General features: G+C 40.4%; 1 protein-coding gene across 1 annotated transcript; it reads left to right on the forward strand.

Moving 5' to 3' along the window:
* Positions 1 to 2,516: 2,516 nt before the first annotated feature.
* EMC2 (ER membrane protein complex subunit 2) lies at positions 2,517 to 41,433 on the forward strand. Its single transcript, XM_065628335.1, has 11 exons — positions 2,517 to 2,571; positions 7,035 to 7,148; positions 10,373 to 10,437; positions 14,984 to 15,069; positions 17,895 to 17,952; positions 30,440 to 30,525; positions 30,686 to 30,745; positions 33,184 to 33,265; positions 34,381 to 34,491; positions 36,157 to 36,261; positions 41,025 to 41,433. Exons 1-11 carry the CDS (start codon positions 2,532 to 2,534, stop codon positions 41,109 to 41,111), a joined length of 894 nt encoding a protein of 297 aa, XP_065484407.1. The 5' UTR covers positions 2,517 to 2,531; the 3' UTR covers positions 41,112 to 41,433.
* The last annotated feature ends 30,656 nt before the right edge of the window (positions 41,434 to 72,089 follow it).

Here is a 72,089-nt window from a genome sequence, read left to right on the forward strand (position 1 = left end):
CATTTCTCAAATTGCAGTTGCTTCAGCATTAGGTGGCAGCTGACAGCGCTTTTAAGAGGATCAAAATTTGGGATTTATATGCTTAAAAGTTCTGTCTGCATCCCACATTAGTCATTATAGCTAGCTCAGCAATCCACCAGCACTGAACTCAGCAAGCTAACTTCTCATTTTACCTCGGCTATTTCAGTGATACCCTGTAACGTGCAGAGCAGGTATGTGCTAAATCCTTTCAGGATCTGGCACATAACCATTCTGCATTCATTCCTTTACCTGTAAAACAGAATTACAGAATCACAGAATCACAGAATGTTAGGGATTGGAAGGGACCTCGAAAGATCATCTAGTCCAATCCCCCTGCCAGAGCAGGAACACCCAGATGAGGTTACACAGGAAGACGTCCAGGTGGGTTTTGAATGTCTCCAGAGAAGGAGAATCCACAACCTCCTTGGGCAGCCTGTTCCAGTGTTCTGTCACCCTCACTGAGAAGAAGTTTCTTCTCAAATTTAAGTGGAACCTCTTGTGTTCCAGCTTGAACCCATTACCCCTTGTCTTACTGTTGGTTGTCACCGAGAAGAGCCCGGCTCCAACCTCCTGACACCCACCCTTTATATATCTATGAACATTAATGAGGTCACCCCTCAGTCTTCTCTTCTCCAAGCTAAAGAGCCCCAGCTCCCTCAGCCTTTCCTCGTAAGGGAGATGCTCCACTCCCTTCATCATCTTTGTGGCCCTGCGCTGGACTCTCTCCAGCAGTTCCCTGTCCTTCTTGAACTGAGGGGCCCAGAACTGGACACAATATTCCAGATGAGGTCTCACCAGGGCAGAGTAGAGGGGAAGGAGAACCTCTCTCGACCTACTAACCACGCCCCTTCTAATACACCCCAGGATGCCATTGGCCTTCTTGGCCACAAGGGCACAGTGCTGGCTCATGGTCATCCTGCTGTCCACCAGGACCCCCAGGTCCCTTTCCCCTACACTGCTCTCTAATAGGTCATTCCCCAACCTATACTGGAACCTGGGGTTGTTCCTGCCCAGATGCAAGACTCTACATTTTCCCTTGTTATATTTCATTAAATTTTTCCCCGCCCAACTCTCTAGCCTGTCCAGGTCTCGCTGGATGGCAGCACAGCCCTCTGGCGTGTCAGCCACTCCTCCCAGCTTGGTGTCATCAGCAAACTTGCTGATAGTACACTCAATTCCCTCATCCAAGTCATTGATGAATATATTGAATAGTATTGGTCCCAGAACTGACCCTTGAGGCACTCCACTAGATACAGGCCTCCAACCAGACTCTGCCCCATTGACTATGACTCTCTGGCTTCTCTCCTTCAGCCAGTTCGCGGTCCACTTCACTACCCAATCATCCAGTCCACACTTCCTCAGTTTTGCCGTGAGGATGCTGTGGGAGACGGTGTCAAATGCTTTGCTGAAGTCAAGGTAGACCACATCCACCGCTCTGCCATCGTCAATCCACCTTGTTACGTCTTCATAAAAGGCTATGAGGTTGGTCAAACACGACTTCCCCTTGGTGAAGCCGTGTTGACTGTCCCTGATGACCCTCTTATCCTTGATATGTCTTAAGATGGCACCAAGGATAAGGTGTTCCATCACTTTCCCAGGGATGGAGGCGAGGCTGACCGGTCTATAGTTGCCCGGGTCCTCCTTCTTGCCCTTTTTGAAGACCGGAGTGACATTTGCTTTCCTCCAGTCCTCAGGCACCTCTCTTGTTTCCCAAGATTTGGCAAAGATGATGGAGAGTGGTCCAGCAATGACTTCAGCCAGCTCCCTCAGCACCCGTGGGTGCATCCCATCTGGACCCATGGATTTATGGATGTCCAGATTGCTTAACTGGCCCCTAAGCCAGTCCTCATCAACTGAGGCAAACTCCTCCATTAAAACAGGAGTAACAGTTCCCTACCTATAGGAGCATTATGAGAATAAATACATAAATGTTTCCGAAGTGTTCAGACAATACGGACGCTGGTGTTGTAAAATTAGCTGGAAGTACAGCTTTGGTATACAAGGTCTAAACAACTCAGTGACTTTGAAAATCAAAAACCAGGTGGCTCGTCATGTGTTCAAGGTGTAAAACTTTGCACCACGCGGACTGGATGTGGAAAGTTTAGGTGGGTTATAAAATAGGACAAATTAATCTGCAGCCCTGCATGCCATCTCTGGTTTAGGCTGTGTTAATTCGGCCAAGCCAGGCCCCTCCGGCCGCGGCCAGGACACGCACAGGGCGCCAGGGCCACCGTGCACCCCCCGGCCACTGCGCTCTCGAAACGAACACGGATTAAACCCAAGAGCCGCGGCGGGACAAGTGGCAGCTTTTCAACTCGCCGTCCCTGCCGGCCCGGGCTGCGCGGGAGCGGGACGCGAGAGCCCAGCGCGTTGAAGCGGCCTCTTGGCGGCCCGGGCCGTGCGGAGCCCCGCGGCCGCCCCGGGCGCTGCGCAGCGGGCGGTGCCTCAGGCCGCCCCGCCCATGCCGGCCGGGCCCGTCACGGCGGCGCGTCACGCGGGCGGCCGCCAAGATGGCGAAGGTGTCGGAGATGTACGACGTGACTTGGGAAGGTAACAGCGCGGCCTCCCGGCTGGGGCCAGCGCCGGGCCCGGACCGGCCGGCCCCCGGGCGCAGGGTGGGGCGGCGGTGCCCGCCCCCGCGCGGTGCCCCCGGAGTCCCGCTGCGCGGCGGGCCCGGGGCAGGCCGGCGCCCGTGCCCCGGAGCCGGGCGGTGGCCGTACCCAGGCGGGGCCGGCGGGCGGCCGCTTGGCAGCTGCCGGGCTCCCCGGGCTGCGGGCGTCCGGCCGGCACAAGCGCGGCGGCGTTGTGTGAGAAGCGGAGTTGGCGGCCGGTGCTTGCGCCCTCGGCGGGCGGCGGCGCCCACCCGGCCCTCCCGCCGGCGTGTGGCCGCCCGGAGGGCAGCGGGGCCCCGTGTCTGTCCCCGCTGCGCGGCGGGGAGACCTTCCCCGCTTGGAGCCGTCCAGCCGCCGCACCGCCCTGCCGGGACTGACCCGGGGCTGGGGAGGGGGGTGCCCCTGACCCCCCGAAATACAAACACAGCGCTTGCAAGTGAAAGCGGCCTCTCGGCTGGGCCAGCAGGTTGTGTCTCAGTCCACTTCTGGAGAGCCTGAGAGTTACCTGATGTTTTCCTAAAATTTGATCATGAGCGTTTGTGGAAGCGCCCTCAGAAACTCTAAAGTGACATAAATACCTTCTGAAGTTGACCTGTCATTCTGAATAGTTCTCTTGTAAGCAAGTGTATGTTCAAATGCAAGTTTGGTAGAGTCTGCTATTAGGAATAAGTTACTGCTTTTCCATAATAATTTTATACATAAAGGAAGAACCTTTAGGCAGGTGATCCAATACATACCAAACATTATACAGTACAGGAGATAATGTAGAATGTAGAGACAAGCTACGTGATTTTTTTTTTTAAATTTATTTATGTGCCGCTAATCTGCGAATTGAACAATCTAGGGGAAGGAAATAAAAAATTAATAGAATAATTTCCTGAGCATAGGTTGTTGGTTGGTTTGATTTTTGTAGTAAGGGCATAAGAGGAAGAACGTTGCATGGGATGGATTTTAGCAGATGTCAGTAACTTCCTCATCAGAACTAGTGCCCAGGCTCTTTCCTGCATTGTCTCCTGGAGGACTCTGAAGGAAAACAAAATGTAATTTGAAATATTCACTTTTCAGCTCAAATTGCATTAACCTCATAAAATATTTTAGCTGATATTGAAGAAAATAGTGCTGTAACTGGATGGTTAAGGATGAGGGGGACTTTTTTGCCAGCGTGTCTGGTGGTTGGTTTATATGTGGTTTTGCTCTGATGTTTGGTTGCATCACTGTGATGTCATTAGACTAATTTAGCACTTTTGGAAAAGATTGGTTGCCTCTTATGTATCTTGTGAGAAGGTATAGCAGTTGTGAAGCTTAGCTTGAATAGAGAGCAGGCAGGCCACTGTATGGGAGGGGCAGTTGTATGGAGCATTACTGGTGTAATTGTCAGGTTTTCCCAGAAGCTGCTCTAAAAACAGCCTGTATAAAGAACTTTCCCAGTTTTTATTTTGCTTGAACATATATTGTTGCAAAACCCAGAGTTTTCATAGAATCATAGAATGTCCTGAGCTGGAAGGGACCCACAAGGACCGAGTCCAACTCCCGTCCCTGCATGTGACAACCCCACAGTTCACACCATGTGTCTGAGGGCCTTGTCCAGTCTCTTCTTGAACACTGTCAGGCTGGGGGCCGTGACACCTCCCTGGGGAGCCTGTTCCAGTGCTCCACCAACCTCTGGGTGAAGAACCTTTTCCTGATGTCCAACCTGAACCTCCCCTGGCACATCTTCCTGCCATTCCCTCGGGTTCTGTCACTGGTCACCAGAGAGAAGAGGTCAGCGCCTGCCCCCCTCCTCCCCTTGTGAGGAAGCTGTAGCCATGATGAGGTCTCCTCTCAGTCTCCTCCAGACTGATCAAACCAAGTGACTTTGGCTGCTCCTCATACATCTTCTTCTCCAAATCCTTCGCCAACTTTGTAGCCTCTTCTGGACACTTCAGTAGCTTTATATTTTTTTTATCTCATGGCAGCCAGAACTGCGCACAGAGCTCCGGGTGAGGCCGCACCAGCGCAGAGCAGAGCGGGACAATCCCCTCCCTGCCCGGCTGGCCGTGCTGGGCTGGATGCACCCAGGACACGGTTGGGCCCTCTTGGCTGCCAGGACACACTGTTGGCTCAAGTTCAACTTGCCATCGACCAGAACCCCCAGATCCCTCTCCGCAGAGCTGCTTTCCAGCATCTTGTCCCCCAGTCTGTATGTACAGCCAGGGTTGCCATGTCCCAGGTGCAAAATCCGGCACTTGCCCTTGTTGAACTTCATGCAGCTGGTGATTGCCCAGTTCTCCAATTTGTCCAGATCTCCGTGCACGGCCTCTCTGCCCTCGAGAGTGTCAACAGCTCCCCCCAATTTTGTCTCATTGTCAAACTTATTATTCCATCAAGTCCTGCATCCAAGTCATGTATGAAGACAGATCATTTCTTTTGGCTTCCTGTAGACTGCTTGCATGTTTTTAGGGAGCAACAAACATCGTGGCAAGTGCGCCTGCTTCTTTGAACCCACAGTGTTTTGATTTATATGCACAAAGCTTGCTAACTTAAGAGAACCTAATACCGAAACAGATATTTCAGTCATTTGGAACCAGCCTGTATATGTGACAGGACTGATTGTAATTAAAACTAGACATTTATTTAACTCTTTTTTTCTTTTATTTTTTTTTTTAAATCCCTGATTGCTACTACCCAACCTTGTATTATGTGCTCTATGTAAATCTGCCTCCAAGACTTAATTTATTATTGGCTGACACTTTTGATAGCTTTCTTAGTAAAGAAGTCATTAAGTTTGACAACATTGTAAAAAGCCTTGCCTAAGTTCTACTGCAATTTTTAACATTTTTGTTCACCTATCTTTTATTTAAAATTCAGTATTTGTAAAATTAGTAAGCCTCTTTAATAAAGATTCACATGAATGAGGACATTTATTTTTACTTTGTTTTTTCGTCATCAGCTGATATACTATGCTCTGTCGTGCTGTTTCTTTCCGTCACTGTAAATGCCGTATTTTGGTGATGAATGGTAGATGTGTGTTCTGTCAATACACAATTCAGACACTATTCCATTTAGAATTACACTCAAATGGAGGCATTGATAATTTCCAAGTAAATGAGTAGGTAGAAATCAGACAGCTTATTTATTTTTATGTGTTTAGCTTGTCAGCCTTTGTGAATGTTTTGTCTTCTCTCACATTCTTGCTGTCTAACTTTGAATTTCCAGGGACTGTGATGTGTCTAGAACCATTTAACTTTACCCATGCAAATGAAATGTAACCCTGTGGTGGTTTTGGTTGAATTTCAAAATACAAAATGTAGCACAATAACAGTCTTATGAGCGATCCGAGATCAACTCAGGTAGATGGAAGGAAGCTCAGTGCTTAATTTTTACTGTCAGTTATGTTAACTATGCATTTTGAAGTGCAAGAAAAACTGACAGTGTTTAGATCTATCGTTGTGTTTGTTTTTCCAGCTGTTGTGAAGTTTAAAAAAAATATTGGCAACAGTTATTGTGGTACCTTCATATTAGTAAAACCACTATCTAGTAATGAAAAATATTTTTCTTAAATTTCCTCAAAACTTGCTGTTGTATATGGAATATCTACATATTTATATATGTGTATGTGCATATAAAAATCACATTCTTAACAATCTCCTGATACAGAGGATAAATAAAACCTAGGCTAGGGTCTGCTCTCTAGCTGGCTCCATGAGCATTCTTGCTCTCCTGGAGCTCTGATTCATAGTAAAGGTGCTCTTGAAACAAAATTCCTAATGCTAAAATAGACCATCTTTGCCGTCTTACCTAGATAAACAGTGATAATTTTTATACTTTTGGGTCCTTCGTAGTGTAGAAAGCCTTCACTTCCATGTCTGCTGTTCTTGAGGCTCCTTTCCGTAGGAACGTGTAGGTTCTTTTTAGAGTGGCAGTTCACAGCATCTTGCTTACACTGGTAAACGTGAGCAGTGATTGGGTTCTCATAGTTTTTCTAATACTTCAAGTGAAAATTTATTCACCTAGAGCAGAAATGCCATTTTAGTATTGTTTGGAAATGTGACTGTGAAACTACTTGAGAGAAATCTCTTGTAGCCTATTTTTCCTAACCATGGGTAATGTGCATTCAATTTTATTATTTATTGGATAACTAAGTGTAAGGTTTTTTTACTGCATATGCTACTAACCTGAGAGACTGCAAACTCAGAAGTTGAACTGATTACATTAGAGCATGAGCACAGTTTGTGTGATACCGTTTCAGAGGTCTCATGCCCCTATCTGTTCCCTAGTAGTTAATATTAGTAGAAGTCACTTTTTTAGATCTGTTGCTCTCTATACACATTTTCCATATGCACGTTTTCCAGAAATAAAATTAAAATTCCATTACTATCTGGAAATCTCAATAGTTTATTTTTATTTTTTTTCTCCCCTCAGACATGCGTGATAAAATGCGGAAATGGAGGGAAGAAAACTACCGAAACAGTGAGCAGATAGTGGATGTTGGAGAAGAATTAATTAATGAATATGCATCTAAACTTGGAGATGACAGTAAGAAAACAATCATTATTTTTAGAACTTTCATTGTCTGATTTTGTTTTCTTTTTTTCAGCCTCTATTTTGTATTTCTGTGTTGCCTTTCTGTATCTGCTGTTATTGATAAAATAGATATTATTTTCTTTGTCTAAGAGGCTGCCAGAATTCCTAGATTTCTCTCCCAAATATGGACTGCAGGGAGAAGAGGGGTAAAAATTACCTACTAGAACTGTTAAATTGCTATACTGGTAGTTAGACCATTATGTGAAAACTTAGCATGAAACTGTTATCTAGGTGTTATTTGGCTGATTTTCTGTTCTTCAACACTGTGGCAAAAGTTGAAGTGTATCTTTTTGTAACAGCGAAAGCTATTCCTTAGTCAACTCATACCTACCTCAAGAATTAATATTGATGCTGTTTTTATTATAACATTACATTTGTGATATTATATTTTAAGGTAAATCTAAATTTCCACTATTCATGAAATTATTATTTTCAGCAGATATTAACTACCTTATACTAATTTCAGTAGGTAGAGGCTTGGATATAACGTTTCATACTAGAAGATATTTGTTTAGAAACATGTCACAATACAATAGCAGTCTTTACCATAAGCATAAAATTTAAAAAAAGGTATAACAAACAAGGTTGTATAGGTTTGGTATTAATCTCACATAGGTTTTTATTTTAATGCTCATTCTTCTTTCTTCTTTTTCCCTTTTTTATAATTCAGGTGATTTAATATAGACATTTCGTAATACATTTCTTTTCTAGTTCTTTCATTTTATTAACTGCTGTCACAAATAGATTTTGAGCAGCCACAGCAATGCATTGTATTTACTAGTAAAAGAGTATTCCATACAATTAACTTTGCTCAGCTTTAAGTTAACTTTAATTTCAAATAATTTCAAACAATTCACTTCAACCGGTGTTCCAGTAATTAAAATCCCCATGGTCATTTCAGAAAGACACTTTGCCTCCCTGTCTTGTCAGATGAGGAATCTTTCAGTGTTGGGTTTGGGGCTCTGCAGATAGGATTTGTTTTATATCGGTGCTTTGCTCTGGTTCTGTCTTATCCCCTCTGAGCTGTAAGTCTGTTCTGGAGTTCTTTCCATTGTAAAGAGCATGGCCACTGCAAATGTTGTACTTTTATGGATAGAAATACATGGATAATCTCCCCAAAGTATCATGTATTGAAAACACCTCTATGCACAGCAGTGAGTCATGAAGTGCATTTGGAGATTCAGGGCCTGAGGACTGTAACTGTGAGGAACGTGCTTGTTTTTAGGCTGTGTGGGTCACCTGAATACACCCCCCTGCAGGAGGGTTGATGTAAGTTCCCTCTGCTTTAGAAGAACTTTGAGAACTAACCTTTATTTTACTTTCTTCATACCACGTTACTACAAATTTATGAGAATTGTGTTTTAGTAAGAAATTGTTGAGGAGCTTGATGCTTCTCTCAGACCTTACTGACGCCTTTCTGAAACACTGTTCTCAGTAATACAGGCTGAGTCGTTCCTTTCTTGTCAGTACTGAGTTTGTCCTTTTCGAGTTAGAGGTATTTTATTCTTTCATAAACTTGACATTGAGGATTCATTAGGTAAATGAGCTGCAATGTTCCCAAGGTTCTTAGCAAATGCGTAAAAGTATATGAATTTTATTGACATATTTGCATTCTGTTTGTCTTTAAAAGTAGTATCAGAATGACAAGAAAAACTGACAACCAAAAAAAATCCCAAATACCTGCAGCAGACCTAGAATTCTTTCTTGGGTAGCCATGGAAGGTGAATGAGTTGTGTATGATGGATGTTCAAAATGGCTAATTTCAGAATGCATATAGAAAGGAAAACAATTATTTGGACGTCTCTGTAACTTGCCTCCTCAGGCGGAAGACATCCAATGTAATTGGGAGAAAAAAAAAGATTCTATAATTATTAGAGTTTTTAAAATAGAAACAACTTATCGATTATTCAGTCTAAGGGGTGGGGCTACTATCATCCACAACGTAATTTTAATTAAAAGTTGGGATTTTCTTCTGGACAATCAGTAGTTCAAAGCTGTAGAGCTGGACTTCAAAGTAGAGGTATAAGACCTTTGGCTGCTCCTTTTTTTTTTTTTCCTAAGCTTGAGCAAGAAAGCCCTAATACAGATTAGAAAAAAACACACCCCTCTGGACATGTCACTTGGTTCTCTTACAAGTATTCTTTTGCCTAATATCTGACACTAAACTGTGCTAGGGTTAGACTATCAAAGCAGAGGTGTGATCAAATGGGGAGAGCCATTTCATAAACTATAAAAGTATCTTATTCTTGCGTTTACAATTTTTTTTCAAAAACATGTATTTTATATCATGGAAATATGTTATCTGTATTTTGTCTGTATCTGTGTATTTTTACATTAATGGAAAAAATGTATACAGTTGTCTTACAAATAGTTCCAATGGGAAAGAAAGGTTACAGGCAAATTAAAACTTGTTCCTCTTTGTATACTTAGCAAGAAATAGTAATTTCTTTAAAAAATAGTGGGAAATCATATAATAAAAACTATTTTTTAAAATGACAGGCCCGTTGTTATTTTTATTTTATGTTTTGTTTTATATTTTTATTTTGGAAGACATTTGCTTCTGTTTCAGTTATATGCAATATTGGGTGCACCTAGGTGGGTTTACTTGAGTTCAAATGCTTTGTTCTTCTAATTCTTGTGTTACATGTTTCCCTCTACTATAACCTCTCTTTTCTGCACCTTGGGTAGCTACACCGTTAAGTTCTTTACATTCAAGAACTTGGTAGGCCTAGAACAGAAATAATGTCATCTGTTATTGATTTAGAGAAATCGAGGAAGAAGACAACATTTGTAGGATTTGCAGTGAAAGAGTGAAGGGAAATGTATTTTCTTTCTAGCCCAAATGGCTGTTCTCCAGGTCCAATCAGAGAGCAAGTCCTAATGGGGATCTGTTTAGAAGACTGCAGCTATAATGTTAGGAAAAGCAGAGAGTTAGAGCTTTTTTGCCTTTCAAGATGTGAAAAGGTACTTTGTTACTAAAAGCAATAAAATTGCTTAAATGCATTTTTAATTATTTCCAGGAGTTTCTTAAAATGTCCCTATCTCAGTAGTGATCCATGTGAGTAGAAGGGGAAAAATACACAGACAGAATTCATTAATCTCATTTACATTGTAGGTGTTTCCCACTGCCTTAAGAAAAATCAATTATCTGCATTTAATGTCTCTTTTGTGTCCAGTTTGGATAATATATGAACAAGTGATGATTGCTGCTCTGGACTGCAGTCGAGATGATTTGGCATTGGTAAGTTTCCAAGTTGACTTTTCCTTCAAACCTTAATTTTTCTTCCTGGGTATGTGTTCCAGGTAGTTCTTTGGACAGTTAGAGGTTATTCTGTACTCCATAGCTTGGACTTGTAGAATATCTATCAAGAAATACATTGCTGGGAAGAAACCACCTCCACCCACCTTCTCTAATGTGTAACTTTTGTTTAGGCAGATCATGTCTCTTCCAATAGCCATAAAAATATTTACAGCTGCTCGAGTATGGGCTAAATGTCAAGAATAATATTGAAGTTGCCATATTGTACAGAGAGTGTTTGTTTATTGAAAAACTCTCAAATTATATTGAGTTTTTTTGAATGTTTGGAGGTAAAATGTCCTGTCATGTCATATGTCATGTTGGCTATCATAAAAAAAAGTCATCGACATATAGGAGCAAGTCTTCAAGATTAATAAGGAGCTGGACTGCAAAATGTATAAGAAAGGGCTGAGAGATCTGTTAAGTCATGAGAAAACTAAGAAGGGGTTTTATTGCTGTCTTTGAACATGGGCTAATGGGAAGGTATAAAGGTGGAGATAGATCTTTGTAGATGTGCAGCAAAATACAAGTGTGAGAGACATAAGCTGCAACAAAGGAAACTCCAATTAGATACTAGGAAAATGTTTTTAACGGTGGACTTAGTGAACACTTTGGGAAAAGCGGCATAGAGAGGCTGTGGAATCTCCTTTGGAGATGCTCAGGAGTGGACTGGGATATGACTGTGCACTCACTTGGAAGCTGGCTCTGTTTCGAGTGGGGACTTGGAGCAGGTGACTTCCAAAGGTCTCTTGCAATCCCAATTATTCAGTGATTCTTGATAAAAATATTGTTAATAGTTCAGGTACTGGAACAGGCTGCCCATGGAAGTGGTTGAGTCACCATCCCTGGAGGTGTTTAAAAGACACGTACATGTGGTGCTTAGGGACATGGTTTAGTGTCAGGGTCAGGTTAACAAGTTGGACTCAATGATTCTGAGGGTCTCTTCCAACCAGAATTATTCTATGATTCTATAATGGATATTTGGGTTTAGTCTGTTTGTGTGCCAATTTATTTGAATTATACAAACAACAACAAATGAGTTTATTTAGAACTGTTAACATCTGTTCACTAGATTAAAAACAAAAACAACAGCGAAACAAACCAAAAAAACCCAACCAAGCTTAGCTAATCCTTTAAAAGCAGCAACTGAAGAAGGCAAAAGTGTGTTTTGCAGGCAAATTTTAATAATCTTTTCATCTGTCCTTCACAAAATGCTGAGGAAAAAACCTTGAGCTTGTCTTGTGCCCTGAACACCGGCAAGCTTGAGCTTATTCTAAGTAAAAAGGAAGATATTTCAGGAGTCCAGGTCTTTCGTGGGGATTACTCTTCCACTGCCTCGTTCTCTATGATGTGGTAAAATACCCCATAAAGTCATTGAGGTTTACGTGATGTCATTTGGGTAAAACTTAATGGTCTGTGGTATACAAGGGGTCAGACTAGAGGACGTAGTTGAGAGAAGGGCAATTTCAAAGTAGGCAGAACTAGATAAGTTCCTCTTGCATCCCATATGTGTATGGTAAAATGGAGTACGCTGGAAAATACAGCACAACATACTGAACTTGTCATGAACCCACTGAACTTCCCTTTCTTGTATTCCTCAGAAGAAAATACTGTTGTAGTACAGCTGTCTGTTTAAACAAAACGAAACAGACTTACTGTTTAAATAAATATATTTCTGTGTTCTGATTTATAGCTAAAACAGTTTTAGTCTTTATTTTCAGGGTCTTTTTAGGAAGACTTTCACAAAATTGTTGAGGGAGCCAGTGTTGAAAGATCAGTTGTGAAACACTGTTTTTACTAACCCTGGCAGGGATTTTAAATCTCATTTTCTGTGCCCTCTAAGGAATATTGCTTGAGATGAGGGGAAGTGCAACATTTTATATGCAACTCAGAAAGGAGGTTAAAAGCTTAGAGGGAAACTTAGTTGTGGTTTGGTTTTTCGTGTTTTTGTTTGTTTGATTTGTTTTTGTTTTGTTTTGCATTTTTAAAAATTTGATTGATTTATAATAAAGGAGTAGTTAATTTGAACAAGTCAACATCATATGTGGCTTTTTACTACAGCTGTAGCCCCAAAGCAAACAGCTTTGGAACTTCTGTTTTTAGCAGTGAGCTTTTGGCAGCTGTGACACATTTTGCTTAGGGGGATAGGTCTCATCTGCTCCGAATGAGGAGGCTGAGATAGTTTTCAGAGTCATTTATCTGACTTCTGTTTTTTTTCTTTTTCTTTCCTTTTTGTATTGCTGTTGTCCTCTCTGGCCTGCACAGAATGAATGTGTGTAACACGTGTCCCTGCTGCAGTCAGCCAGTTCTTTCACGTGCCTTTTGATGAAATTGCCTTTGGTTGACAGGCACTTGCACCACCAGTGTTTCACATGCTGAAGTTCAGATTTATATTTCTTTGCCTTTGTCAGGCCTTTAGAGTTAAAAATTGACATAATTTAAGAAGTCAGAAAGCAATTTAACTGCAAATTAAGTTTTCACATAGAAATTAGTTTTACCATTGTAACTGCTGAGTTTCTGAGAGAATCTCGGAAGTGGGTTGTTGACATAGTGCAGAACCAGTCCTTAGTAATTTAAATTATTATGGGGATTACAGGTTAAATTTAAAAAGGAGACATTCCGAGCTCCTGAGTCAGAACATTTTGAAGATATAGCTAGTGTAGTCTATTCATGCACTTGTGTTTTCAAAAGTGTTGCAGCGAGTTGTTCATCACTGTCTCACAACTTTTCATGTCACTTTTTTGTGCCTGATGTTTTAATCTACAGAAGTTTATTTTGGCCTCGTGGCTGCTGTATTCAGTTGAATAATGATCGTGTCGTCAGATCTAATGTGAACAACTCAGGTCTTGTAGGACTCCTGCACTTGAATGCTACTTCATCAACTTTTTTATATTATCAACGGGATTTTTCTAGATGTAAAAGTTGATCTGCAGATTGTTGAGTTGAGTATTATTGCAAATGTTACCATTTTTAACATTTAAAAATTTTATTGGAGAAAAGCAGTACATGTTTTTAGATTGAAAATCACTGTCCTTTGGGATTCCCAGACCACTGGGCCACAGAGGGGGTTTATTGTCTGCAAAAGTTCTTCTTAAAATCTAGAAGAATGTTTGTATGGTAAAAGCTGGAATGAAACTACTTTTCTGGAGTTCTGTGCAAGTTGTCATGTCTCTTAAGAATGTTCGCAGGTTAGTTCAGATGTCATGTAGTGTGCTGCTAAGTACATGTAGTTTTTTATGACTGTTGTCCAGAGCAGCAGTTGTTCACCTGGACATCACTCAGAGTGCCAGTAAACTGTTTCTGTGATAAACCTTAGTATTGCTATGTGGAATAGCATTGTTGAGGTCTTGGTTCATTGGAAACTAAGATGAACATGATGAAAATAGTCAGTGTTTAGTTGAGGCTAAGCATTACTTCTTTGATTACATTTCCCTTTCTCCCTTCTCTTTTTGCGTCTAGCAGATATGCGAGTATTTCTCTTTGCTGTGCTCTGACAAGCTGTTTAACTATAGAAACAGAGAAGGAATCTACACAATTTTACTGATTTGCTTCTGTATTTTTCCATGGCCAGTGGATGTGATGAGATGGAACAGATTATGTAGATAAGGCCTCTGCTAGATCCTTAGGTCTGAAGAACAAGTTTATAAATAAATGCCTGGAAAAGGGGGTTTCTGTGTGAAGCTTTTAATGGGATTCAAACCACTGGTCTTTTTGAAAGCCTGGGGACTGTCCTGCCTCCCACCATAATGAGTCAGCTACAAACTTTGCGATGTGATCTAGACACATTCCTGATATGGTTAGAGCTAGTTTGCTCTGGGGAAGTTGTGACTCAGTCCCTCTACCAAACATCCTTTTTGGCTAATCCAGAGAAAGCTGCCTATAATGAATTCCTTTTATCCAGCCCATGTGTCTCATTGATTTCAGGAGTTTGAAGCTATTCCTCTTCTGCCAGCAGGCTCAACCCAAACCAGTGACAAACATTTTCTTTGGATTTCAATTTTTATTTTAAAAATAAACACAGAGCGTAGTATTAGCATAGTTTGTACCATTGCAAGATATCCATTTATTAAAGAAGCATCACATAAGCTCTTACTGTCTCTATTTTGTGTTGTGGTTTTTTTTTTTTACTATATTGTGTTATTTTGAGGCAACTAAGAACTAAGTAGACTTCAAGTTTTAATAGTATCAGAACTGTTTTAGTAGGTGAGTTAAGCTTTCTAGACAAATAACTTTTTCCAAGAAGGCTTCACTATCTAGTGACCCATATGGAAGATATTTATTAGAATTAGTCTTCTAACAGACAAAGTTTCAGTTTCTGAGGTTCTCTTCATCAATACATTTTATGGCTTATTTCAAAAATTGGTATTTGCTTTTACTTAGAAGTGCCATTTCAGATTGTTGAGTTCATCAGCCAAGGACTTTTTTTTTTTCTTCCAGCTTTGTGTAGATAATTACATTCACAATAATATTTTTTGTTTTATTTGTATAGTTTTGTCTTCAGGAGCTAAGGCGGCAGTTTCCTGGGAGCCACAGAGTTAAACGATTAACTGGAATGAGATTTGAAGCTATGGAAAGGTAAAACCTGAATTTAAAAAAAATGTACTTTCTTTCTGGAAAGATGCTTTCTGTTTCTTAAAAAGGAATTTGTGCACTATAAAAACATGGCAAAGCAACACTGGGCAGTTTCATTATGGAAAATAATGATGTGCATGATCATGTTACAATGTTTAGGTGTTTTTATTGCATTTTTGCATCTACTATGCAGTGTTTGATTTTTGCAATCTTCCCATCAGACTTCATAGATAAAAAAGATCTCTTACTTGACAACATAAGTCATTATACAGTAAAACACTAGGCACTGTTTTAACAAAGTCTGAGAGGTATACATTTCATATACAGGAGCATATGAAAATCAGTAATAACATCTTTTGCCTTTGTTGTTCTCTGATTACTGCAGTGCATAGCTCTTTTTGCTTGTTTTCTCAGTGCGAATAAATTGAATAATTCTATTAATAAAATTATTAATTTATCATTAATTAATAAGAATTAAATCTATAGAGTTAGTTATGGAAACAACTCAGAAAACATACCTAATAGAATGGCAGAACCTAAAAGTCAGACTGGCCTTTTTGAAATGATCTATAGAAGGCTTATAGCATATGAAATTTAACAGGAATTATTAAAATAATGAACAGCTTAAAACTTTAGCATTTTCCAAGAGGAATGACCTCGGGGGTTGAGGTTGACCTTTACTGTCCATCTTTCTCCTTTGGATACAACTTTGATATCAACTTTATTTTCTAAAGTACTTGTCTTGGGTACTGAGAAGGTCTTTCAGCTTCCAGTGCCTTTGAATGCTGGCAAATCAGTTGTATGCCATATTTTACATAGACTTGGTGAGATTTAGAGCTTTTGGGCCATCTTGATAGGAAGGAATTGGAACGTAAAAGTAAACCCCTAAATGCTTTTTTTTTTTTTGGTAGTTTTTCTTTAGCAGATCTTCTTCATCCATTACATCCTTGCAAAATTAACTTTGGAAATCTTATTTGATATGAGCCACCAATGAATGTCCATTGCTTGGATCAAAAAGGGTGGATAACTGGATTCCACAACCACAGGAGCAGCTACACATTCCATGTTTCACTCTCGCTTTATATCAAATACACGTTTATAAGGAATTTCCATGAAATTTGGCTCTTTCTGTCTTGGTTTGATGTAGCATAGGAAGAAAGTGAGGGAATGGCAGCAGATTCCAGCCCTCCCCACCCCCCGCCTTTCCTGAAACCTATTCAGAAGTGTGGAAGATCATAATTCTGTTAAGGCTCATGTGACTGCATTGAAGATGTTATTGCATGGGAACAGATCTTTGTGGGAGATGCACAAACATTATGGGTTGTTACAGCAATCAAGTGAGATTGAGCTACAGCTTTCCAAAAGTGCTCATAAAAATTCTCGATAAAATATCTGTCAGGTTAGGTCCTTGAGACTGGAATATCAAGGAAGCAGAGATATGAATGAAAGCTGAGGTTTCATCTTCATAGATTTTCTCAGAAGTCAGAGAAGAAAGAGGCTTCAGCTCTAGTTTGTCTTGAACAGGAACCCATCTGCAGGAGCTCTAAGCCATGCCCTGGAGAAGCCTGTCTCTCTCCACTGACTATAAATGCAGCCTAGGGAGACTTAGGCTGGAGGCATCACATCTTCAATTGAAGAAGTCAGCTTCTTGTTAAATTCTAGGTGACTTCTAGGAGTTGCTAAGGTCCTGCCTTCTCTAGCAGGAAGAGGAAACAGGGAAGAGCATCCCTGTAGACTGAGGCATTGCCGTAGGCACCAATCAAAAGAATAGTACTCCGTAATCAGTCTTGTAAAATACATTTGGTAAAGCAGAGAACATGAATACAGCATTTTACAGCACGTCTGTAGCAGTCACCTTCTACTCCTTTCTGCTTCTGCACTTCCTTTCACACTTGTTCTCATACCTTATGGTAACCAGACCAGACAGCTGAGCGATGCTCACGTCAGCGGTGCTTAGGGAGCAGAAAGAGTATGTAAAATGGATGTTCCAGGGGAGAAGGGATGTGTGGCATCAAAGTCAATCAGCGGTACCTCTAAGAAACTGCTTGTCAATCTGTACATAAAAACACAAAGTATGTCCTAGCTATGTGGTGACAGTACAACAGCTGTGTAGTCAAATGTGATTTGAATAGAATTATTTCATTTGTCCAGTTTGGGTTCTGTACAGAGCTCGCTGAACACACAGATCTCTTTCCCAGAAGATTTAAAGCATTTATAGCAGCTGGAGTGGCCTGTTTCGAGCATACTTGAAATCGCAGAATTAATTAATAAAACCTATGTAGTGATGGTGGAAAACATTTTCCTTCAAGATTTATGGTATAGTCTAGGAGTGGACTCTTATGAGAATCCCCCCTGTGTACTGTATGTGGCTGCTTATACTTCATGAAATCATAACAGAAGAGACTTACGTGGAGTTTTAAATTACAGCAATGAAGTGATTTTGGATGCCTTCTCAAATTTGGGGGTTTCTGTTTCTTGGGAGAGGTGAGAGTTGGGATGTGATGATTGAACCTATTGGGTACAGAAAAAGAGAGAACAGACAGGAGAGCAAGAAATCCTGTGTCTAAAAAAAAAAAAAAGTAATAGTAATAAATATAAGTTGCTGCTTGAATAGTATTCCGTGAGGCAATTACCGTATATTTTTAAATGGTGACATGAAACTCTGCTTTTCTTATTTAGCACTCACTTCAGAATTTTGTATGAGTAGAGTTTGCTTAAATATATTTGATATAAAAAAATGTAGGAGGGTTATTAACTATTGCAAAGACATTCACAAAGTTGGGAGTTCTGTCTTAGCAGAAATAAATGTGCATTATTTCTTTGAACAGGTATGATGATGCTATCCAGTTATATGATAGAATTTTACAAGAAGATGCAACTAACACAGTAAGTTTAAAAGATTTTTCTGAACTTCAGTGGTTTGTTGTTTGAAATTGTCGTAACATTTTGTGGGTTTCACTGTGGAAAAACATATGTCTGTATTATTGTATTTGTTTCCCTTTGTTTCCTAGTATGATAACCTATGCTGCCTTCATTAGAACAAATGAGATTTGTTTCATGATGAGAAGGTGTCATGTAAATACCTGCTTAAACACTGAATTTAGAAGACAGGATTATAACTAGCAACCTTTTCAGCAGTATTAGTAGGGTTTAGATAGGGCCTTTCAGCTTTTCCGTTTGCCCTGAATATTCAGTGTTTAAAAGGCCGGTATAGTCTGCCATGTGTCTTCTGTCTTCCTAATGATTAATCTTACTTAAAGATTGTGTGAATACACTCAGGTAGTGCTTGAATAGCAGTTGATTTCTTGTCTAGTAGACTTCACTAGCTTTTGAATCAAACTGCTATAAAGCTTGCCAATTGTATAAAACAAAATATGAGACAGGCTGTACTTTTAAGCATTTTTTTGAGTACTGTGTAAGGCACCTTTAGCTATTAGATGCCAAAGTGAGAGTCTGGGGAAACTTGTAGCAATATATATTAATGCATTTTTTTTTCCACAAGGATAAAACTAGAAATATGGAGAAACTATGGAGTTTCAAATTTTTATATCCCATGTTACAAAGTCAGTTAATTATTATTAATCATTGTCTGAGGGTATATGTTTGTCTGCATGACTCGGTTTCAAGGAACTGATTCCTTTATTGGGTGAACTTCTATGTACATGTAATACTTGGGATATTGCAGATGTTTTGGCAGTCTCACGTAAACCTTCTTGGTGTGTTCGGAACCTCTGCCTTTCTTCAGTCAGCTTATTTGATATGGTCTGCTATTCAGGAGGGGAAAACCCACAGAAACACAGATAACTGGGGGGTAACTAGGATATGCCAGAGCTGGATAGAGATAAAGTGCCATCACTTTAACTTAAGTAAACCATTAAAAAAAAAAAACAAAAAGAAATGCACCAAAAAGCCCCTCAAAACAAAACAAAAACCAACAACTAAGAAACACCCAAAACCACAAAATTATTTTCCAGGCAGCACATCTGTAAATGTTAGTACCAAACTGAGCACTCGAAGACAGTGGCAGATTAAAATCTGTGACTTTTAGCAGTGATAGAACTCATATTTTTTTGTGCAAGAGTAATATGAAATATTTCAAATTTTCTCTCTTTTTTGCTCTCCCTAGAGCAGTACTACTTTATGTTCTGTGAGACAAATGTAGGTGATCTGCAGTTGTCCTTTGAAAGTCTGTAGTGTTTTTGAGTAGAAGTTTGAGCACAAGGTGTCTGCAGTAAGTGCCAGTGGATTTTATCAGTGTACAGCCCAGAGTTTCAGAGACACCAAGTCTTCAGAGTCACGTTAAAACAAGATGGAACCCATCTACAGTGAAGCTACAAGAACAGGTCACCTGGGCGCACATTTTATGACCTTCTGCTGAAGCCAATGGGAAATGGAGCACCATGTTACAATGACTTCTGTGGACCACATGTGTGTTTTTGGCAGTTCTGCTCTTCAGCTGTCTCAACATGGCTAACATCATCTGAGTGGTTTGCTGGATAGATTTCTAAAATGAAATGATATATTTAAATAAGTAATATCCATGACTATTACCTAATTTGGATTTCCTCCTTAAAAAATCATAAAGATCCATAAAATGGTAATATTTAGAAGCATAAGATGTAAATATTAAAACAGCTGCATGATCTATTGGATTTCTTAAGATACGAGAACAGAAATGGAGTGTTAAATGCAAAGCAAAGGTTCGTTCCTATATAACTATAGAATAGGTTGGCTATGGCTCGTATGCGAAGAGTGAAAGTTAAATAGGAAGTTTTGATAAATTGTCATGTGCAGATTTCTTTGTGTCTTTTACCTGTTAATATTTCCATGCACACATGTGGCTGCTGTAGGAAAATAAATATTCAAGATATAAAAAAAAAACCCCTGTTGCTGAGTTTGTCTTGGCACTCATAGCAATTTCTCCTGGTCTGCTGACACATGGAGTTGCTTATGTACATTAAATGTTTTGGCAAGTGCTGTAAGTGGAACATAGACATTTGTTCACACGAATCATGTAAAAATCATACTTTGCATTGACTGACAGTTTCAAATAGAAGCACGCAAAAAGCTTTTTCAAAAATTATTTATTTTAGACACCTAGCAGACTTTTCCGTTATGAAAAGTGAACTTTGAACTGAAATTGTATCACGAACATTTACACTTTCGGATGAGGTTTTCATGCATGCAAAATGCCGAAATTAACAGTAATTATTTAATTTCTCAGGATAGAATTCAAAGTAGTCTTTTTTTTTTTTTTCCAAAGATGACCATCTCTCAATGTTTTAGCTTGCTATGAGCTTACTTACTGAAAACGATGACTCATTTGACAATGGAGCAATGTTAATGTTGTCACTTCAGAGATCGTGTTTCATTTTTCGAAGCATGTAAGTTCTTAAGAGTCTGTCCCTTCTCTAAAGAGTTCAACATTAATGAATGAAATGTGACACCTGTGAACAGCACTTGTGTGCGTTTTGATAGGATAAGAATGGGAACCTTTTCCATTTGTGTCCATTTTGGTTGAAATGAAGGGTTATTAGAGCTGTAGCTGGCAGATTACTCTATTATTAAAGCTACATTTTCCTTTGTAGGGCCTTTTTTATTAATTAAAATTTAATGTAGCATCCAATTCAAAATCCTTACTGGTGCTGAGCAGCAGCTGAGTTGTTTGTAGATCTTCAGATAAAATGCTTAGACTGTTTCTCAGAACAAAATAAGAGGGGCATTGTTTTTTTTAGCAGAGTTGGTAGAAAGAACTTTTTAATTTCTTTTTGCTGTGAATGTATTTCATTGAGAAATCCTCACCCTGCTCTGCTTTGGAGGAAAGCCTTGGATACCAACAGGAAAAGAGCTCTTGGTAGAATGCAGCTTTTATGATAGTAAGAGAAAAACACCCAAACTGGCTAAGTTACAGGCATTTGAAAGTCTTCACTTCATGTTCTCAGTAGAGACTGTTGGAATTTCTGTTAAATTTATCTTCTTAAAACCCTGTTTGTGTGGAGCATGATCTATCCCAGGCTACAGAGACTAAGTGGGGCTTCCTTGCAGTTGCTTCTCGTGGCTGTAGGGCTGTGAGAAAGCAAACAGACTCTGATTTTTTGAGTTGCACCCAAGTGATGAGCAGAAGGGAAAAAACATCCAGAAGGAATTGAGTAAAAAGAGAAGGAAGTAGAACTGCGAGGAGCAAAAGGGAGAGGGACAGGTAATGGATGGTCGGGTGGTTTGCTGACAGCAGAGGTCAGGTCAGATGTACAGGAACAGATGGCTTGAGGGATGGATAGGAGATCAGAACAGAGGGACTTGTATTAACATTTAAGTCTTGGGTGCTTTTATTTGAATTTCATTTTTTCTTAAAAAATCACGTTTTGTCTTGAGGCACTGTATTTTGTGCTGTCAGTAAATAGCTTTGAGACCTACTGGTGAAATGTCTCTTACTCCCTGTAGTACCTGTTGTATATGAGTTCTGTCAGTAACTGTTTTAGCTGTAATAGTGAAGGCGTATACCATTTGAATGCTGCAAGTAACCAAACTTGTTCTGCAAAATGGAATTTCTGTTCTTTCACTAAAGAAAACCCAGGTGCACTTCACACCTTCTGGAGATAAGACTACATGCTCAAGCATGCTACTTAAAAAATACCAAAAAATGCCTGCCCTTAAAATGACTGGTAGTCTTTTGAAGTAGATATTAATAGTTATTGTTTAGCCATATCTGTTGTAAATTCAAACAATACAATGGCTGAACTTTTATATAATTTTGTAATACAAAATGTAATGCTGCATTCAAACCCTAGGCATTTTTACATCGCAAGGTGATCTTCACAGTCTTCTTACTATCTCTGTTAGTGGTCTGGGTACTACATTAGGGTTTATGTTTTGGGTGGATTGCTTGTGTAAAGTTCAGTAGGAAATTTGGAATTGATATGTCCATATTTTCTATTTGATATATAAGTCCTCATTTCTGGGAATGAGACTTTTACATGAGAACCTTACAAATGGAAGTAGCATCTTAAATGTGTTTTTTTTCTCTCATTTGTCTCACAACAGCCATGCGAGATGAAACAGTACTGACATTTTACATCTGGAGAGCAGATGAAAGCCCAGTTCTGCAAAATTAGTTAGGACTCAGTTCCTAAGCAGGCAGTTAGCTCTATGATTTTTCTATTGATTTCAATTCTGTAATGAATATGAAATGAAGAATTTTTAAACTCTGTGTACGTATCTGTATCAGATTAAGTTGAATGTCTTTTTGCATTATTTTGCCCTGGCAAAGATTCTGCTTTTGAGGAAAGCCCTTCTTGAGGTGTCCTGTCCAGGAGCATGAAGAAGATGGAGTTCCTCTGTTCAAGACTTAGGCTGGTGTCTAACCCACTCCCCTGGCAGAGCACTTGGTCAGCACCAGGAGAAAGTGAGATAAGACACAAAGTTCTGCCCCAATTCTAATCCACAGAAAATCTGATGTCTTTATTGGGATAATTCTGCTGTTTCTCTTGCTTTTTCAACTAAGCTTTTAATACAAGAAGACACTATATATGCTTGCTTAGCTTAGGGCATGTGGATAATCTCATTAACTTCCTGGGTCTAGTAACATAATTGCGTGAATGAAGAATTAAAAATAGAATTTTCAGAACACAATGCTGTTCTGGCTGAAGCTGTTGTCTTGAAGGGTTTGTAAAATACTTCACTAACAAGCCTGTCTTTTATGGGAGCGGGCAGGAACAAGTGTGTACGTACAGTCACATGAAGTTACACTTTGTCAGAGTATTTTGAGATTCTTTTTCTAGCCAAGCTGGACATGTTTCAGAAGAGGTACAGGAGGTGGTTGAAGACATATGGGAATCCAGATACTAGAAAGATCCAGAGTAAAATCTTAGGACTGTGTATCATGTAAATAGGCATCGGTGATATATAATGAATATCTGAGTTCGTTCTTCCTAGCATTTTCTTATGCATTACTACCTTCTTGACTGTATAAGTAACCTTTTTTCCCTAGGTCCTTGTCTCTGGTAAACAAGATGACAATAATAAGTGCTAAGTCTTAGCGTTGGATATCTATTTATCATCTGAACAGTGATAATTCTTTAAAACTCCTGCAGTAGCTGTGCGTTCACTTTGAGCAGCCAGGGACCTCCTGTGAACTTCTCACAGGCTTTGTGCATTTATCTACAGGACACTTAAGTTGCAAAAAAAGAAGGTTGCTCACCAAGTGAAGTATCTACTAATAGGGGGGATTTTCTGAGGTGACATGTTATGTTTCATTAAATATAATACTAGCACTGCCAGGAAAGATGCAACTAGTCCTAAACTTAACTATGCATGGTGGTAGTTTTAAGTGGAGTCAAAAAAGATGGTTTGGCACTGTGTATGGGACAGGATGGAGCTGATGAGAGGTGTGAAGAGCTGTAACTGCTGCTTCAGAGGGTTCCAAAGGAAGACTCATGGTTGAGCTGGGGATGCACTATGTGCATCCTAAAGAAATGCTTTCTTCTTTTGACAGAGCATCATTTATCATTGTGAGGTTTTTTAAATTTCTGATAATTCTGAAATATCTGATAAGATAGGCAAAGTGAGACAGCAGAGTGCATTCCAGCATTTTTTCCATGTTTTATTTTTGTGACCGTAGCACTTTTAAATGTTGGTGGAGATTTTGTCCCTTGTAATGAAGTATTTGAGAACAGAAGAACTGCTATCCTGGAGTCATGCCGAAAGTCCATTTTACTTGTCCTGTTTCTGACAGTGACCAATAGCAGATACAAGGAGATATGTATAAGAATGGGGCCGTCACAGTGTGTTCTGTTTGTTCTGCCAGTTTCTATTCATCTTCATGTTACAGTTTTCCTGTGCCAGAAGTGGTAACTGGTTTTAATAGCTCTTAGTTAAATTTCTGCATTGATTTTTTTTTTTGAACTGCTTTTTGAATTTGTACAAGTTTGGTGTGCGTGTGTCTACAAAATCATTCAGAAATGAAATTTCGTAATTTACTCATGAATTGCGCAAATCTCTTATTTTCGTTGTTTTTCAAACCTTCAGTCTAACAACTGTGTTTGATACCCTGGTCAACAGTTGCTTTCTGTTCACTTTATTCATGCTCATGATTTTAGGGATCTTTTGCATTTTTCTTTCCTCTAAGCTGAGAAGTCCTAATCTGTCCAGCAGTTCTTGTTGCCATTCTGTGCCCCAAAACCCTGCTGCTGTTCTGAGTGTCCATCCTGTTTCATTTCATATTTGGATGAGGAAGGAAAGGAGAGAACTGCAGTTCGTATTAAAAATGAAAGAGCATTATGGAATTATACAATGGCAAACAGATGCCACTGCTATATTCTCTTCTATGTTATTTTCTGACAGTCCCAGTATCACAGTGTTGTGGGTTTTGGGGGGCGTATTTTTGTTTGTCTTTTAAGACCTCTTCTGAATATTGAACTGATGCTTTATATGTAAATATATCTTTATTGCAACTCCAGCATCTCCTTCCTAAGTGGGCAAATTCAGGCAGCTTTTCTGTGTAAATTAAATTAGCATTGCTTTACTGTATATGCAACCCTTTGTCTAGATTAAATTTCAGGGGCTGTTTTATCATCCTGACATTCACTGTTGTGAATGCTGTTCTTTGCCATTGACTTTTGTTCTTTATGCTTGCATAACTCATTATCATCAACTAACTTCAGTACATCACTGCTAATTCCCTTGTTAGATCACTTCTGAAGTTGCTGAGCAGTAGTTTTTAGTGCAGGTGACTCTGGGATTCTCAGTGCAGAGAACTCACTGATAGACAATAACTCTCTTCTATTTTATATCTTTTGACTAATTTATTTATCCACATGAAGACCTTCCCCTCTTACCCTGCAGCAGCTGAATTTCCTTCAGAGTGAGAGGTCTTGTTGAAATTATTTTTGAAGTCAAAGTTGACTTTTAAATGGATCTTTATTCATCCACACTCTTCAGGACTCCTTTGAAGAGCTCTGGTAGATCGGGGAAGCCTTACTTTCCTCTGTGTAAACTGTTCTTGCTCTTCTTTGGTATATAACATTTTTCATGTTTTCTAATTCCAGACTGTAGCTTTTTAGCCTTTATAGGTCCTACAAATGTGCTGTGTGCTGATGTTAGACTTTGTGGACGATTGTTTATTGGATTCCCCCTAGAGCTCTCTTAAAAAGTTGTGTTCACCATTGCTGCTTACGCCTTGACATTATCCCTGAAGGAGCAGCTTCACCTCAGCAGCTCTGTGCCTGCACAGGGTCATTTGCAAGATTTGGCCTGATTTAACTGTCTCGCGTGGTTAACTTTGAAAAAATTCTTAGTCTGGTAAGAGCACAGTTGTTATTGTGACTGTATTCAGATTATGTGGTATTTTTTGACGTCTGTGTAATTCCTTCCCTTTATCTTTGTTGTAATTGTTTACACGTCTGTTTGCATTCACATATTGTAATTTGAAGGAAATTATTTTAATGTGTCAAACAGACCAAATGCACATTTTCTAAAATGTGAAGTCATTGATTAAAAACAAATCAAAAAAATTGAAGGATTTCTTTTTAAGGTGCAGAATATAATTTGTTTAACGCTTCAGCAGTTATACAGATCTGAAATGGTTCCTTTCTTAGAGGTGTCAGTCCCTGAAAATCCTCCTACTAATACTTTCTTTGCAAGCGTGAAATTTAGAACAATCTTAGACTCTTTGTTGGTATATTTTACTAATCAAATGCAAAAGTTGATAAATGTTCAAATCCTTACTTCAATTTGAGTCTGCTTAATCCTAATTAAAAAGAATCATGACAAATGAAGGATTAGTTCTTGTGCCAGATTGGAGATTACTAGTCTTTTAAAGAAATGGCTTGGAAAGTTTGCTGTTTAATAAATATGTGACATACTGAAGTACCTTAGTCCATATGATACTGATTACGGTACAAGTGTTTCTTTAAGATGGCATATATCTTTCCATTAAGAATGCTCAATTTACAGAATCAGCCAATAACCATTCCAGCATTTTATTTTAAACTCTGGAAAACTGATAGGGGGAATTCCATGTTGTAGGGTCTGCATGGTCAAACACTGCAGATCTTGTTGCAGCACTGAAATTTTTATTTTTTCCTTTCAATTTAAGGTGGAAGGAGAAAGGATGTTTGAGTTCTTTTTTTTTTTTTTTTTTTTTTTAAATCAGGCTCGTTCTTAATCTTACTGTTGTGATGCAAAGAAATTAAATGTAACTCTTGAATGTTATTTTTCTATCTGTTAACATAATTGTTACAACTATTTTGGTATGATTCATAGATTTCAAAATAATCTCATCTTGTTTAAAATAGGTTGCTCGTGATTATTTTAGTGGACTTGAACTTAACGATTGAACAGATTTGTACTCCGCATTCTTCAGTTTTTTAGTATCTTACAATAGGTCTGCTACAGATCAGCTAATGTTATAAATTTGAGGTTTTTACTAAACAAAGCCCTGAAACATAATAAAACATATGAAGTGGCCTGGTTTTCTTATGTCAGCTGAAACTAAGGCAGGGAATAAATCTTGGGTGTATGAAACAAAGGTTGGGTAAAGCTTTCGTAGAATTGGTGGTAGTCTACCTTTCCTTATAAAAGAACCAGTTTTTGTCTGGTAAAGTGGTTGTTAATGCTGGCAGTGGTTCTGTGCAGTTAAACATTTTTGTTCAATTTGATGGAAATAAAGAAAAATAAAGAAAAATCGATGCTATGTGAGTAAATTGTCACTGCTTTCCCCAGGATGCTCAGTAAGCAGCTCACTGAGGAGGAGGCTGATGCACACAGGGACCTACACAGGGGCTCTGGGACAGTATAAACGGGAATAAGAATTAGAAGTTTACAGCACACAAAATGGCCCTTGTCCTGGTTTTAGTGCAGACCTTTTCACATGTTTTTCTTAAAGTGTTGACCATTGGAGGCATATTGAATTTCAGGTTTTACTGGAAAAACAAAAAACCCCAACCAACCAAACAGAAAACAACAAACAAACAAAACCAACCCCCACAAACAAAACCAAACCAAACAAACCAACCCCAGAACTCTAGCTGATAGTCTTCATGTTTCAAAGAAAAGCTAGAAAGTCAGCTGGGAGAGTCTGTGAATACAAATAAAGGCAATAGTCGTTTGTTTTATTCTCTTTATCTTTAGTCGGTCTCATCACTCCTAGGAAAGTCAGATCTACTGAACACATATATGTATGTCCCTTGGCAATGCACTCAGAATATCTATTATAATTTTATTTATGTGGTTGAAAAATGTTAGTAATTACTTTAAAAAAACCCTCAAACAAACCTACACCCTCCTTGACACTTTCCAAGCAGTTTTAAAGAGACTTCCAAAAATTCTCTGCTACTATACAGCATTTTTTTCATCCTTGAAAACATGAGCACTGTTTTGAGTGTCTGAGCCTCTTTTTTCTAAACTAAGAGTTCTCTGTAAATAAACTGACTTATCCTGGCGTTTTGAAGGTTTATTTGAGGGTGAAGAGAGTGCAGATTTCAAGACCAGTTGCTGCTTTATTTTTGGTGATAAGGTGGATAAAAAAGGACATTTCAAATTCTACTTTTCTCAAACAAGACAAAGCGTAATTTTGAAGAATTATCATGGATGTGGTGCAGTTTAGAAGCAAATAGTTCTCATCAAATAAATATGTAATTCATTTTACTCCTAAGTGCTACCATCAGAACCTGTTAATGATGTCTAATCCTTTTATTCTCATTATTTGATTGCTGTAGATGGTGTGCTGGTTATAAGTAAGCATCAGCTTATATTTGTGACTGGAGATAGTTGTCTTGAGGTTCCAGTGATTTGCATTATTTGGGCGTGCTGTGGTTAAGAAATAAAGCAACCGTGGAGAAAATCTGTTTCCAGACTCATGCGGAGGACTAACTTGCATGCGGTTGAAGGGGTTGCATTAGAAACAAAAAAGGAGAGTAGCTGATGTAGACCGTTCCTGTTTGCCACTGCAAATTAAGTTGTCAGAGGCATCGATTGGTTTTACGTATTAAACAGATGATTTCAGTTCTCAAGCAGTTTAGTATTGATCCGTTCAATCTCTTGATACATATTTCTTTGAATTTTGAAAGTAGTTGAATTTTTAATCCAAAAGCTACGTTTTAAAACAGTCTGTCACCTGCAAAAAAATCTTGCGTCTTTGTCAGCTGTAGCTGGGTGCTGTGTTCCCTTGGCTGTGCCCGCCGCTGTCCACACCTGCCCTGTGGTGTTTGGGGCTCGGGGGACAGGTCAGGGCTGTGTGTGACACCGGCCTTGGGCAGGAGCCCAGCGCTGCCCTGGTGTTCCCACCGCAGCCGGGTAGTGGCTGACCTGCTTTACGAAATGCTTGGAGACTTGTTTTAAAAGGTGGTAGATAGCAACGGGTTTGGGTTGTTTTGTTTTCTTTAGTACTAGTTTAATTTAGTAGCAGCAATAAGATAAACGTGGGATTATTCTTCTTATATATATATTTTTTTTAAAGTTTAATTACACTGTTATCTTTATTTGTAAACTGAAAAATAAAATAAACAGTGTGTATTATTGTTATAGTGATAAATGTGGTCAGCAGTTAAAATTTCCAGAGTCAGTTATGGCCTTTAGCCAAATCTCTCCCAGTAAAAGTAGAATGATGAATGTAACTTCGCAGGTTGCAGTTTGACAAAGCAGGAGTGAGAAACAAAATGACTGTGGGTAACACCGCCACTCTGCCTGTGTCCTAATTTGTCTCTTGATCTTTCTGATAAATTTTCTCTTGGCCTGTGCCTTGTGTTTAAGCAGAAGCGTGAAATATTTTTTCCTCACGAGTAATTTTCACTGAATTTTCATCGGTTATATGTTTGTGTGGGACGTGAAGGGGATACACTCAAAGGAAAGAATAAACCTACAGTTAGTGTTAAAAGCATTTCTAGCTCTTCTGCTTTGGTAGCTTGAACTAGTTTACTTCAATGCTACATTCTACTCTTCTTCCAGAAGCAATACATTTCTTTAAATTACGACCAAAGACTAAGAAATTATTTAAGAGAATAGTTACATTTAAAATACTGTAAAAATACAAGAACCATGTGACTGTGATCTTAGGAAGGTACATCATGAAGAAACTAATTTCAGAGCTATCTTAAATTCAGATGTTAAAATTCTTTAAGGATTTGTTCAGGACTTCCCATGCCGTCCAGGCTTCTGTAAGGTGATCTCCAACAGTGTAACCTCAGTGCAAGATATGAAATGGGATGAGAGCTATGAGGGCAATAAGCAGGGGGACTTTGTTGCTGGAAAAGTGTGCTTTTTTTTAATTAATATTACCTCGTGGAGAAATGGCACGTGTGTGTGTACATGCAGATAACGCACACCAGCCCGTGTGTCTGCTCCTTCCTGATCCCAGCAGAGCCGGGCCCGCAGGCAGGGCACAGGGCTCATGGCGCTCCTTCTTTGGGGCCTGTTCCGCTGGAGTTTGGGTTTGCTTTCGTGCTGTCACATCCCTGGTGTGGTGACTTTCAGGCTGGCTGAGGTGTAGTGCTGTTTGCCCCACACTCTGTCAGACTGCGGGGAAGGTGTCTGTTGTTTTGCATTACACCTCTGGTGTATCTTGATTCACAACTGCTAGAGGTCTGAAAACTGCTTTTAGAGAACTGTAACTAACATGCTTCACCTGGAATATTGGATTGAAGTACAGAATAATCAACTATAAAAATTCTATGTATTTTTTCTCCTGGTGCTCTGTAACAGCTTTTATGGAGTTCAAAATTTAAATACATTATGATTCTTATAACTCATTTTGCGTTGTTTCTGTTGAAATAAAGTTTCCACCCAAATATCAAAGTACTGCTCAGTTTTGCCACTGAAATAGCTATTTCGTTTTTCCTTTACATTGAAGAGCCTACTTTGTGCTCCAAGAATGATGAGAGACTTGTTTATGAAATTGTTTTGTATTCGACATTAATTAAAGATGGCATTCAGCACTCACCAAGAACCTCTAAAAATGGCTGAAAGCCCTATTTATACAGTGGCAACAAGACACATCTGTGGGATTCTCTAAGACTCAGTCACCGTCTCTCCTCTATAGTCATGGATCTTGTGAATGACAAGGTGGGGGTCTTTGGAATGGCTGAAGATTAGCATCCCCTGCTGTTTTGTAATTATCAGAATCTGGACAGTCATTTATTTGAATGAAATAATGCATACAGTTTGTGCCTCCAAAGAAAAGCATACATAATGTGATTGTAAGAAGAGGTTTTCATTCTCTCAGTGGGGTGTCATAGGGTATGTTTATAAACTTCAACCTAGCAGTTGCTCTGCAGTGGAATTCCACTGGTATTGAGATAATAATTTGCACAGTCAAATTGCTTTCTTTACAAAAACTCAGGGAATTATGAGACCCTAATCCTTTATTAATGTCAACCCATAGGCAGCAAGAAAGCGTAAGATTGCCATTCGAAAAGCCCAGGGGAAAAATCTTGAGGCCATCCGAGAGCTGAATGAGTATCTGGAACAGTGAGTGTCTTGCAAGAATACGGGTTGTGTTTTGCTATGCTGATAAATCTTTTTAATTAAAATGGAATTTGCATTTGATTTACGCTTTTGCTTCCATGCTGGTCATTTACAGAATCCCTTGCACATTCTTTCCTTTTTTCCTTTTTTCTTGTATATACAGATTTGTTGGAGACCAAGAAGCTTGGCATGAACTTGCAGAACTTTACATCAATGAACACGAGTAAGTTGCTTGCTAAGTCCACATAAAAACTGTTAAATTGAAACCTACTTTGTGTAAGTCAAAGACCTCAATGAGTTTTTTTTCGAAGGACTAATGTTAGAAAGTAGGCTGTCTCATTTCCAGTATAACAAGCATCAACAGGAAATAATTACCAGCCTTATTTGACTACCAAATGCTTTAAGAAGGCATTTGATTTTTAAACAGAAACAGTTTCCTTAACTACTTGTATGTTTCACTCATTTATTTAAATCCGATATTTTAAAATAAGTGATTTGAGTATAGCAGGGAACAGCACATATTTCCCACAATTTTTCATTCAAGTGGTAGTTATAGATTTTAATTCTTCCGAAATTGGTTGATCACAGCAACTCATATTCTGATTTTCTTTTAGCTTACCTCTGCAAGAACTTTTAGTAACTTCTACAAAACAAAAAACATGGATACAGAGTTAGAGGCATCTGGTCGCCTGGGTACAAAACCCAATGCAATCAAGAATGCTGAATGTTGTAGTAACTTGCTTATTGGATATTTAATGTTTTTGTTAGCTTTTTTTTTATTGCCGAAGTGACAAGAGGAAATCACAGTGTGAGAGGATTAGCTCAAAGCTTTAGTGCAAGTTTTCTAATATCACAGCATTAATTCTAACCTCCAACCAAAGGCGTATCTTTTTTTTTTCCCTCTTCTTTAGTTCTTCAGCCCAGTCTGAATTATACCACATTGTTTCCTTCCTTCCTTTCTGGAGAGTGGTAAAAGAATCAAGTTCTCATGGAAGAAATAGCCGTTCTCACTGTGATGAAAAAATTTTTCTCCCATCACCTCTCCTTCCACCCCGTTCTGAAAGAAAATAATTATTAACTCTTTCAAATGCTGACTTAAGGAATAATTTAAAATTTTGATATCCAGATTTCCATTTGTTTGGGGAAATTCACCAGCCACTTTTCCAAGAAAATAGAAAATTATTTTTTTTAAATGATTAGAAGGATATTTAAGCTTGTAAAATCTGTCAGTACAAAAGTGAATGATAGAGTGGTGCAAACGTACATACTTCTTTACTGGTGTTTTGGTTTGGTTTGGTTTTTTGCTATAATCTTTATTACAAAATTGTGTAATAAAACCACAGAAAGAAATTGCTTTTGCTTGTATTTGTCTAGGTCTGTAATTCCAATTAAAAAAAAATGTAGAGCTTTCTCCAGTTCATTGAAAAAGTTGACTGTGCTCACTGTACTTTTATGAGCATTATTATTATTATTATTAGGGAAAAAAATGGAATCTTGGCTAAAAAGCAACTAAAAGTGAATTTTAAAAAGAGGAAACAATTCATCAGCTTATTTGTTTTGTCAGCGTGAAATCACCATGCTGTTACCATTGTTCATAAACACACTTCAATGTACAAGGTTTATATCGCCCTCAGTTCTGGGCTTTGTTCCCTTATGAGGACGGTGGTATCTGCTTTTGGAGAATGAGATGGCTATCCTTTTATCTCCAAATTAATATTTGAAATATATACACAACTATCATAGTGTGAGCAGGAGAAAACCACAATATATTCATTTTAAGAAATAAGGTTTTACAGATTATGTGGTTTAATATTGTCTTGTAATTGCTAAATTGCTTTTGCTCTGATATTAAATATCTACCCACACTGTCATTATAAATACCGCATCTCTGAATTTTGAAATCCTATCATGTAAACTCTGCAACAGTGCTATCACGTATCTGTAGAAGATGGAAATTCTGCAGGAAACTCTATTAGTCGAAAGATTATGAAGCTAAGATTTTTATAATTAAATAAACTTACATTTTGAGCTTGACTTCTTAATTATTTCTGAAAGCTTTCATTTAAAGAACAAGTACTAGCCTTTTCTTTTGCAATGACGTTGTTGCCTATTTGGATGGCATGGTGCTATTCTCATATATAGATTTGAACTATTTGATTTTTAGAACTGTTCTTAGTATGTTTTTTCAGTCTCACTTCTGTGGGTGACTGTGAGCAGATGAAGTTAACTGATAGTGTAAGTGCTCTAGTCTGTACCTTGATTTGTGAATCCACAGGTAGCTGAATTTTCTTGTAGAAAATAAAATGAACTGTTTTGTAGTCTTGACTTCAATGTCTTGTAGTACCTGATGGCTGTTTCTACTCATCACTCTTGTTGCTGAGAAATGGCACTTATTAATAAGAAATGAGTATATTAAATGCTTTCCATGAGCTGTTCCATATATACCTAGGCTATTAAATTTTGTATGTTTTCACTATCTGTGGTGTAAAAAAAAAAAAAAAAGGCAACTTGAAGTTTCAAACATAATTTAAAAATAAAACATTTTTATTAATTATGAGTCCTGAAGTTATGGGGGAAGTAAGACTTATTGTGCTGTAAAGAAACTGAAATGAAAACCTGTAAACTCTGTTTCATATTGTCGCTGTTTTTCGTATTCCTCAGCTATGCAAAGGCAGCTTTCTGCTTAGAGGAGCTTATGATGACTAATCCACACAACCACTTATATTGTCAGCAATACGCTGAAGTAAGTATTTTCAGAAAAATCAATTATGTTTGAATACTTACTCTGTTTTCATGTTACTAAAGTGGTGAAAATGGAATAAAAATGGTATCTTTAATTTTTCCCTAGGAGATTTAAGAGTACGTAAGGAATGTTAACATCTCATAGAACTTAAAATGTAAAGAAAATGTGTTTTCTTACTCAGTGAGACTAAGTTAAATAGGAGAGTAAGGGCAGGAATTATGGAAGATAAAAATTTGTTTTAAATGAGCTATTCTTGTTGAGGTGTTTATACACTTTTCAAATTAAGTGCATGAGAAGTTCAACTTTTCGACAGCAATGCTGCCTAGGAGGTTGTGATACATTGCCTGTTGTTGTGGAGCCAGATCTTCGAATTCACATAGGAAATTTTGCCTGAAAGAACACTGGGAGGGAGGCAGGGCCCTTAGAAGTTTTAGCTCAAGGTTTTTAGCCGTTTGCACTCTTTTATTCAGATGTATATTATTCTTTACCTGAACTATGCTGTTAACTGCTTAAAATGGATGTGTTTCGTTAATGTGGATAAAATTGGGTTAACATTAAAACTTGAAAGTCTAAATAGCTTTCTGGTAGAAAGATTGTGAAGCATGCCTTCTATTATTTATCCCTCTTTTTGATCTAATAACAGGCAAAAATGAATAGAAAAACAATGGCATAATCTTCTAAGCTTTGTGTGCTATTTTGCGGTTGAATAGGTAATGAAAGGCATCATGGTATTTTGTGTACTGGTGAAATGCTGTGCTGAAGCAATATAGAGTTAGTATGGATTTATAGCAGTCAGAATTTAGCTGTAGATTTAAAGTTTGTATTGCTTTTCATAAGAGACTATTGCAAGGTTGTAAGTGTGTATAGGTGCAAAAATAAATTAATGAAATTAATGCTGGCTTTTTTCCTCCTATAGTTAAATATTTTTAAATTTGTATATTGAAAAGAGCTCGAATTTCTCTCCAGCCAGTATTTGGCCTTTAGTAGAGCTTGCCTGATTTGAAATGTCATGTGAAACAAACCTGAAGTGAAGTTTCATAATATCTGTGCTTCAAGAGTGAATGCCTGAGGTATGGATGACATGTGCAAGTCTCAGGAGCTTATAATTTTTACAGGTTAAATACACTCAAGGGGGGCTTGAAAACCTTGAGCTATCAAGAAAGTATTTTGCACAAGCACTGAAGCTTAACAACAGAAATATGAGAGCTTTGTTTGGACTTTACATGGTAAGCATGATTATATATTTTCCATGTTATAATTTTGTGTATGTTTTTGTGCATGTACATTATCCTTGACTATTTGCTGTTTTGTTCGTTTTTTTCCTTTTGGTTTAACTTAATAGGTCAGATTATTAACAATGTGTTTATTATACTGAGTATGAACAATTTTATGCCAGTAAGTACTCCTTACTTGAAGTGCTTTTAACCTTTAAGTCTTGCCCATGTTTTCCAAAGAATTATAATTATTGGCACATGAAGGTAACTTCTTGAAAAAAGATTTAAAGTCGTACTCCTCTCTACAGGATGGTGAACTGCTGAAGAGTACCAGCAGAGTAAAATGGCTGCTTTTTTTCACCTTTTTGAATTCTTTTTTTTTTTTTTTTTTTCCCCAGCATGGCTTTTTTCTTCTTTTATTTTTATTTTTTTTTTTTTTCCCCCTCAGTCTAATTTCTCAATACAATTTTCTACTTTCACTTTCAAAATGAGTCTTTAGCATGCACAGCATTGTTGGCTTGAGTGTAGCCGTGACTATGGTAACCACGGGTGGTGTGTACTGGCACCAGTTGTTCAGTTTCTCCAAAGCTGCTGAAGCCTCCATTGAAGATTTTCCTCTAGATATTAGATCTTCTAAAAGATCTTTTTAGGGTGAAAAAAAAAAGTTTCCTTTTTTTAATTAAGAAAAAAAAAATTCTATGCCACCCTTTTGTCTCTTGGGAGGGGGTCAGTTTAGAGACTCATCAAGCAGATAACTTTGAGGCTTCCTATAAACACCAGGCAATAGGAGCCTCCCTTCAAGGGCTCGTTAGGCATCACCTTTAAGAATCAAAGAGACTTGGACCTAATCTTCTCAGCCCATCTGCAGAGATTCTTGGGTTGGTGATTTGATGTTTGAGAAGGAGAAAAGACTGGCTCCTTGCTGTGCCTTAGGTCATTTAGCTCTCTATGAGTAAGCTTTGTAGCAAATCGCTTTATTGGCCTAAGCTGATTTTTAAGGTGTGTATACATACAGACTTCTGCATTCGTTCTAAAATGGGCCTAGGGGTTTATTATGGCCAAGCTTGGTTTGTCTTTAGTCATCTTATGTCCTGCCTGTGATTTTCAGTCCGTAAAGCAGATTTAGAGCCCGTTATCTATGATGAAGTGGCTGGCAACCTTGGGCTAATATAACCCAGCCATTTGAGAAACTTTTTGTTTTGGCAGTGCCTGAAAGTCATATGCATAAACCCTGATTTGCATACTACAGGTTCATTACTGGAAAATATGCACGTATGCTCTGTTTCAGTTCTTTGGCTTTGCTGCTGTCACATTTCATGTGAGGAGTTTGCAAGCACAGCTTGCCATCGCTGCTTCTGTCCCTACCCTTTGGCTCCCAGTTTCTTTGTGATGCTGTTCTAGGCTTTAGGACCTGGTTTTGCTGATCACGCCCAGGTTTGTTCCTGACATGGTACACAACTGAACTGAAGTCTAGTTTAGCTTTAATTAGAACAAACAACTGTTTAAAAAGTTTAGCTAGTTCTTAATTGGATGCTGTTTACCAGTAACTGTTTTTATTTTTTCTCTTTTTCTGCTGTCACTGTGCGTGGGGCTTTGATTGCAAAGGCGCTGAATGCTCTCAGTTTTTTCATGCACACGTATTTTATAGTTACACTTTTTTAATTTTTGTATTCCTAGTCTGCCAGCCATATTGCTTCCAATCCAAAAGCAAGTGCAAAAATGAAAAAAGATAATATGAAATACGCCAGCTGGGCAGCTAACCAAATAAACAGAGCATACCAGGTTAGTATATTATTGTTCTATGATACTCTTAACTAGCTCTGTAGTTCTTTTCTGCACTTGTTCTGTACTTGTTTCTGCTGCTGTTCAAGGGATTAGATATGACAAGTAAATTAGCATAATTTGCTTTGATTTTTTGCATTCTACGTTTGTTTGATTTCCTGTAAGCCTTAATTAACGTAAGCTTGATATTTTACAGTTAATTACTAGTATTTACTTATTAGCTTTAAACAGATTTTTTTCTACTAATATTAACTGAGTGTACGATAGTGTAATGTTGACCTCCAAGACTCAGTTCTACAGCAAAGTATTTTAATAAAACTTGGTATGTCTTAATTCTTAGACTAACTTGGTCAGCTACTTCTATTTTACTAGAAAACAAAATTCTAGAATTTTGCTTTCCTTCAGTTTATTCGGACCTTTTAAAGTCATATTTAATGGTGTTCCTAATAATTACCTTAGCAATTGTTCCTGAAGTCGGTTTTGCATAGTTTTATAGAAAAATACCTGTTGAGTTGTGAAAATGTAGATTTGTAGGCCACAATCAAGGCTTCCTGAAGTCATTAGGAGTCTTTTCAGCTATTGCAAAAGGTATGCATAAACATCTATATTTACTTTTGTAATATAAGCCTGTGAATTTTGTTTTGTTTTTGCTGAAAAGTGCAATTCCACTGTTTCTGTGAAGGTCTTTTGCATCCGATGTCAAGCATTTTTGGTTGATGCTTCCCAGAACTGATCACGTTAACACAACTAACATATTTAAAACATATGTCATAACTTGTTTGTGACTTCATACTTTTGTGATAGGTTGCATGCTTCAGCTGCTCTTTTTAGCTGTTAGGGACATAAAGTGACGAACACCATATCTGACTGGAATCAGGGGGAATTTAGCTGTACAGAAAACGTAAGTACTTGAGGTAGGATTTGGCGAGTGAATTGTGTGGACACCCCGTTCCTCTTCTCAGAAGCACCACGAGAAGCTCTGGTGGCTGCAGCTGGACAGGGCTGCCCCAGCCCAGCCCCTCTGGGCTGCAGAAGGGTTGGGCCCACTCCGTGTTTATGTCAGAGACTTACAATGTCCAAGTGCTACAGCAGACGGTGTTTGGTGATGTAGTAGGTGCCAGTTTCCCCTGTGAGTCAGTATTGATTTGTTGCTCCTTCAGTGTGTTGAGTGGTTGGAAGTTGTCATCGTTTGGCCCTAAGGATGAAACCTTGGTCGCTCGTGCCAGTGGAAGCCCTTAGAGCGTTCCTCCTTCAGTGGAGGGCTGTCTAGCCACGTTTTAAGCTAGATATTTATATTATCTCTATAAATCCTCCCCACTGTCCTTGCATTTTCCAAAGCACTTTGTAAAGTGTAATAAGAGCCTTAAGGGCTTGTTGAGTTTGGCATTTACTTCTTTTGTTAGTTGGACCTTCTTATACTGTTAAATGCAGTTTTTCCTGTAGTTGTGTTCTAGACAATAAGATGCATTTAGAATCTTGACTTGGGTGCCTACACAAATCGTATGAATTTGTGGCTTTAATACATGAAGTTATTAATTCAAAAAGTTACTGTCAAGCAATTGTCTTGCAGTGAGATCTTTCCCCATCTTCAGTCTGGATTTGAACTTGGATTACCAGCAGTTTGCTCAGTAATTTTGGAAAACTGCCTTTATTTTTTCAAATTTAGCACTGGCTATAGTTGCTTTTTTTTTTTACTTTATATGCAATTTACTTGAAATATTTTTACTGGTCCCCTTCTTTCAATTTATTCTCTCATTCAGGCCGTTTGTCTTGGCACTTGATTTTTGCTTTTCCTGTGCATTCCTGTATGAAACCAGAGGAACTTTTTAGTTTATTGTCATTTAAAGAAGAAAACAATCTTTGGGTGTAAAAAGAAAACCTTATTTTCACCAATGTTGGTTAGACTGTACAGCATGTTCTTTACAGGAAAATATGGTGATAAGGAATAGCTGAATTAAATAATTTTCTGAAAAGCACAGATATTTGACACTCCATTTGGTTAATATACTTACTTTGATGTTAAATACATAACCCTCTGTGCTGATTAGTACTTCTCATCTGTGCCTAATCTAGAAGAAATGTAAACTTTCAAAGGAAGACAGAAAGGGTTTGTAGCTTGGGCTTCTGCGTGGAGCTGGAATTCCTGGCTGCTAACACATGCTTTGGAAAGAAAGGTCATTATTCTCTAGGCCACTTAAATTTAATTGACCCAGTGAAGGAAAAAAAGAAGGAAAAAGAAAAAAAAAAAGACAACTTTAATCTTTTATTTCAGATGTTAGAGAAGTACTCATTATTGAAAGAATTATTATAAGTTTATTATTATTACAAGCTTAGTTTTGCCTTATCGCTGGGAAACTGGATTGCTCTCTGTGCAGACCCTGTGAAGAACGTGTGTCTGTTCGGAGTGAGGACACAAGTCACAGTCACTTTAACATCGAAACAAAATATGGCTACCCAGTGCTCTCCAATTAGGTAATTGGTTTAGCATGTCCTCTGCTAGAAGCGTTTCAGCAGAGGCAGGCAAGTTTGATTAATGCTCACAAAAATCTTTAATCTGATCCTACTCATAGTAATTTTCCAGATACATGCTTCTCGGGTACATTACTAAATTCTTCTGTGTTAGCAATCCACACGTTATTTATGGTTGGAGAGAGGTGATTTTGTTACAGACCATTTGGGAAACAGAAAATTAAATCATGATTTTAAGAAATGGATTCCGGCTCAATCAGTCAAATTGCTGTGTAATGGCAGAATAGACAAAATAATTGTTCGTCAGGGCAAATTTCAAGTGATTACATTTCCAAGTATACTTCTGTTTGTTATGACGCAGAGTTTTGTTTTATTTGTTCAGCTTAAAGTACACATCAGTATCAGGAAGGCGACCACTCTTGAAATTAGCAAGTAACATTTTTTTAAACTAATGTCTTATGTCACTTCTGCTTTCAGTGTCCCTGAAGAGCAGTAAAACAAGTAAAATTTTTCTTATTTTGAAGATTTCCTCTATGCTTTCTGTGTGTCTTGCCAAGCGTCCTTCTTGACCACAGTATATTCAGACTTCTGTGCTTTTTCTTGAAATCTCTGAATTCTTTGAATTTGAAACCGTTTTTCAGTTGAGGATTTTGCATTCTTTTTTTTCATTTGCTTGTTTTTATGAAAGGATTTGGACTTCCTGAATATCTGCTTGGGACTATTCTTGTTTAGTGTGAATAAAAAGAGGATCTTGTATTAAGTCAGATCTGAGCAAACATTACGTCTCTCACCTAGGAGAGTGCTAAGAAATCTTTGATGTTCCTCTGAAGTTGGCTACTGTGGGTCACTATGGAAACTGCACAACCTGAGAAATGGTCTTATACATAATACGAGAGTCAAAACATGGCACATCAGTTCTTCGTCTGGAAATATGAAATACGAAAATATGGCATTTTCAGTATGTCTCTTAACTATCAAGTGTTGTCACAATAACAACATTTTGTTCTCCTAACTGTTTAATTTGAAATAGCTTTTCATTTACTGTGCCAAAGCTACTTTTTTAAGTACTGATTGAGAATCCTAATGTTAGATGGTAGCCTGGGGGTCAAAATCAGGTTAACAGGTCCTGCAGCTTGTCGCTGGTGTGATATTACCTGGGTTTGATGACTTAATATTTCCTAACAGGTCATGAAGAGTTTGCTAAATTAAGTTAATTACAAGAGAGAAGGGACACATTATAAATCAAGGGCTAACTATGCAAGACATCAGTGGTATTAGAAATAAAAAACATTAAATTGAAAATTTATTGAGTGTTTAGATGTTAACATTTAGGAAGAGAATAGGCTATTTTACTAGCAAGTTATACTTACTACTTCCGTAATTTCTTTACCACCCCTCCCAACCTCAAATGCAAAACTTTTTAATGCGGGTGTATTAAAAATGTTTGAGAGTTTCATTTCACTGAAGACCAACCTGGTCAATAAATCCACTTTGTTAGATACGGCTGATGAGTGATGGGAGTTGTCAGTACAGTTAGAAAAACCCGTGTGAGGTCAGCATGGGGTGATCAGCATCTTGTGCCCTTCTACCCCTTCCTTTCCCAAACTTACCTGCATTTGTCTTAGGGAATCTAAAGCCATAAGTAGTATTTATTAAGCCATATCTTTCTTTGTTATCAAGACAGACTTTATTTCAAATGCTTCCTGCAATTGCTGTTGTAATAGTAGGTTACAATCAAATACAAAGTCATTACTCATAGTTACTTTGAGCAATAAAATATCATGATATTATGATTATTTTATAGTAGATTTTGCTAAGTAGAACTTTCTCTGTCTTGCTGTAACAAAAAAAGAAAATACATTAGCTTAAATAACAGGTCCAAGTCTTGTTACCATTTAAATTATGAATATAATCTAATTTCGATTACATAAAAAATTTGAGTCTGAAAGAAAAACTGTGTTAAAGTTTACAGAGCAAACAAAACAACAGGAAGGTCTCTATTCAGAAAAGTTGAATTTTAAAGTGTAATATTAGTGCTGAATATACAAATTCAGAGCAGATGAGTGAAATTAGGGAATTCTGTTTTATTTTTCATTACTTATTAGAGAAAGGGCGACATAGCTTGTAGTCTAGTAAAAAAGCTGAGTTGTAGTGAAACATTAAAGAGGCTGTGCTTTTAGGTTTGTAGTAGCTAGAGTTAATTTTTGGTGCTTAATCTTAAGAACTGTTATTTGCACAGGATCTATCCACAGAATTTGTGATACATGACAACAATCATTTTTCTTGTTGTTTAGTTTGCAGGTCGCAGTAAGAAAGAAACTAAATACTCTTTGAAGGCAGTAGAAGACATGTTGGAGACACTGCAAATCACTCAGTCTTAGGTTGGCACAAAGATCCAATATTAAATTTTCCAATTCTGTGATGAACCTGTAATGACCTATGGGTTATGTTACTCTAGTACTGTTAAAAGTTAATTTTGTGTTGATTAACTTGCTATCTAAGATAATGTTTTATGAAAAGTAAAATGCCTATTTATTGCTGCTATAAGAAAGGTGTTGAATGCCCGCTGAAATGAATAAGTTATCCATGAAGACAACATAAAGAAATGACATATGCTGCACATCAGTCTCTTTAGATTTTTGTATCTACAGTACCTGCTCTTATGCCGTAATTTGTAGAAATAAACTTGTTAAATGATTAAAAGACTGAGTGATTTATTGGACTTGCAAACAGAAATTACCAGTGTATGTATGTAGATGAATAATGTATGTGAGAAATTTTTCTCTTATTTGCATATTTAAAAGCACAGTACAGATGTATGCTTTCTGGTAAATATTTACCATACAGCAAGGAGTGATTATAAATACACTTAATTAGAGAAAAAAGTTCATGTTAATGGTTTTATTAATGAGCTGATATCCAGTACTGTAGAAATGGAGAAAACTTAGTTGTGTACTTTGTTTCAGAGGGACTTTTGTACTGGCTGAAGGCCAAAGACATTCTCTGTGGCCTAGCGGCCAAATGCTTCCACGTCCACGTAGTTCTCCAGTCGGAATACGCATATGCACTTTTTTAATTCCTTCTGCTTGTCACTGTTGTACAGATGCTTCACATCATGAATTCCAACACCATCTGAACGCTGCGTGCTGGTCTGTGCTGGTGCTGCACCTGCGGTTCGGGCGCGCTTGCACCCCGGTGTAAGCTGTGGCGTATTAACTGCTCCGCAGTGACCAAGTGTCACACGCTGTGAGGACGAGGCAGCCTGCTCAGCTGCCTTGTACTTACTGGAGGATAAAAGTGTTTTTACACCATTAGCACGAAGCATCTAGAGCACTGTAAATCCATGTCTCATTTGTCTTTTAGGTGCTTGTTTTATTTACTCGGATAATTAGTCAAACATACTAATTCATGAATTCTGCAGTTCTGCGCATTCTGGATGTTTCTCGTGTGTGTACGGTGACAATTCAGTTACACAGCTATCATTTCATTTATTACAGCTTCAGTAGGATTGCGTAACAGCAGCTATATACCCTTGAAAAATTCTAATAAAAATATTGTGGTGTCATTTTCATGACCGTAACCACCATCCAGGCTCATGTGAGTTTCCGATTTTATATTGCCTGCTCTGTACAGATGGGTAGGTTAACGGCTGTGTATTAAAATGTCCTTTTTATGACTCTGGATTTGATGTCGTAAAACAAAGCAGAGCTCCTGCTTAAAAACAAAGCAGCAACAAGAGCTTCCCCTGTGAGTTCAAAGCTCGGTTGTTGCATGAGGCTGTGCCTTTAAGAAACGTGTAAGATCTCATTCCCGTTATCCATGAAGTAGGTTGGAGTATGATAGTGTTACAGGATGGGTGCTATGCCACGAGGATTAATTTTATGTGGAATCTTAACTTAATTCAATCCTTTTGAAATACAAAACTGCAAATACTTCCTAGTATTACATCAAATCACCCAATTCTAACTTGGGGAATCAGTGCAGATCCTTCTATAACAGTAATTCACAAACTGGCCCCCAGAACAGTGTTTGCAGATAGATTATGTGTGTTTCAGGTGGAAAACCAAGAAGATCTCATAGGTGAACCTGTGTGTTTCTATTCAGATTTATAGTCTTTTACTGTATGAGTGTGCCATCTAGAGTTTTAAACCCTCGTCAGTCTTTTTTATAATTTTACCTACAACTCAAATAACTTAGTTACATTCTAAAATTAAAAATGGCGGGAAGCTCTACTGTAGACTAAAATAGTTAGTGGTGTGTAACATTTTACCTCCAAGGTATTAAAAACCAGCAATGTAGTGTTCTTACGCAGCCGGCATCTCTATCTGTGCTGCTGGAAAGTGTTGTATATGATTTTTTTATTCAGAGGCAACTTTTAACATAACAATGTCGGACTTGGGCATATACTGTATCAGTTTCTCTGTAAGCACGCTTATTCTACTTCTTGTTTTCAATAATTTGATGACAAATTTCATCTCATTTGGCTTTGTACAACCTTCTGGTTTTCACTGCTGTTTAGTATCTTTTTGAAATGACTGTTTAGCACTCTGATTTGTGCTTGTATTTTGGCATAATTCCCATATAGACAGAGCTTACAAATTAACCTATCAAATAGTTCTGACATATTTGTTTACTTCAATGATAAAATAAATTACACATATGAAAGTGCATGGGCAGCCTTTGATAGAACTATTGAATTGCAGCAATGGAAATTCAAGGGTTTTTCTGTACTTAAGTGGAAAAAAAACTTAATATCCTGTGTCTGCAGGGGAACTAACTGTATGAAATGCCCTGCAATCTGAGCAAGCAAAGGGTACAGAAGAGAAGCTGTGATATAATGTGATTTTTGTAAAAGTCATTTTCCAGTTCTAGTAAATGATTTCGTAACATGTCACTGATGCTGGTTTGCATTGAAGAAAGGGTTTTCAAAGAATGGGTTACTTAGTGAACAAATGAATTTGATTATGCTCTGTATTGTCCTTTGACAGTGACAAATGCTACACAAAAATATTATGATCGAGCATGCAGTCTCCTCTTTCCAAAATAAAAGGCTGTGTTTTTGTATTGTTTCAGTCGACGGCAAAAACTTGAGACCTTTGCAATGCCAAACCATGTAGCGACGACTTGTGTCTTCATTTTTTGCAGCCATACTTTGGTAAGAGGCTTGATAGGGAGAGCGTGGTATTACCTGTTGAAGTAAAGGTTATTGAGCAGCCAGCAAAACCTCCGATTCTGCCTTTTTAATAGAAGTTACGGGTAACTTCTTATAAACCTTTTGTCCAACTGTTCTACAATTCATATTCTGTAGCTACAAAAAGCACATCTTGTTTAGAATATATCCCTAAATCTCTTTGGTTCAGTGCCCAGAATATCTTGCAGTTGCTATTGGAAACTCTGTTATTAGTCAACGGAGGACTTCCTCTTGGCAGCACTGTATTTGTGATGGCATCCATGTTTGCTAGTCACTGCATTTACAGTGGAACTTGTGTCTCGGCCAGCTTTGGAAGGGAGGGGAAAAGGAAAGCAAATTAAACTTGACTTTCTGGCATGAATTTGTTAGCTTCTTGTTACTTGCACGCTCATCTTCCAAGAACACCAACTGTAGCTGTAGTCAGGTTTGCAATAATAATTCTTCTTGTAACTCAAGAGCTTCCATATACTCAGCTCTAAGAACAACACTGTTAAAATCTAAACCATACAGATTCCAGTGGAACAGCGCTGTGCCATGTGCACAGACCCCGGTACGCAGGGAGGGGACAGTTCTCCCACGCTCCCTCAAGCTGGTAGCAGAGTGGAGGAGCATTAGAACGGCTCCTTAATGTGGTTGTGTTTAGAAAACTAATACTGCTTGATATGTCTCAAAAATATTGTTTATTACTTGAATTTTAGGTCTAACTATTGCTTAACTACAGATACTTGAGTCTACATGGAGAACGAAGTACTTGAAGTTAGTAATTGGTCTTATCCGGAATAACTCTGCACCCTTTCAGATCTGTATCTGTGTGTTAGACACCAGCTGGAAGTTGGATTCAACCCAGAGAGTGGTTTTCAGAAATAAAGGGTCATTAATCTACCTGCCTCTTAAAAAAATAATAACAATAATAAGAAAACCAAAACCAAACAACCACACTACAAAAAATGCCCAAGCACCGTGCGCAAAAAAAAAAAAAAAAAAAAGCAGAACAAAAAACAACCCCCCAAAAGTCACTTCTGGTGCTGGATGTGAAAAGGAAAGCCTTTATCAGCACATTCCCCAGGTGCATTTATTTTGTTCTGTGGTGAGGAAATCCCCTGCATGAAGCCGTGGACTCACCGCTTGTCTACAAAGAAGAAAGGCTGGAGGGCAGCACAAAGGCCTGTTCGACCAACATCCCACAACAGGACTTCTGTGGCAAGTCGCAAAGAAAACGCCGTTTATCTGCAGTCTGGCTCCCAGCGGCGAGCGTTCCTGGTGAGCAGGCACCGGTGCAACTGGAAAGGGCCCAGCCCAGACCCTCGAGGTGCTCACGTACGTGTGCTGAGGGACCCAGCACAGGAGCCTCCATCCAGCTGTTGGTAGAGCAGCACATCGGCACGAATGTGCCTGCAGGTTTCTGCCCCTCCTAGGGCCTGGCCTCGGCATTTCTTTGCAGAAGAGTCGTGCCGATGTGGTACCCTGCTAGTGTCACAGAGGTGAAGGTACAGATGGGTGGGTTGGCTGGGTTGATCCTGGATCTGTGAAGGTTTTGCACGTTCTGGGTTTCAGCGCGCTCAGCTGCCCGTGCACACCTCCAGCTCAGCGTGTGAGCCTTTGCCTCGGGCTGACAGGGCCTGGGGCAACAGGCCCGTCCTGTTAAACATCTGCGGTCTGCTGAGCTCGGCTGTGGGTGCTTGACAAAGAACGTCAGAGGGTGGATTTTATCCCTGCTGAACGACACGCAAATGTATAGAAAGATCTATTCCTCATGGGGTTATAGTGACTGCAGTTTAGTTCTCGCAGTCACTGGGCCTTTCTGTGCGTGTGTGTGAGAGCACGGAGTGAGAAACTTGGGGAAAACGCTTCCAGATGGGAGGCCTTTTCTCCAAGGTCAAAGGCGTGACCGGAAGGAGGAAGAGCCACCTTTCCAGCTTGCCTGAGTCAGCGTGCGTCCAGCAGTTCTCGTCCCTGTGGAAGATGATAAAATATGCTGCATTTCGCATTGAGTGAGGCTGTGTATTTAAAAAAAAATCCGAGATTTTAGTGCAAAACTATTTTGCTCCTCATCCCTATATATTTTACCTGCTTTCAGCGTGACCTTGTTGATGTCAGGGTTCCTCGTGCCGTTTGGTTGGCATGTGGGCATCTGCCTCAGGGCTGCCAGTGGAGAAAGACGCATTTGGAGTGAGTGCCCACAGGGGAACGGATCCTGATGGGCCTCCACCGGGGCAGGTCACGACCTGTGTGCATCTGCAATAGAGGCACTGCTTGTGCCACAGACGGTGTGGCTTAAATACGATTCCTCTTAGGATCAAGGCTAATCTTCCTCAAAGAATGAAGGATCTTTCCCCAAATTTATACAGTTTTTCTGTAGCAAGCTTTTAGGTTTTGGACATGGATTTTGGAAGCAAAACTTTAAACCAGGCAGATGTAATCCTCTCAGGAAGGGACTGCAAAAATCAACACTGAGGCAGTTTCAAAAAAGTGAGCAGCAAGTAAAATTAACCATTACTTTTGTTTATTTAGGTAATTGAGCTTGACACAGTGGTGTGTCTGACAAGTTGGTTTGTGTTTTTTATTCCATTAAATATAGATACAACACGCAAAGCTGTCACTGGCCACCTGAGATTATTTGTTTCAGTTTAGACTTTGGAAATTGTGTAAATGTGGACAGATCATGGTGTGGACAGTGGCACAAGAAAACCACCCAGGAGAACATCATCTCTTTGCACGGGCAGCTGCTGCAGTTTTTTCTGTTTAACTTAGGATCAAGAATGAAAACCACAAAAAAAAATTAATAGGTCTATTAAAAGTCAATACCTGCTGTATCCTTTTAATTCTGCAATCAATATTGTTATTCCATTACTTTTTAATTTAATGGTTATTGTATGGGCTTCTTGGGCATTTTAGCAGACTTTATTGTGAGCTGGAAATATATTTGAAAGATTCAAAGGAGGGATGAAAGTTCTGAAAAACGTAAAAATACCTTGGTCTTGCTGACTGCATTTGAGATAAATTGTATATAAAATGAGCACAGAATTTCTGTTTTAAACATATCAATAACATTTAGTGACTTGTAACAATATTGTAATTGTAGCCATGCCAAAGCTTTTGATCAAAACTTCCCAGAAATGTGATGTCTGTATGGAGCCAAAAACTCCAATAAGCTTTTAAGTAAACTTTGATTTAGTTAAGTGTAGGCACTGCCCAGACCGAGAAAGGAGCCTTTGCTAATACAGATAATTTACTCCTCTTGGGAAGCTCCCATATTCAGGTAATTTTGAGCCTCATTAGCCGTGTGAAAGAAACAGCTACACCTATTATCAGAGTAGTTTCAAGGAACATCAAGACGTCTCCATGTACAAACCATCTTCTCAGTAAAGCAGAGATGTAGATGCAGCCATTTGGGACCAAAGTTTGAGAGCAAATCAATACGTGGTACTATCACATTGGGAGGGAACTGGATGAAGAAGCCGAGCAAGAGATTTATGTCTGTTTTTCCTCAGGCTCTTTTTCTGTCTGAAGTTTGCTGAAGAAAAAGCCTTCTGTGAAGAAAGTTCATTTAGGCTGAATATCTGTGTTCCAGCTGCCTAACTACATAACAGAAAGTGAATTTTGAGAGGCAGGAGCCTGCCAGGCTGGTGGGTGGCTGAGGTCAGTGCTAGGAGCAGGATCTCGCGTGGGTTCCAGGTTGGGAGCACCTGGGCCCTCGGTGCCAAGGCGGTGGGGCTGTTACCCCGCTCCAGCACCTGTCTTTAGGGCAAGAACAACCTTTCTTGTGTCCTTACAATGCCCAGCTGTCACATTGTGTTTTCTAAGTGCCTATATAATGCGAATAGTGCTTTTTAAAAATTCCAGTGATTTGCCAGTTCAGAGGGGATCCATGGTCCAATTTATTCCCTCAAGCTCTAGCCAGCATACGTACAAATATTTTGTTTAAAATGAGCTCCTGGGCCCTATTCCTGGATTGCACTTTAGACAACAAAATAAGGGATGGAATTCTCCAAGTCATCAGCTCCCATTTGGCCTTGCTGGCACTTTTTTTATTCCAATTTTTTTTTTAAAATCAGACCACATATGTAAGTGCTTAGACATGGATTTGATTCTTAAATTTAGACACCAATTTTTTTTTTTTCTTCCGAAGTCCTTCATTTGCCAGACTCTGAAGTGGAAGCAGAAATAGGTAGTTGTCTAAATCGCCCTGGCTGTGTATTTGTAAGCAATTGAAAATTGCCTTTTCATAGGTGGCCATCTATGTGTAAAATCATAGGAAGAAAGCAACAAAAGTGACTGCTAAGGCAGTTAAGAGCAACATTTTAAACAAAACTAATGCAGGAAAGGCTACAGAGGCTGGAAATGGTAGAAGTTAGTGAGGTAAAAGGTCCACTTGAAAATAAAGAAGATGTAAGAAAGCCCGGATGCTGTTCAGCTCTGGAGCCACATGGTCTTCTTCCTTCGTGCTCCATCCATTCCTGCAGTCTCTCGCCTGTGACCTCCCACCAGTGACATCTTTTGCAGTGGTTCTTGGGGCAACATTTCTGTCCATGTGCTTTGGCCAACCATGGCACGCGTGAGAACTGAGGGATGACATCTGGTCACACCGGGGTGGCAGTTTTCCTGTTGATTTGTCCTGTTTCCTTTTCAGTGGTAGGTCAGAACTGCAGGTGTATTCTTTGGCAGTGAATAAAAAATAACAGAAGGCTGCCAGATATTGGCTATGTTCACCTATTTCTGATCAGGTAAATGAAACAGCAGAGCAGAAGGTGTCAGGATGTCCGTCCGCTGTCGGGTCCCCAGTGGTCTGAAGAAGGCCGTGGAACCAACGCTTCAGTGCCACTTACGGGTGGGAGGGAGGAGAGCACAACCACCATGGATGAAGACGACTCTTTAAATGAGAATTGATATTACTGAGGACTGGCCAGAATGCAAGAATTTTGTTATACAATAAAATTGAGGTTTGACTTCTATTTTTTTGCCATCTTAGAAAAAAAATAGAAACCTTTTCACTACTGAAACAGCCATGCCCACGAAGTTGAATACACATTGGATTACCAGTAGCCTAACGACTGAGTCATTTCCCGGGGTTGTAGGAGAACAAGGTTTAAGTTGTCTACCTGATTAGGAGAGAGACTTTGAACTTGCGTTTCTTGTATTCCCGGCAAGTGACCAAACCGTCGTGTTGTTGAGTCAGTCTCTGGCCCATGGACAGCTGGAAAATGAGAGAACTCAACAGGAGAGATTGGCCAGTGAGCTTTGGTAAGTTGGGTTTCTCTCTCACTAAAATTCCCTAAAATAAACCCAACCCTAAGAAAGCTCCAGTGAAACAAATGCTTTTCTGTGGAAAGCATCTGGCTTTTATGGGTCCTAATGACTACACTATTAATTGTGATCTTTCACAACCAGGACACGGACTTTATCAGATATTTAATATACAGTGGCTCAGAGGCATTAAAAATAATCAGGTAACTTGCATATTTTTCAGCTAACTGATGTGGAACTCTACAGCGAAAGGACAACACGAATCTGCGCTTGGTGCTTGCTCCCTTTCTTTGCTCGCTAATGCCGTTTGTGCTGTGGGGATGTGAATGGTTTCTCTGAGCTTCAAGGCAGCTCGGGACAGCAGGCAGCGCAGGCAGCTGCACGAATAGGCAATTTTGCAGAGTTTCGCCTGTGTCTGGAAAGGCAAAGGTGGGCTGCTGTACTCTGAACAGCCTGTCTGCCTTCTCTGTGGGCAGCTTTCCGTTCCGGCAGAATTGGGGCAAGGGCAAGGTCAGGGTTCCTGTGTGGATTTGGGCAGCTCTGTTCCCCATCACCTTCCCCCTTCTCCTTTCTAGCTCACTGTAAGAGCAGCACCCAGCAGCTCGTCCTGGCCACCTTCTTTTCCTCGCTGGAGGAAGAGACACCTCCTGAGTTGTGGCAGCTCCATCACTGCTTTTTGCAGAGTAGGGTTGAGGTGGAGGCAGGACGGAGTGGTGGTTGGTGAGGGGAAGCTCGTGCACAACCGGTTCTGTCCTGAGGAGCGAGAGAAGCAGAGAGCCCCAGGTGAAATCCTGAGAGGAGGCAGTACGGGCCGAGCTACCTGCAGCAACCAAAGTCGTCCTGGGCTCCTCAAGTGCAAATAAACCAGGTGAAGAGACTTCTGAAATCCTTGCTGGCTCTGTAGAGCCCAGTTCACAGCTTTATCCACTGATGGTCACCCAGGAAAGTCACTGCACACGTGGACATTTGCAGGGGCAGGCGGCAGCTCAGGTAATAGCCACAAAAAAAGGGAGAAGCCAGGAAATACGCTGGCCTGGTGGAGATTTTTTTTTTAAGGAGGAACACAGAGAAAAAACTTAGAGAAATTATTTTGGTGCTTCTGATAATTTAAATTAAGTTCTGTATAGTGTAAACAATATATGGAAAATTACTTTTAAGGAACACAAAGGAAGAGAAAGGTGAGAAGTCCTTGTTTCTGTACGAGTCAGTGAGAGCTGGAGACATGGGCCAGCCTATTAAGTCTTCCTTCTCTTGGCAGTTTGAAAGGAAAAGAAACATCACTTAGGCACTTTGCCTTTCTTTCATGGAGAGACTCAAATATCAGCAAAATACTGAAGTGAAAACTGAGCCTGAATAAACTGAATTATCTTCCAGGTATATGGATGCACATTCACTTCTTTACAATTAATTCACTCAGCACCTTGCTTCTAGTTTGTCACTTGGCTCAGAGGACAAGTGCATGTGGCTTGTGCTGGTGAGGAAGATGCCATTTCAGCAACAACAGATCTTAAAACATTCTTTCTCTTACCTTTCTCAGGCTGGTGGGTTTTGGGGTTTGTATATGATTATAACTGGGTTGAGTTTTCGTTCTCATGCTGATCTTCGTGTTATTAGTTAAATGTCTTACCTTCCGAGTCATTCAGTCTGTGCAGTTACTACTTTTTGTGCCGCCTTATGTAGTTTAAAATTTCTCTGATGAAATCTGTATGCAGAAAATAGGTAAGTTTGCTGGAAATTATCTTTGATTAATTATTTTCCCCCTTGTGGAGTGGAAGGGGAGTTACTCAGCCTGTTACAATGCTAAAACGTGGGCAGCGGTATAGTTTTGTGAGTGGCATGACATAGCCTGCCACGTTCTGAATTTTGTTATCGACTTGGCTCTGCAACATGGTGTAATTTAGGCTTTTTCTGCCTTAGGTTTCTCAAATGTAAAATAGGATCAATAGAATCTGTTGTGCCCAAAAAATCACTGCTCATAGGTGTCACCATGAAATGAATACAGTGCTTATCAATTTCATGCTGCTTAACTTAATAAATATTATATTATTAGTTGGCTGATCGACCAGCTACATCTGTCTGGGGAAAGAAATAATTTCAGTGTCCAGTCATTTCTCACAGGTAACGAGAAATTTATATCGTGTGGGTCATCCCAGTCAGTGCTTCGGGTGACAGGAAAGTATAGGGTAAATTGGGCAGAATTAATGTACATATTATACAGGCTCCAGATGTTTCAAGCATTCTATACATTTGTTTAAAAAAATGGTCTTTTAATATTTGAAGTGGTTATGAATTTTTTTGCTCAAACTGAACTTTTTAATGAATAGTTATTGGATAGAAGTTAGCATGTCTTGCTAACCTAAAAAGTTCATTAACTATTCATAGTTTATTTTCTATACATGTCAAGAGCTTTTGATCCTGTAGTCTTCACTGAATTTATAAAGGATAATCTGCCATCTAGATTAAGAAAAAAATGTAATAAAAATATTTTGCATACAGAATTTTTATATGATCAACTGCAAAATGGTAGATCACACAGTAAATGAATAAAGTATAAAAAGTGCTTGAAGGAAAAAAGTGGTTCTGAATGTTAGACGGGTCTCAGCTAATCATGAGGTGGATTATTCTGGGATATACTGGGAGTTAGATTCAGCTCTCATTTAACTCAGCAGGAGATTTTATTTTGATCTAAACATGAACTTGGTGTTGTGAGTTTTAGGTCAATGATTATATTCTGTTAAAATACCAATTTGTATTTTATAAATCTATTTTAGAACATTTCCATTTATAACCATAGTTTTCTGCATATTGGCAGTGCTGTACTGCCAAGTACCTTGCAATGAATCAGACACATAACAATTCAAGTGTTCAAAGTGCGAGACAAAATAAGAAACTGATTTAAAATTTTCTCTTATTTTTAAACTGTTTTTTCATCACAAGTCTGGAAAGTAAACAACTGTTTTGGTTTTTTTTTAATTATCATCAGGGAGCTCTGGTATAATTTATATTAAGAGGTTTCAGCCTGTTTATGTGTGCTGGAATTTGCCAAAATTAGTAATACGATATTCCATCTTTAGCAAGCCTATAGAGCAATAAATAATGACACATGACTGTATGTGAGTGTTGTTAGTTTAATTTTTTTTGTGGTGTTCATGAAACGCAACGATCTTCCAACCCAAATTCTGCAGTATTAGGCAGCAAGTTGTAGTCTGAACTAAACCAGATGCTGATCAGCTCTGTTCCTATTATCGACTTGGGGCAGAGATGGTAACCAGACCTTATTTGCAATGTTAACATTTGGAAAAGATTAACAGCAGTTAGGCTGAAATGAGAAACTTCTACTTTACTGAAAAGGTTCAAAACATGTAATGCTGTAAAAATTAGGATGTCTGTAGTATGTTAGATAGGAATAAATAAGTTAACTGTAGGCCACACTTTCCCCTTTGCAGGATGTGTTGTTTCCAGTTTATGAGTGGCTCTTTGAAAGGACATGTTTATGAGGTATAGTGGGGTTTAAGTCCTGATAAACCATCTACTCGATGAGGTATAGTGTATCCGAACTGGCTGTGCTTGTTCATTGTGAGAGAGCTCTCCCCAGAGTCAGGCTGAGCAGATTTTTGTCTGGGGCACAAATCCCACATGTGCTCCTGAAGCTCGGGTACCCAGTGCCAACCTCCTGCTACATTCAAAATCAGACCCCGTGAGGAACGTGCCCCAGGGGTGCCAGGCAGGGCACATGGGGCTGGAGACGTTCTCTGTGCCTGCTCGTGGTATCTCAGAGGATTCACTGGGAACTGGAGGGGCTCAACGGGTATGTAGTGAAGGTCTAATGCCTTTTAAACTGTAAGTGGGCTAAGCCTCATCACCTGTTTGTGAAGGTTGTACAGTCATGGCTGCAACCATAAACTTCTACAGTGCATTATTTCTGGTGCTGCATTACCTTCCTCCTGCTATCGTATGTTTTTTTATTGGGAATATTGCTTTAGCAGGAATCTAATTGTAGGCTTCAGGTCTAAGGAGAGTCTTTCTGCAAAAGTCATTCAGAGATGTTGCTGGGTTCTCATTGTGTCACCTGCTGTGTGTTTTTTCCATGCGATCAGGTTGAAAACATGGTGTTCAGGTTTGCAGAGAGTAAAAGCTTCTTGGAAACTCACATGCAAGGCTTCTATTCAAATGTAGTTATTAACCACTGTCTGTATGGGTGTTGAGAGAGATGAAGCTAGGACATTAATTACCCTGGTAATCTGGCCAGATTGTTCATGTAGTAGCCAGGTCAGTCCCAGAAATCACCAACCACAGCTGTGCACATGGAGAACTACGCTGGGAAAAGACCAAGGAGCGAGGTGCTTCGTCGACGGGTGGAGGCTGTCGCAGTGGTGCTGAGCACTCGCTATGGTGAGCTAAATGGGAAATTAAACCTAATCCTCTGTAATTACATTGGGTAAACTACCACATGGATTTCAGCTCAGTTTATGTTGACTTGAAACAGGCTTTGGCTAAGCACATAGCGTGTCTGGAGCTAGGCACTGGGGTGGTAACTGTGACTTGAGTTCTTGCACATGAGTGTAGCTTTCTACAGGTGACAGTTACAATCCTTCTTGTGAGGAGTAGCAAAAGCTGCTCCTGTCTTTTGGGAAGGAGCAAATTCGTAATGATGGGGACCCTCCCCTGTAATGCGCTGGCCAGATGACCTGTCAGGAGGGATGGGTTTGTCCTTCTCCTTTGTAGGAGGATGAGAGGAGCCAAGGTGTGGCCAGGCAGAGCAAGGACAGCACTGGGATGAGCAGCAGTGTCACAAAAGTCACTAGAAAAGCACCAAGACATGGAAACATTTACTCCATGCAATCTAGTTAGAGATACGATCTGAAACATCTTTAACCATGGACAGCAAATGAAGCGATGCTGGAAGCACGAGACAACATCTGGTCTGTAAGGCTGTGTCCACGCACGGTGGGTACACACTGGTGTACGCATTGACCCACATGACTGAGAGCCCATGGTTTCACTCCTGATCATAGAATCATCGAGTCATAGAATCATTTTGGTTGGAAGAGACCCTCAAGATCACTGAGTCCAACCATTCACAGAACACTGGCACTAAACCATGTTCCTAAGAACCTCATCTATGCAATGTTCAGCCACAAAAAAGAGTTGCTTCCTATCTTTGAGCAAGGGCTTGTTAGTGTCCTCCCAGCGTGGATGTGAGGGAGATCCAGGTTTGTGCATGGGTTTGGGCATGCCTTGGATGTATGCTGTAGAAATAGACCTTCTGTTTTCCCCTCCAGTAACCCACAGCTGCAGCTTACAGCTCCTGAATGGATCGAATCCACTTACAGGTCACCCCAGGATGTGGTTTTATGTCATTATTTTTACTGTTTCCAGAATTTATTGTAGAAAGTATATTTGCCTTTTTCCTGACCTTCTAGGTATTTGGGCGTTATGAAAATGGATCGAGCTTTTCTTGAATTACAGGTCAGTGTGAAGCCACCCCTAGCTGTGGTGTTACTTAGAAGCTGGTCTGAATTTCAGGTTGCAGCTGGACCTCTTCCATGCTCCCCATATTTCAAATCAGGAAGAATATTTTCAGATGGAGAAGAAAGGCTGTGAGCACTTTTCAAGTAATAGTATTTTCCACATAAAAGTGAACAAGCAGTGCAATAATAAGCTGTTAGTATTCTAAAGCGTGAGCTTCTTCTGGACGGTGTATATTAAGGAGCTCAAAGGAGGGATGAGGTTCCCCCCAGGTAAGACGCTGTTGCAGAGGAGGCTGGCAGGGAAGCGGCTCATGGCGCTGGCACCACAGGCTGGATGCAGCTGCCTCTGCTGAAGGAAGATTTCCATCTACGACTGAAGTCAGAGTATTCGGTGTAAGGGCACAGTGCAAGATGGCAAAGCAGGAGCATAACAGCAGCAAATAATCTGCAGCTCAGGATGCTGCTACACGCAGCTACGTGGCTGTGGCGTTAATATCTCCTACGCCCAAATGGCTGCAACCGTTTCACAAAGCGGCAGCGTTGCTTCGAGTGAGGCAGAGCTTTGAAGAGGAAACCTGCAGGGACACTGTTGCACACAAAGTTTTCTGTGCCCAGCCTTTCACTTTTTCAGTCCTTCACCTCTCTCCATTTCTTCATCTCCTGGACAGACAGAGGGTACCAGGCGGCACTGCTCGGCTCTCACCTCAGCGTCTGCCGGACCTGTCACCAAGTGTCCTTTCTTGATAGTGAAATTTTTGCTCATCCTTCACCCTGGTCACTTGAAAAGTTTTGCTGGACAATGGTGTATTTCCATAGGCAATCTTCTGCTCTGAAGACAAAATCGTACTATTTCTAGCTCCTGCATTTTAACTTCTCTTTACCTTTGCAATGAGTGCATTGCGTTCCCATTGTAAAGAGTTCCTTAAGCCTTTTGGAGCCCTTTTTTAATATAAACCATTGCTGTTAGAGGTCCACTTTGCCCATTGTAAGAAATCTGCTGTATTGGAATTAGTGACTGAGTTTTAAACATGGAGTTGATATGCTGTAAAATCTCAGTCACAGTTTGCAATAGATTTAGATTTAAAACCAGCAAAAATGTAATTGCGGGATAAAAATTGGCAATGTTCGCAGCCTAGGAATTATGTTTCAGACTTTGGAAGGAAAATGGTTTGGCTTATTTTTTTCCACTTTCAGGAACATTATTATTTGCTGACTTAATGGTTTCAGATGCTGTTAAATGAAAAAAAAACTATTTCTGGAGTAAGTGTATTTTGCAGGTGGTTTGTCCCGGGGTGTCTCTAGGAGTTTTACAGTATGACTTTGTGAAAGCGGCAGGTCGCAAACCTTCATCAAGTGGCTTCCAGCCCGCCAGGAGTGAGCAGCCGTGGCTGCTGGTGTGCGTGGGTCCCGCTGCCCTCACGCGCTGTCACCACCTGCCCAGCCCAGCGCTTTGCCTGGCTGCTGGGTGGCTGCAAAAAGAGACAGCACGCGGGGATGCCTTTGGGAAAAATGTACCGTATTTCATGCAAATCAGAAGAAACAGGATTCAGCTTTTGCTGAAGGACAAATGACTCGGCATGCTGCACATATGCAGCCCAGTCTTCACTGAAGTATTGACCGGACTTAATTGCCGCAACTGGAACTTAGCTGGGCAGCCAAACCAGCAGTTAGATGGGTGAGGTTTGGTCTCAGCAGCAGCCTGTGGGCCTCTCAAGTGAGCAGTAAGAGAAAATGTTTTACATATCACAGGATTTTATTTAAAAAAAAAAAAAAAGTTGTTACTGCCTCCAACATTTTTTATTTATATATATATATATATATAAATATATTATTGTTGCTGTCTCAGGCATGCATTTGGGTCAGCTATGAGCTTCATTAAAAAGAAAAAGCATCCTTTTCATGGTGATTCTAATTAAGATGAAACTCTCTCCTCCTTCCCTTTTCCTCTCTCTCCAAACGAAGAGGCAGAGCCCTCAGTGCGAACTGTGCTGAAAGTGGTTGAAACACTGAAATTCGGTGGAGTGAGAGCTCCGCCATTAGAGAACACTGACGGTTTTCCTGTCACTCCACAATGGTCAGGGTCGCTGTTCTGCTATGGACAAGGCAAATTTTACTTTAATTTGATTAATGGACATTTCAACTGCCTCTGTTAAGAAAAAACGGACGCCCTACCATTTGGTTGCATGCTCTGAAGTTTCAGCACATGAAGCTGCGACGTGGTAGTTATCTTGGAAAGCTGAGGTCTCAGCTACCGCTTACCACTGCGCACCTCTTAGAGTTGCTCCCAGGAACAACAGCTCTCGTTGATGAATGGTAAAACTGACCATATGTACATCTGAAATGACCCATATATCTCATATAATACATAACTTCTTTTAAAGACAGCCTATGATTTTAGTGACATAATTGCTTTTCTGCCTCTTACTTGTTTAGGCAAAGATAAATTATGGATTTTTTCTGCCCAAATGTTTTTTTTCCTCAACAAAAATTTGCATTTCAAATGATAGAAAATAGTTTTTGTTGAAATCATGAAAACGTAGTTCAGTTTTTTGCTTTGGGGGTTTTTTGGAGGTTTTTTGTGGGGGGGGTTTTTTTTTTTTTTTGTTGGTTGGTTGGTTTTTTCAAGTTATGACTTGTGGTCAGATACATTAGTTCTTTGATTTCTTAGATGCATCTCTTTTCTTCCTTCCACCTCTTTCCAAATGTAGAAGCCTTTTTAGGGAATTTTCCTTATGCCAGGTCAGATGTTCCCTCCTGCTTATGCAGTAGCATTGCAGTAAAGCTCAGAGGATCGAGGTGTTCTGCGGACGTATGCGGTGACGCGTGACCTGTCCCAGGACGTTTCCATTTAAGAGAGAGTGCGACAGGGCCATGCAACAAACATTTGAAGAGAGGAAAGGAGAGCAGGTTGACCATGATAAACACACAAGTGGGCATTGGGCATTGTTTCCGAGAGTGATTATAATCATGGAGGAGCTGTTTTGCTTTTGTTTTTAGAAAATGTGCAAATATACTCTCTGGCACTGGAGTTGGCAAGAAGCAAATGGTGATAAAGTTCAGCCTCCGCTGCCTTCCTGGCCTTCCCTGCCATGCAGGACATGCCCAGGGCAGGGCTGGGGGAGCATTTCTTTTCCCTGGCTTTGGCTCTAACCTGTGGGAAGGCAATTGTGTGGATTCACAGGAGAAATCTCTGTCATGTTTAAACACTAGTATGGAGAAAAAAGTAAGAAGGCAACTTATGGCGGATGTTGCTTGTACATTATAATTTACAGAAGAGTCTTCCTTATCTGAAAACTAAGAGTAAAATGTATAACTGTTTAAATTGAGCAATGAGGCTGGTACGTATTGGCACTTAATACCATGTTAACAGTTTCTGAAGTAATCTATATATTGTCTATGTCAGTAAAGTCCTGAGGCCAGACCAGGGTCTTAGAACTGTTTTGGGTTGTGTTTTTTTCAACTTGTTAGAGATGAAAGAGAGGCAGCAGAAATGCTAGTCAAAAATGAAGGTTTTACAAGTATTTCTCATTCACTTGATGTAAAATAAATTCTTTACAGCATAACTGGAATGTCTTTGCACATATTCCAGGGTGGTTGTACCCAGCTTTGAGACGAAAACAGTGCCTCTCCAAATAGCATACAATTAACTTGCTGCCAAAGTTGCATATAGCCTTTAGTCAGAGATGTATGTCATTTCCATTTTATAGCTGTCCAGACACACTTTTAAAAAACCTAAGCCCTATGCACCAGATGTTACTTAGTCCGGTGTGGTCTACCTTGGACCTGTTCCAAACCTGCCTGCATATAATTTTCAAGTCCCAACAGCCCTGCAGTGCTAGAAGATAAAAACTGACCATAACTATACCCTTTCATATTACTCAGACCTCAGTTTAATTATCTGAAACACTACCAGATAAATAGTTCAATCAGAAGAATTCCACCTTAACATTAACTACGACCACATCCATTTTTTTCTAATTTGAGGCAGGTTTTGGGTTACTAGATCTCAAATCTGCAAAGTTCCAATCAATGATTAATATAACTATCTAGAGAGGGTTTTTTTCTAAAATTTTGAATAATAGAATGTGTTTATATGGCCTTATTGGGCAAGGCACTCCATGAATTTATATGATTTAGTTTTATGTACAGATGGGTGGGGTACGTGTGTGTGACTTGGGCTTGGTATTTTGAAATTTCGTGCCTTTAATTTCAAATAGGGTCACCTTCAGGAAAAATACAATTTACAGAGCTACTAAGCAACCAGTAGTGCTGACAGTACCCTCTGAAGAAAGCACATCTCTTCAGTCAGCATCATTTGTTTACGGTCAAGTGAATGCTTGGCTGCTTCTCTGGAAAACATCTCAGTAACCCAAAGGTGGTTTTAAATCAGTGCATTCGGTGCCTGTAAAGTCTCTTTCAGAGACCCAGTTCTGACTGTAGCTTGTCTCTGAAGAGGTATTTAAGTTTCTAGCCCTCCTTGAATAGCTTTGAGAGGCTGAGCCCTTGCCCTGAAAGCACAAGGATTAGAAATACTCTGAAGTTATCTGGAGCACCTCACTTTCTTTAGACAGCATTTTCAATGTGTCCGTTATGATCTCATATTACAATTGTGTTTTAATATAAGAAATATTATAACAGCAGTTTAATAGTTTGGTTATTTTGTAGTCATTGCTGATTTTCTTACTATTTCCCTTTATTGGTATATGAGTTTTCTGCTTATATTGGCTGTGAGAAATTTGTCTCACTTGTCCTTGATGAAATTTTTTATTTGCTTTAAAAAACTGTTCCTTTAGTTTTGGAGCAGAACAGTGTTCAGAGAAACAGCAAACTGAGGAAAATATTAGTGAGCAAGAAGAGATGACTGATGCTCAACATGTTTAATCGATGGAAGCAGAAGCCACTTGGTTACAGATTCATTTTATCAGCACACAAGCAAGTTTAAGACCTGTGTGACAAATTAGAATGAACAAACAAGTTTGATTTTGGATATTAAGTACTAACCGCTTTCCTTTCAGGAGCAATCTATGGGTTGGCTGTTATTTCCCTGAATGATGCATTACATTGCAAATAGTGTTACTGCAGGGTAAACCTAAATCAGATAAAATTGTTTAATGGTAGAAATATCTATTTCTGGCTCACTCTGTTTTTCTTTAAGATTTTTTAACTAGGAATAACACAGTAATATGAAATATTTCCAGCTAATGTATTCTCTTTTATAGATTCCTCCTTCTTGCTTCATGTCTCTCTGTTTCATCTTTCTTTTCAACTTTCAATTTTGTGATCTCCTTCATGAGTCAGAGCTACAGAGTATTGCAGATTTTTGCCCCTTTTTGCTTTGCATTTTAAGAATACTTTCATTTGCCAAACTGCCTCCACATTTGTGGCTACAGCTCCCTGCTCTGCTTTCTCAGTGCTCCATTTGAGCTCCTGCTAAAAGTGAAGGCTTTGGGGAAAATAAATCTAAGATGTCAGTGACTTAAAGCCCAGTGCTCTAAGTTTAAGATGTTTGCCTAATATCACATCACCAAAATGGAACAGATAAAGATGAAGTGTAAAGTATATGTAACGTGGCTTGCAGTTAAGTGCAGTAATTGGAGAACAGAGGCAGCAGATCTGGGAAGGTGATAAGGTAAGCAAAAGCTTCTTGGGAAAGGTAAACTGTCTGAAGAGCTGACAGTGATATGCACTGACTGGAAGGAACCCAAAATTGTTTTAGCCTTTAAGCATCCAACAGACATTGCAGTAATTGAGTAATCATACACTCTGGGTCCACTATTCCTGTCACTGATACCCCATGCATCTCAGTTATTGGTGTAATTTAAATCTGATAGCCACATAATGGACCAAATTCTCTTCTCTACTTTTCATAAGTCACCCTATTGGATTCGATATGAAGAATGTTTTCTTAAGTGTGGTGAGCAGGATTTGTGTCATGAGGCTTATTTTCTTTCTCAAAAAATGGTATCCTCAGTGCCAGAAACGACAGAATACTTATTCTAAAGGAAAACACCCTGAAACACCATAGATTAGTTTAAATTCTCAAAAAAGGTGTAAACTTCCCAGTTTCTTCCAGTGTTCAGGCAGTTTTCCTTAATGTTTATGCCAAAAATTGTCCCCAAGTCTCTCTTACTTTTGGTGCCAGTGCTTTGAAAGTGTGTCAGATTCTGCATCGTAAAAGATGACGCCTGTTCCTAAGTATTTCTCAGAATGACAGCTTCTACCTTTCAAGGGTCATTTGGGTCAGAAATTTTCATTAAAAAATATTTGAGTACATGCCACATACCTTGTCTGTTTATTCAATCTTAATATTCAACAAAACATTTCAATATTGCTAAGCAGCCAGATCAGAACAAGTTCATTGGAGCATGAGAACATCTTTTTGTTCTGGTTTTCTATCTAGCACCTCATACACTGAGGCTTGGAGTGCATAGGCTGTACTGCAGTGCAGATAATAAATACTAATAATAATCAAGAGAGCTTTAGGATGTGACTTTTGCAACAAGTGTACATCTTTGAGAAACAATCTGGCCCTAATTTTCTCAGTAAAACAGGGGTGGTGGGCTTGCTTGCATGTGCCTAGTACCTGGCTGATTGATTAATAAGTATGAAGTGCCATATCACAGGTAAAATGGATCCAATCAGCCTGTGGTGGGTGCAAAGCCAGGCCCACAGCTTAATGCAGAGAATTGCCCTTGCAGAATTTTTCCAACTAGTAGTAAATATGCAGTGGGAGAGTCTTTTGGTAATGTTGTTTCCTGAGATTATGTGTGTTAGTTAAGCTTGAGATTTGTTCAGGAGGTTTGTTTTGCAAACTCCCCCCACTACATGTTTCCTTCCACCCCCTCCGCTCTCCCCAGCAATAGGGATGCTTTCAGGTTGGCCCTGGTAAAGTAACACTGGTCTGATAAACTAAATTAGTCTTTAAAACTTCCCGTAAACTAAACAAGACACAGCACTGCTGTGCAGTCAGTCGTACGGCATAAAGGGTGGCACACTTTCTAGCATGGTTTGGGCTGTGACCACCAACATTCCTTCATGGAGGGATGCCCATGGAAGGGCATGCCCAACAGTTTTGGGAAGAGGACAACCGAGGGACTATTCTGAGAGCCCGCATGGATGAGAGCATCCTTTTGGAGGAGAGAGAGGGAGCATACAGCAGCATGGACGTGAGCTGTGCTGTACACATCTTGTGCAGGAAAATAGCAACAGCTACCTGTGCATCTGGTGACGGGGACCTAAAACCGTTCTCTGGTTGTAACCCGGTTCTGTTTGCTGAGGTTCTGTCCATATGTAGCTGAGATATTTCATTCCCTTTATGCCGGGAAGTGGCATACCAGCCTCCCAAACACTAACCCTCCCCTCCACCATCATTCCTGCAGACAGCAGCACCACATGGCTGTCACTCCACCAAACCAACAAATCACCTCCCCATATATTTCAAAGTTTTCGCACCTGGAAAGGCTGCAGAGAGAAAAATGGGTTGAAGTCTGCCTCACATCTCTAAGACATGGCATTTCCTATCTAACTGCACAGCTAAAGCTTACTCTATGGCTTTCGTCGGCTCATATCTCAATTTCTCTATACACTTTTTCTAGTTCTGATAAATGGAGTCTTGCCCTTCACTTCCATTGAGCATATTGCTGCACGGGTCATTTTTCTGCCTCATTGCTTTGACCATGACACTTCTCTTTGTAATCCTTCCCCGACTCCCTCTTTCTCATTTCAAAAATAAGCTTCTTTGTCTCAGTTCTTAAATCCTATCAAAACTTTATCTTCATTCTGTCCATTGTTCAGTATAAAGGATTGACTCCAGCTTCTGTTACCCACTTGGTAGAAGTTCAGACAGAAGGTGCTGAGCTCTCTCTCTCGCTGTCCCACAGCATGGGCAGGACCTCCAGCCACGTCCCCCCACTGCTTACAGCTGTATGCAGACCTTCCGATGGAAACATAGATGAACTAGACAAATAAGAAGCTCATATTAATTTCTGCTGTCTTGTCAATCTGTATCTGTCCATTGCCTTTTGTTTTAAATTTGATTGAAAGCCGAGTTTTGCAAATATATTTAAGAGCCTCATGCCTATGAATTTTAATAGCCCATTATGAAGCTCAATATATTTTGTGAATTTGGGTTTAGATTATTCCGGGGAAGGGGTGACATTTTTTTAAATGGGACAGATCTAGGAATAAAACTCTTAGGTGTTCTAGTACAGAGTATTTTTTTAAAATAATGGTACTTGGAAAAATGCCTGACCCTGCTTCTTTCCGCAGGAAATATAGCCTATCTTCTGCTGCCTCACAGTGTTTGTCTGTTTTCATACGTACTGTTACACTTCTATTGGTCTGGAACAGTAGCTCCTGACTTCTATGTCTGATTTCAAAATAGATGTTGATTCCAGCAATTTCCCAAGATGACTTTTTTTTAAGTTAAAATCAAAGCAGAATCTTATTCAAGGATATGACTGAGAGGAAATGGGACGTATTTCCCCTGCTCGATTCTGAACACTGCTAGGAAAAAAAAAAAAAAAGAAGCCTAAACCCAGTCTTTTGTTAAAAGTTTCTCCTAGAAAAAGTAACCTAAAAAGAAATCAAAAATCTAGATGATTTTCTGTGGCAAAGGTTTCTTGCTGCTTGCTTTCTTGTTTTACAAATGCACAATTAATTCCTTCAATGCAAATAATGAACTACAAATCATACAATATGTATGATTTTATCCTAAAAATGGTTCCAGCTGCCTTAGAGATTTGTAAATGTTGGAATAATATATAAGACCGTCTTTCCCAGTGCCCCTATAAAGGTTAGACTTTTCCATCGAGAGATGTCAGCTAAGGTGATTATGCTCTAAGCAGACTAAGCCTTGGTATTTCACAGCAGATCTCACATCTATTTAGTAAGACCAATTAGCTCATTTTAAACAGGAATTTTCTATTTTGTTAAAAGAAGAACACGTTTATATTCTTTATAGTATTTCTATAGGACCAGTTAAAGGTAATTAAATGGAAAAACAATGTAATAAATTATTGGAAACAATCCCCTATAAATATTGGTTTATCATTTGGCATTCTCCTCTCATTTCCACCGGATACCGGTGGGATTTGTATATCCGCTTCCTTTATGTTTCTAATTAAGAAACCACGTCGGATTTGTGGAAAACCTACACAATCTGTCACTTTGACTGCTGAGGAACGGGCATGCTTCCCTGACCCCTATCCCCATCAATCTGAATAGATCCAATTTCATTGATTTATATTGAATAGAATTTCATTGGTGGCTACTGCATAAATCTGCGGTGACTTTCACATTTTGTTTCACCTAAACGATGATCGAGTGGAATGTGTCTGTTTAAAGGTGACCTTGCTCCAGTTTTTGAACTTTGGCTTATAACGGGAAAAAAGGGTTTAGTTGCTTTCATTCCAAAAGAGTCATAAAAATTTTGCAAGGTATTTGGTTCATTTAAACTTTTTCCCCCTGAAATCTGACATTCTGTCATGCTTAAAAATGCTATTTATTCAAAAAGTGGCTTTAGTAAATGTAAGATGACTAATTAGGATAGAGTTATTGCTATTTTTTAAAATGTTTCTTTGTAAAAACATACTTCATGCCAGCACCACACAGCTAAAAAAGCCAAGTTGAAGTCCATTAAAAAGTTGGAGACATTTGGTTTGCTTCCTTGTAAATGTTGAGATGAGCATTTTCTCTCCTTCAGGCCAGACTTGCAAGAGGCTCAGGGGCCAGAGGCAGGAGGGTTACGGGCTGTAACGCTCCCTCTCTCACTAACAGTGCTCTGCACATTGCACTGGCATCCTCGGCTGGCACCGGTACCTCAAACAGCCCGAGGGCGGGTGCCGTGGCCTGGGTTGTGCCCATGTAGCTCAGCTCCTTTCGTCCCCCAGCCCGCTGCCTGCTCAGAGTCCTTGGCACTACCTGGGCAGTGCTGAGCAGCCTCACAGCTGAAGAGCATGGACAACCGTGTGCCAGTGCTTGAGCCTGGCTCCTGGCCCGGTTCGTTTTCCCTGGATAGCTCTAGCGAGCGTTGCTGAGCTGGGTCCCACCAGAAACAGGACACAAAACTGAGGAGGAGGCAGCAGGGGTGATGCACCTCCCCTCTGCTGCTGCTTGGCCTGCCCCATGTTTTCTGACACTCGTGTTTTGAAATGATGCTTTACACCCCTTACTCATGTTACGCTTGTTGGCTCAGGTGGAGCACGCAGACACCCAGGTTGTGGTGTGATGCTGCATCCCGATGTGATGCTGGCTGGAATCCTGCCTTTGTTTGTCGCAGCCCCAGGTGTGTCCGTGAGGGAGCTGAGAAGTGAGCACGGACTGTTGGGCTGCTCAGCGCTGAGTGCCTGCACGCACCACACCATCGCCTGAGAAGCCGAAGCATGCTGCATTTTCGGAGCAGCGTACTGTGTGTCCAGTTATCTCCATGCAAGTAAATTAGGCAGTAGCCAGGGGCCTCCCTGCCTCAAGAAGTTTTGGAGGGTCCCTTCAGCTGGTGCAGGAGCTGTCACAGCTCGGGGATCATCCCCAGTATGCATCCCGTGTTGTGTGGGATTTTGATGGCGCAGGTGGGACTGTCCAGTGCCCGCTGGCCTCAGGGCCGGAGAGCACATCCAGGCACACTGACATGGCACATCACATACAGTCTTCACAGCCAGCAAAAGCATCCAACAAACTCAGTGTTTTTACCTTGAAGTTTTATCCACTACTTGCCCCAGCCCAGGGACCACATTTATCATCTGCAAAGTGAATTAGGGTCCCTTTTCCAGTTTCAGGACGAAAACTCATGTTGGTTTATTCCAGTTCACCCTCCATTTGCAGAAGGAGTTGGGGTGTCTGCCTGCTGGGTAAGAGGTCGCTGCGCAGATGACCCCCGAGCCCCAAGAACAGCCAAATCAAACGGTGGCTCAGTTTAGCTTAACGAGCGTTGAGTCTCATCTGCATGAATTTGAATTGTGAAGTCACAGCCAGCTTGCCATGAGGCATTTTTGATGAAATCTTCCAAAGCACCCGTGTTTGCTTCTAGAAGAGAATATCTAGGTCAGTCTTTGGCTCTTCTGAATATCACTTTTTTTCTTGGTGGTTTATTAAAATATGATTTTTTCGTATACTCAAATGCTTTCCTTCTGGTCACTGTAGCCCTAATTCCCATTCCAAAGCACTGACAAATGTGATTTTTGTTAGTGCGGGGTGTGCTGAAGGAAGCATTTTTGCAGTGCGAGGTTTCGTTACAAGAATCTGGAAAAGTTGAAGCCTTTCTATTATTGTTTTAAAAGCACGTAGTAGATGGATCACCACTGGGTTCCCCAGGCTCCAGGAGCAGGCTTCCCACCAAAGGTTAGTTAGCTAGTATTTATCAGCATGCTGTCACTCTCCTTGATTATGGGTACTGTAAAATTCCTCATCTAGATCAACATATTACCTGTAATTACTTTTTTTACTCCAAATTTGTAAATAACATCTCCAGCCACTAAACTGTCAAGTAATTTTGACCCTCACCTTTCTTTAACCTTGATCATTTTCTTAGTGTCCATCTACACTGGTCATATGTCTTCTCTAAGTCTAGTGTGGGCTTGCAAACATACCCATTATTGAATTTTGGCCAGAAACAGATCCCAGGCTTGACCAAATGGTTGAACGAACATGCCTTGATATTCTAAACATAATTCATATTTTTAAATCTTTGGGTTCTTTCCCCTTTGGCATCAGACAAAAAAGGGAGAGAAGCAGTAATGATGAGATGTAGATGTTTCTTTGAATATGCTTTGTCTCCAAACAGCTGCAGAAAGACCCTGAGCAGCCCACCTAGGGCGATACAGCAACAGCTGAGAATATGGCAGTAGAAGCTCTTGTACACGCTTGGGAAGGGTGTTTGAAGTCGTTCAGGAATGCACCATGTGCACAATCTGCCTGACAGACACTCAGCAGCTGCCTGTGCCTGGTGCTGAGGAGAACGAGGGCAGGACAGAGAGAGGAGCCAGTGCACAACCACCACCATTGCTCTGGCAGCTCCTGCCCCAACTTGGTCTCACCTGGGAGCCACCGCGGTGCGACTTGCCCACGGCTCAGGAGCTCGGGCCGCCCTGCCCAGCCCTCCTGCGTGAGCGACATGTTGCAGGACTGGGGGCAGACATGGGGAGGGAACGTGTCCTCCTTCCAGGGGCCGTGGGGTGCAGGTGTCCCCCGAGCTCTCACCCGCTCCGTGGTCCCAGCCACGGGGACAGCCTTTCAGGTGGAAGTTTGCAAACAGCTTGAGGGAGATCCCAGGAAAGCCCTGTAAATATGCTGATCCTTGTTCTCTGCCACTTCAGGTACAGATGTGGCTTTGGTTAATACCTTGGGGCTGGATGCCGTGAAGATTTACTCTTTGTTTGCTGACAGGGCTCTGAAACATTTGGATAAGAATGGAGATTATTTTTATCAAGCTGAAAAGTCCAGATCTCTGTAATATGTTTGTACTCTTGAGACTGAGGTATTATCTCTGACACTTTAGAGGGGAAGCAATCTTATATGCAGGACAATGCAAATGTTATGCTGGAATCTTATATTAAATAATATGTGCAGCAGTGATAAACTAGGGAAGTCTGTACAAAGAATACAAAAATTATGTTAGTAGTCTCTATTTAAAAGAGGGAAAATTGCCTCCAGTTTCCCGCAGCTCTGCTTGGCCGTGGCCAGACGGAAGGGGTTACTCCAAGGGTGAGAAAACATCACAAGGTTGCACACGAAAAACTTTGCGACTCTGCTTTGGGAATAGCAACCCCTAACCTCAGAACTGAAATGTTTTCAACCTTCACGTTTATTAAAAATAAGCCCCCAGTCCACAATCAAAAAATGCTAATTCTGGTCATAAAATCTTTGCCACAAAAAAACCAAATGCAAACCAATATCTATAATTTCTGTTTGCCACATGGTAACTCTGAACGTGACAGCAAATGTGGCCAGTATGGCTCATACCCTCAGCCTGCTGTGCCCCTCGGGGTGGCCGGGGGCTGGCGGTGCAGCCGGCCAGGGGTGGCCCTGCCCGAGCAGGGGGCTGTGGCCAGGGGACACACAGCATGGGGTGTGGGGTGTGGGGTACGTGGTGCGTGGGGTACGTGGTGCGTGGGGTGCGTGGTGCGTGGGGTACACGGTGTGTGGGGCATGCGGTGTGTGGGGTACGTGGTGTGTGGGGTACGTGGTGCGTGGGGCATGCGGTGTGTGTGGGGCAGTGAGCCGGGGCAGCGGCAGGTGCGGTGCCTGGGCTGGCTGCAGCGGCGGGCGCTTGCAGTGACGCTGCCCCTTGCTCCTGAGGTGCCGGCAGCCAGGGCAGCGGCTGCCAGCAGCTGGGACACGGGTTGCCAGCGGCCGGGGCACCGGCTGCCAGCAGGCAATGCATGTGGGATTGTGGATGGGCGGGAGAATGGGCCCAAGGAGGCCTATGGGAGCCATTGTAGCACAAATAACAACTTGTTACTTAGTTCTGCAGTTCCCCATGGCTGTAAATTACAGATAGCAATAACACATGAGAAATGAGTATCGCATGTGCCGCTTTATCTTAGAATTAGTAGAGACCGGGCAGATATCTGAGGCCAGCATGCAGCGGTGCACAGGAGCTCGTTTGTCATATGGGCTCAATTAGGCCCTGTGTGTCCCCGCAAAACCGAGGGATGAGGCAGCTGTGGATCAGGCGGGGTCTGGCAGCAGCTGCTTGCTGCTGTGAGGGGATTTTCTCCTCCCCTGAAGTTTATCTCCTGCTCCTCATTCTCTGGAGATCTTCTTTCTTAGTGGAGGTTTAGTGGAAGGCTTCAACGCACCTCTTGTTGATGATGCATTGGGGTAAACATTTCACAAAGATTCATGAGAATGATAAATTTCTTTGCTTAAAAGTGTTTCAACTGCATGTTTTTCAATAAAGACTAATTGAGACATTTTAAGCTTTAATATGTCTAATTACAGGTTTTGGGCTTCTGCCAAATAACTTTTTCTTAATTATCTCTAGGCCTGGGGGATTCATGTGAAAACATGAAAGTAATGTCAGCACCTGAGAGAAAGCATCAGAGAGAGACTTTGCACAGGATGCAACTGAGAGAACAAGAATTTGGCAATTATAGCCTGCAAAATACATTAACAAGTTTTAATAGAAGTTTATTATCCTGCTATACCTGTCATCCTGGCAGACTTCACATGATGGGCCTAATGATCTGCATCCTGGCCATGGGCATGTGCAGGTCCTGATTCATCCCTGGGTTATCCTGTACCTACACAAGATTTCATCCCTAGGTTATCCTGTACCTACACAAGATTTCATCCCTCGGTTATCCTGTACCTACACAAGATTTCGTCCCTCGGTTATCCTGTACCTACACAAGATTCCCTGAGGTCAAATCCCATGTACAACAGTAACTCTGAAATGCTGCAAATCCTGTAGGCGTTGTACTCATAAATACATTTTTGGTATGGATGATGCTGCCACCCATTTAAAAATCAGCGAAGCCCACTTATTTCCAAAGCTGCCTTTTAAAAAAATGCAACGGTGTAAAAGGAGAGGAAAGTTTTCACTTGCCTGTGATTATTTCATGTATCAGTAATGTGTGTGCTCTCTGGTGACAGAAGATACAGAGAAGGCAGAGTTACTGAATGCCTTCTTTGTCTCTGTCTACTCTGCCGGAGGCTGTCCTGAGGAGCCCCGTACCCCTGAGGCCCCAGAAGAAGGCAGGGCAATGGAGGAGTTTGCCTTGGTTGATGAGGACTGGGTCAGGGAGCAATTAAGCAACCTGGACATCCATAAATCCATGGGTCCAGATGGGATGCACCTGCGGGTGCTGAGGGAGCTGGCTGAAGTCATTGCTGGACCACTCTCCATCATCTTTGCCAAATCTTGGGAAACGAGAGAGGTGCCTGAGGACTGGAGGAAAGCAAATGTCACTCCAGTCTTCAAAATGGTAAGAAGGAGGACCCGGGTAACTATAGACCGGTCAGCCTCACCTCCATTCCTGGAAAGATGATGGAACAACTTATCCTTGGCACCATCTCAAGGCAAATCAAGGATAAGAAGGTCATTAGGGGCAGTCAACATGGCTTCACCAAAGGGAAGTCATGCTTAACCAACCTCATAGCCTTTTATGAGGACATAACCAGGTGGATTGATGATGCCAAAGCAGTGGGTGTGGTCTATCTTGACTTCAGTAAAGCATTTCACACAGTCTCCCACAGCATTCTCGCAGCTAAACTGAGGAAGTGTGGACTAGATGATTGGGTAGTGAGGTGGACTGTGAACGGGCTGAAGGAAAGAAGCCAGAGAGTTGTGGTCAATGGGGCAGAGTCTAGTTGGAGGCCTGTATCCAGTGTAGTCCCTCAAGGGTCGGGACTGGGACCGGTACTATGCAATATATTCATCAACGACTTGGATGAGGGAATAGAGTGTACTATCAGCAAGTTTGCTGATGACACCAAGCTGGGAGGAGTGGCTGACACGCCAGAAGGCTGTGCTGCCATCCAGAGAGATCTCGATGGGCTTGAGAGTTCAGCAGGGAAAAATTTAATGAAATATAACAAGGGCAAAGTGTAGAGACTTGCATCTGGGCAGGAACAACCCCAGGTACCAGTAAAAGTTGGGGAATGACCTGTTAGAGAGCAATGTAGGGGAAAGGGACCTGGGCCTCCTGGTGGACAGCAGGATGACCATGAGCCAGCACTGTGCCCTTGTGGCCAAGAAGGCCAATGACATCCTGCGGTGTATTAGAAGGGGGGTGGTCAGTAGGTCAAGGGAGGTTCTCCTGACCCCCTACTCTGCCCTGGTGAGACCTCATCTGGATTATTGTATCCAGTTCTGGGCCCCTCAGTTCAAGAAGGACAGGGAACTGCTGGAGAGAGTCCAGCGCAGGGCCACGAAGATGATTAAGGGAGTGGAGCATCTCCCTTATGAGGAAAGGCTGAGGGAGCTGGGGCTCTTTAGCTTGGAGGAAACTGAGGGGTGACCTCATTGATGTTTATAAATATGTGAAGGGTAAGTGTCACGAGGATGGAGCCAGGCTCTTCTCGGTGACAACCGATGATAAGACAAGGGGCAATGGATACAAACTGGAACATAGGAGATTCCACTTAAATATGAGAAGAAACTTCACAGTGAGGGTGACAGAACACTGGAACTGGCTGCCCAGGGAGGTTGTGGATTCTCCTTCTCTGGAGACATTCAAAACCTGCCTGGACGCCTTCCTGTGTAACCTCATCTGGGTGTTCCTGCTCTGGCAAGGGGATTGGACTGGATGATCTTTCAAGGTCCCTTTGTTCCATCCCAACAGATGGGATGAGGGATGAGTTAACTCTGAACGCGACATGTGCCCTGACTCAACAGATGAGACCAGGTGACTCTGGGTTAATTCTGCGCGGTTATGTGAAGTGAATGACAGACAATCACTCCAGGGGTCCAATTCAATTATGAATTTTACTAAAAGTACATGTTGGAATACTAGTTACAGTGAATAGTGGCTTGGCAAAAGTATTTTATGATATCACAGAACTTATCAACACATTAACAGCAAAAGGTCCTTCTACAAGCAATGTATTGGCAACCATTAGTAGCTATAATACAAAACTTAACAAGAATCCAACAGCAGAGCTTAAGATGATGTTACTCTTATACGTTCAAAAGGAAAAAGAGAGAAAGAGAGTGGTAGAGAGGCAAGGAAAACTAAGGTATAAGAGACAGGGAAAGAGTAATATATCAACACTTACGGAAGGTGAGACAAAGAAATAGGGAGATAGAAAAAAGGAGAGAAGAAAAGAGCAGAGAGAAAGGAAGAAAAGAAAGCATGAGGGATCCAGCCACTCTTACAACTCCGCAGCGCGGGTGATGATGTGTGGCCTCCGGTGTCCCACGGTGAGGATGCTGGGGTTTGCAGTTCAGGAGCGCAGCGTCCTCGGGTGTCTGGTCCAGTTCCGGCGGCGAGGCTGGTGCGTGGAGAGTCCTCAGGGTGGGGGGTTCCCCAGCAGTGCTGTCTTAGGTGAGGTTTTTTTATAGCTCTCCGAGTAAAGGAAAGTCCGGGGGGAAGGGGTGATTGCGAAAGATCGACAAGTCTGGACAAGTCCCGGGCCACGTTGAAGGGTCTCAGCTTTTCCCCTTTGTGTGCCAACCTGGGCATATCAGAAGATGGAGCTATGTGCCCTCCAGCACATCCCCAGGCTCCGGGTATCGGCCAGCCGGCCTGGGCTGTGGCTCGTTAGCTTGTCGTTGATATGTAAATCGCAGTTCATCCTATACTGAATGTGTCATGTCCTGAATCCTGGGGCTGGAGGAACTAGTTTTGCCACGATGGTTTTGGCCATGATCCATATCAATACACAACACCCTTCCAATCCCTAACATTCTGTGATTCTGTGATTTTGTGATTCTGTGATTATTGCAGAGTCAGTTGCAAAGCACTATATGTTCTTGGTGCCACTAGGAAATGCACCAGAAACATTTTTGAAGC

This window comes from Caloenas nicobarica, chromosome 2 (assembly GCF_036013445.1).
Source record: "Caloenas nicobarica isolate bCalNic1 chromosome 2, bCalNic1.hap1, whole genome shotgun sequence".
Classification (NCBI taxonomy): Eukaryota; Metazoa; Chordata; class Aves; order Columbiformes; family Columbidae; genus Caloenas; species Caloenas nicobarica.

What these genes read in the sequence shown, in the direction of transcription:
- EMC2 (XM_065628335.1), top strand. Translation starts at nt 2,532, where the DNA reads ATGGCGAAGGTGTCGGAGATGTACGACGTGACTTGGGAAG. An exon ending in CTTTACATCAATGAACACGA is followed by an intron (nt 30,746 to 33,183) that starts GTAAGTTGCTTG and finishes CGTATTCCTCAG; the next exon opens with CTATGCAAAGGCAGCTTTCT. An exon ending in AAATAAACAGAGCATACCAG is followed by an intron (nt 36,262 to 41,024) that starts GTTAGTATATTA and finishes CTTGTTGTTTAG; the next exon opens with TTTGCAGGTCGCAGTAAGAA.